The following is a 72,089-nucleotide window of genomic DNA, read 5'->3' as shown; positions in this document are numbered from 1 at the left end:
TTGTCTCTCATCTTTCTCTTGGCAATGCCCCATAGATTCTCTATGGGGTTCAGGTCAGGCGAGTTTGCTGGCCAATCAAGCACAGTAATCCCACGGTCATTAAACCAGGTTTTGGTGCTTTTGGCAGTGTGGGCAGGTGCCAAGTCCTGCTGGAAAATGAAGTCAGCATCCCCATAAAGCTCGTCTGCAGAAGGAAGCATGAAGTGCTCCAAAATCTCCTGGTAGATGGCTGCGTTGACCCTGGACTTAATGAAGCACAGTGGACCAACACTGTGATGGCTCCCCAAATCAACACAGACTGTGGAAACTTCACACTGGACTTCAAGCATCTTGCAGTGTGTGCCTCTCCATTCTTCCTCCATACTCTGGGTCCTTGGTTTCCAAATGAGATGCAAAAGTTGCTCTCATCAGAAAAGAGGACTTTGGACCACTGAGCAACAGACCAGGTCTGTTTTTATTTAGCCCAGGTAAAACGCTTCTGACATTGTTTGTTGTTCAGCAGCGGCTTGACAAGAGGAATACGACATTTGAAGCCCATGTCCAGGATCCGTCTGTGTGGTGGCTCTTGATGCACTGACTCCAGCCTCAGTCCACTCCTTGTGAAAGTCCCCAACACTTTTGAATGTTCTTTTCCTGACAATCCTTTCCAGGCTGCGGTCATCCCTGCTGCTTGTGCACCTTTTTCTTCCACACTTTTCCCTTCCACATAACTTTCTATTAATGTGCTTTGATACAGCACTTTGAGAACATCCAACTTCTTTTGCAATTACCTTTTGAGGCTTTCCCTCCTTATGGAGGGTGTCCATGATGGTTTTCTGCACAACTGTCAGGTCAGCAGTCTTTCTCATGATTGTGATTCCTACTGAACCAGACTGAGAGACCATTTAAAGGCTCAGGAACCCTTTGCAGGTGTTATGGCTTAAATAGCTGATTAGAGTGGGACACTTTGAGCCGAGAATATTGCACCTTTTCACAATATTCTAATTTTCTGAGATTGTGGATTTGGGGTTTTCATGAGCTGTAAGCCATAATTATCACAATTATGACAAATCACGGCTTGAACTATCGTGCTTTGCATGTAATGAGTCAATCTCATATATTAGTTTCACCTTTTAAGTTGCATTACTGATATAAATGAACTTTTGCACGATATTCAAATTTTTTTAGTTTCACCTGTATCTGATCCATCAAGATAGATTGAGAGTACATAATACAAGTATTAACAGGCTCTAAATTCCGCACAGGGCAAACCACATTAATAGTTATACACAGCATCTTAATGAAGAAAAGCATGTAAGAGTAGTTTCCCTCCTTGTTGGGTACCAAGTGTGGGTCATATAGGAGGCCTACCCAGGGGTGGGTTCTCCTGGACTACACTGGGCAGCTGAGATGGGCCACTGCCTTACACATGTGGTACCTTTACTTGCATGGCTGACTGAACTCTAATAAACTCTCTTGATACTAGTATACACCACCATGGTCACTGTTGCATTTTGGAGGGACACGCAGAGCCAATCCCATCTACACCTGTCCAGCATATCTCTGCTACCTCGTTCCCAGTAACAGAATGGAGCCCCACCATGCATCTAGTGCAGACTCCATGCATGAGCTCACTTAGTTCTTCTTCTTCCATACCTGTGCACAGACTAAGGACCGCTGCGGTGCTGATCTGCTCCTGTTATGGGATGTTATGGGAGATCGACCAGCTCACATAGAGTGACAAAAAAAAACTCCACTTGCAAGAGGCTATCCCAACTGCCACATATACACGCTTCACAACAGGTTGCTTGGTAAACCACCATTACCCTTGTTATCCAAAAGTTTGTACTCCACACTATTAACTCTTACAGATGTTTTACTGACCAAACTGTAGGCTATGTGTGCCGGTTACTTGAATTCCACCTCTTTAATAGCTATGGTAACCAGGCAAAGGCAAAGTTTCAAAAGCTATACATAATAACGTGGCATAAGAGTAGAACAAAAACAACATTCTTTTTCCTAAACTAATATCTAACTAGGCTTGTGTCTGCCCCAGCATACCTGCATAGGATGAAAGTTCATTCATAGCAGAATTCCAGCATCAGTGTCTTCTTTGATCCATAGGTGCTCCAGAATAAGCAAACAGCTTGTGGACGAACCCCTTGTGATGGCAACATGGAAGATAAGATGCATCTCTACTCACTCATTGTGCACGTGTGCAAGTACAACTCTCAAGTTGGGCCCCTGTTCCATTTTATATTGTACAAGACCAGTGGGTATGGACCCAAGAAGGCCTGTTAAGAAAGACCCAGGAAAAATATTACCACTAACCCTTGCAGTTAGGGTAGCATAAAACTCAACCTGCCTACAAGAATAGTAAAGAAAATATGACTATATCGTAACAGGGGATACTGTAAATAGGTGTAAAGAAGAAAAGGAATAATAATGTAGGACGACTTAGCCCATGGGTGTCAAACTGGCGCCCCTCCAGCTGTTGCCAAACTACAAGTCCCTTGAGGCATTGCAAGATTGACAGTTACAAGCATGACTCCCAAAGGCAGAGGCATGATGGGAGTTGTAGTTTTGCAACAGCTGAAGGGCAGCCAGTTTGACACCTCTGATTAGCCCGTCACAAGTACAGACAAGACTGGTGGGACCACAGAGATCCATATGAGAGCGGTTAGGATACCGCAGACTCAAGCCACAAGGACTATATTTAATAAACTTAGCATGACAACCCCTGCTGCTATAGGCAGCCTTATAAAAGAGCAATGCGAAGTTAACCAGCGCTTTCCAAGCATGTGCATATTTGCTATTTACCTGCAAATTACCTGCAAAGGGTTTGCAAATTTGGCAAGCCATTTTTGTGACAAAAACACACAGGAAATTCACTCTTTCTGGTTCAGCATTACTGCTTCCTAAATCAACCTTATGATTATTTCAGTTAGCTAGCTACTTATTGGACAGTAGCCAACGATGAGGTTGAAAGAACAGAGAAAACATAGGAACTGCCGAGCCAGAGAAATTAATTTCTTAAATAGTAACAGCTTGTTCCACTTGTCTGGTGTGCAGTGTGGAAATTTGTGTAACTGACAAACTTAGTTTTTTGGCAGGAAAAAACATATATACATTTCAACTGTGTATTTAACTATATGCTTGAAGATTCACTTCACGTTATAGACCCTTAAATATCCTCAAATACAGCTGTAATAGTGTCTTAAAATATGTTTTTTTTATTGCAGAATGGATTTAAAAATTATTTCAAAGGTTTCTATTGTTGGCAAAAATGGCTATCTTCTTCATGGAATGTAAGCACATGTGCTGTGGACTACTTCAGCAATATAGGTTGCAGGTCCTATGCTTTTTGTGGACGTTCCTGTTAAAGTGTCCAAGGTAGCTTCCTCTTCTGCTTACCTCTTGCTCCAGCTCTGAATGTAAGACCAATGTGGTCACATACGGTACCAATTTATAGGGAGCACCAACTGTTCCAACTGTTGGATCTACAGCTATTATCCATTTATTAAAACAATTTATACTATATAACTTGCATACTTTTGTTTTGTCTGTAGTGCAACCCCTAAAGAACCACTAGTGAATCAAGTCCTATTTCCCCCTTAGAGCACACACAGCCAGACACAGAATTTTCCACACTCTTTGTCCGGCTCCAAAGAATAGCCTAGGGGTTAGTTTTTTTTTTAGTTTTTATTGGGAACAGTGAACTTGCATAGGGATAGGGAACATGGGATACCCCAAAACTAAAAAACTGTACAACCTGAGGACTGCTCCATGTCTGGCTGCACTGCCTAAGCTTCTGGCTGCACTTGCACAAAAGAAGCATCCCACTTGTTCTCTAGGTTGACTTTGACTTGTACTCCTTCCAAAGATTCAAAGATACACACTGTCACAACCAGGGGCGGACTGACAACTCATGGGGCCTCCGGGCAATAGGGGAACATGTGACCCCTGTGTCCTTGCCCAAACTCAAAAAAGCCTATGAAAAAGGTACCAAGGGCATCTCATGGGGCCCCCTACTGACCCCGGGCCCTCGGGCAGTGCCCAAGTTTGCAAATGGTCAGTCCGCCCCTGGTCACAACTCTTCAGCGCTGGGTTGTGTACTCACTTAGCCACAGGATCATTGGTTGCCTCCTGCCGATGTCTACCAGGCTCTTCCTAGTGAGGTAATTTTTGTTACCCCACTCCTGTGTTTTTTATTTGAATTTATTTATTTTATTTTTTTAATTTGAATTCTAGAGGATGCCTCACATATGGAGGTACATCGATACAGATTAGATAAATGCAATAAAGTGGCTAGATTAGTAAGGGATAGCTCAGCAAACTGAAGTGTTTTTGTATTCTATGTATTAGTCTATATATATTTTCATATTTTTATATGCATACTTAGGCATGCATTAATTTGCCACTTCATACACACATACACTATATTGCCAAACGTATTGGGACACCCCTGTCAAATCATTGGATTCAGGTGTTCCAATCACCAACATGGCTATAGGTGTATAAAGGCAAGCACCTAGGCATGCAGACTGCTTCTACAAACATTTGTGAATTCAAGCGTGTTACCATGATAGGTTGCCCCCTGTTCAAGAAGTCCATCTGTGAAATTTCCTTGCTATTAAATATTCCACGGTCAACTGTTAGTGATATTATAACAAAGTGGAAGCAACTGGGAGCAACAGTAACTCAGCCACAAAGTGGTAGGTCATGTGAAATGACATAGCGGGGCCAGTGCATGCTGAACAGCGCAGTGCGCAGACGTTGCCAGCTGTCTGCAGAGTCAATAGCTAAAGACCTCCAAAATTCACTTGGCCTTCAGATTAGCACAGCAACAGTGCATAGAGAGCTTCATGGAATGGGTTCCCATGGCCAAGCAGCTGCATTAAAGCCTTACATCACTAAGAGCAATGCAAAGCATCAGATGCAGTGGTGTAAAGCAGCCCGCAACTGGACTCTAGAACAGTGTAGATATGTTCTCTGGAGTGATGAATCACTCTTCTTTGTCTGGCAATCTGATGGACATGTCTGGGTTTGGAGGTTTCCAGGAGAACAGTACTTGCCTGACTACATTGTGCCAAGTGTAAAGTTTGGTGGAGGGGGGATTATGGTGTGGGGTTGTTTTTCAGGGGTTGGGCTTGGCCTCTTAGGTCCACTGAAGGGAACTTTTAAGGTGTCAGCATACCAAGACATTTTGGACAATTTAATGCTCCCAGCATTGTGGGAACAGTTTGGGAATGGACCTTTCCTGTTCCAACATGACTGCTCACCAGTGCACAAAGCAAGGTCCATAAAGACATGGATGAGAGAGTTTGGGGTGGAGATATTTAACTTGCCTGCACAGAGTCCTGACCTCAACCTAACAGAACATCTTTGGGATGAATTAGAGTGGAGACTGCGAGCCAGGCCTTCTCGTCCGACATCAGTGCCTGACCTAGCAAATGCGCTTCTGGAAGAATGGTCATACATTCCCATAGACACACTCCTAAACCTTGTGGACAGCCTTCCCAGAAGAGCTGAAGATGTTTTAGCTGCAAAGGGTGGGCCAACTCAATACTGAACCCTAGGGACTAAGACTGGGATGCCATTGAAGTTCATGTGCATGTAAAGGCAGGCGTCCCAATACTTTTAGCAACATAGTGTATTTTTCTGTGTTTTTAATTGCTATGTGAACAAATGTACACATTAACATATAATTGTCTTCCTGTTTTTACACAATGTAGAAAGGTTGCATTTATGCTATCCCTGTATATATGCTTTATGTAGAATCTCGTGTCTGCTTCTCCTGGGTCTCTTTAAGGTTCAGGGCTGGGGAGGCTCTCAGGACCAAATAAAAGCTTAGGCGTAACAAGGGTGGCTCTGACTTGAGAAAGAAGGCCATGCTTCTGAAACACATTGTCATAGCAACTAGTTTGGGTACCCCCTCCTCTTCTCCTCCTCTTGCCGGTGATTGTCATCTGTCTGTGCATGGCGCGCTGGCTGGAGCATGAGCATGCGCAGTAGGTCCTGCACGCTGTGTGGACAGCTGGCGGCTTCATAGGGATAGGTGGATAGAGGCTGTTTCCCAGAGCCATCCGGTTTATGATTCCTCACAGTGACAGTGGCGATTCAGGAGAGGCGGTTGACAACATCCTTATTTGCCCATACATTTCTTGGTTCATGCGAGTACATTGGAGAAAGCTTTAACATTTTATCTTCAATAAACAGTGTTACACCAGGGTGGTTGGCACTCTCTTTGTTTTTTTTTTGTTAGACTGATCCTGCCACCCGGTGGATGTGTTGAGAGCAGCAGCAACCTTTCATAAATAAAGCCTCGGCAGAACTTTACACACTAGCCAGCATTGGGCTATGAAGACCAGCTCACCTGCTAGTATAGTGTTTTGTCTAGTGAGGGAGATGAAGCTTGGGCTCTCTCCCACAAGTTCCTCCTGGCTCTCTCTTCAGTGAGCTTCTCCTGACCCAATTTGATCCGTGGACCTGGACTTGTAAATAATCCCCCCAGCTAAGCCTAGCTGGGACCTCAGTGTCTTCTGACTGGCTTCCTCTCAGAATTCTCTCCCAGGTGGCAGAACCCCTAAACAGGGGTCTCCTCCTGCAGAACTGGACCCAGGAACACTGACCCTTCTAGAGCCTCAGACTATTTACGAGTCCTCTCACCACCTTCTGGGCACACCTCCCGAGGGATTGGCTGGAGTTCCATAAATATTCAGGCTGCAGGCTCTGTCCTTCCTCCCACTATGTTCTAGAAATCTATAGAAGAGAGGGGGGAAGTAAGAGAGCAGCAGCCTATGAAACACTTAGCATCCCTAGGCAATCCATCCCTGCTCCTCTGATTACAGTGGAGCTGGTCTAAATTTACCTAGCAGTCTGCTTTAAACTAGGAGGGTGCTACATCACTACTGTTTTATACATTAATATACAATACCTAACAATCTGTGACACTTGTCCACTTAACTCTAATTCATTCCCTTTTAATGTCATTAAATTAAAGATTTTTCCTCTTTTAACAGACAGATGGGAAAACCCTTGCACTACAGACATGGTAACATTTCTAGACCTCTGCTCTAAACACCTCCCGTTAGTGTTGAAGCTTGTCTGTTCCCTCTTGTCTCCCAAATATTTCTATTGGCCTATGATAATAATTGATTACCTTTCTCACCAATAGATATGTGTAGAAGAAAGAATGAGGCAAGCAAGCTTCAAAATTACCAGGAAGATCTGAAGCTTTGTGTTAACAGAACAGTCTTTTGTCCAGGCCTGCCAGGCATGGCTTGTGAGGCAGTAGGTTGCAGGATGTTTAAGGTAGTGGGTGTAATTACATATGCCAGGGGTGATTAACTGTAGTTTAAAATTTTATTTAAAAAAATGTCACTGCTATGCCTGGATCAATGTCATATCTATTCATATTGGGACCAAATTTATTGATTGATGGGATAAGTTTAGGATTCTAACCCATGGGTTCTATACCCCTAATAATAAGCAACGTACAGTAGTTTGCCAACAATAAAATAAATATATATCTATATATATATGTACACTTTTATAGAAAATTGTTATTTGTGAAGTAACACCATATGTTTTGCAGTCTGATTTATCCATCACATGTAGAGTTCACTAAAACCAATTAGGAAATGCCAATGGAGCCAATGCTTTTTTCAATCCAAAACAGAACCCGTTTTAAAAGCCTGTAAAAAGTGTCCAGTCTCATAATCTACTTTCAATAACAAACTACAGATGCACTTGTAGACCTCTCCCATTATGTGTCACACATGCCAGTACATTTTGTGTTTTCCATAGCAAAAAAAGTGTGATTAAACTATATTTTTTATAGTAAATAAAGGCACCATGTCAGTCCATAAGGAATTATTTCTTTGAGACAGCATTTTTTTTTCCAAAATAAAATTTGAAATGTGTACAATCTGGTTATCAGGCTGTACTAGTCGCCTAGATTGTAAGCTCCAAGGAGCAGGGCCCTCCTTTCCCTCTTGTATTGAACTGTATTGTTGCTGTATTGTCTCCCTTTATATTATAAAGCGCTGAGCAAACTGTTGGCGCTATATAAATCCTTTATAATAATAATAATAATATAATAATTAACAGCCAATTCTTTTTTTTTATTTAACAAAAGGTTGTAGTACAGAGGTCCTACATAACAATGGCTTCTGTGGGGGTCAAACCATCACTTCCAGGATTCCAGGATGTCTTTACGCTGCAGATAGATCCTAATGACATTGGCTGTATGTTTGGAGTCATTGTCCTGCAGAATATATTTGGAATCAATCACATGCCTTCCTGATGGTATGGCATGATGGATAAGTATCTGCCTGTATTTCTCAGCATTGAGGACACCATTTATTCTGACCAAATCTCCAACTCCATTTGCAGAAATGCAGCCCTAGACTTGCAAAGAACCTCACCCATGCTTTATTGTTGTCTGCAGACACTAATTATTGTACCACTCTCCAGACCTTCACCAAACAAACTGCCTCCCGCTACAGCCACATTTTTCACATTTTGACTCATCATTCCAGAGCACCTTCATACCTGCCTAAAACTTTTGCACAGTAGAGTTTATTTTTTTTTAGAAATGATTGTACTGAGGTTTATGTGTCTGCGGGACTCTTACAAGTGGCACACTAATAAAGGTGCATTATGTGGGTATAAGGACTGTGGCAATAAACAGAAGGCGCCGTCATCTAAGTGTATCGATTTATTTAAAAACAAGTAAAGGGAAGGGTTAAAATGCACTCAAAAGGATGAGAGTAAATGGGCATATCATCAGTCCTTATTTGCTGGCAAGCCTCGGTGGATAGTAGGTAGAGGGATGGATAAGATGTATCCTTAAAACAGCTCTGCAGAATAGGTGGAATAAAGCTGGACTCTGGCAGAATGCAGATTAAGTCTGTATGATAGGCTGTGTCTTCCTCCAGCAGCAAATATAGCCACACTGGAATGCAAGCCAGTGCTAAGACCAGAGTCAGAAGTGACGTTGGGACTTATTGACGTCAATGCATGATGGGTGGTAACATGAGCCCACAATTGCTCCTTTGGCAAACCATAAGGACCGTGGCATGTGATAAAATTGAAAAAAAAAATGACATTCAGTTAAGACTGCTGTTTTAATTGAAATCCTCAACCCCCCCCCCCCCACACACACACATATACACACACACACAAACACTGGCAGCTGTTATCTTCTAGTGCTGCCGGGGTTAATAGGACTGAGGGACTTGTCACAAGCACTCATGTCACTGGGTCACATAATCCATTTCTATTCTATTATTATAAAATAATATAATACATAGTACATCTTTCTTTTAAATAATATACAAACAACATCTCTTCATTTCCTGAAATTGTGTTCTAATAATTCACAAAAAAATGATGTGTGCTTAATTTAAACTACAATTTCCTGAAAGACCTTGACAGATGACCTGATGATATTTACAGCAAGATCTGAAGCCTCAACATTCTCAGAGTGAAATTCTTCTTCTTCCCTAGAGCAATACCAACTTTCTGGGTGGGCCATACACTGTAGTCACTTGAGCATCCTGGGAAGTTCATAAGGAATCCAAAACAATAAAACCCTGGAGAGAGTGACCATTTATCATCACAATTTGTAGACAGGTTCATTATTCCCTAGCTATTAATATAGTGCTGGACCACCTGCTCCCAAATGAATGGTATACTAATTAGCAAAATGAACTTCAAGGTAGTCTAGATATTTGCATAACAGTTTTCCTATTTTCATATGTAGCGCTACCCCCTTAGGAGTTGCTGAGTTATTTTTGGGCTCCTTGTCATTCTGGATATCTCTCTGAAGGCCCAACCCCTGCTGATACCACAGTACGTTTCTGACCAAAGTAAACTGTCACCAGAAAATAAGACTCACAGACAAATTGGAGTGAACTGATATTTTATACTGATGTGTTATTTTAAACTTGACTGTAAATTCAGTCAAACAGCATAAAGTAGTATATGTGTATGTACGTAATAGCAAAGAAATAACACATACAGCAAAATTTCAAACAGTGTTAACAGGCCTGCTATTTAGAAGTTAACCCAAAACCTCCGTCCTGAGGTGTTTCTAGTCCCCAATAAGCAAGGACAACTATCAAAGTTTGAACTAGCTCACTTTTGGCCCTCAATATCTGATGGCAAAAGTTTCAATCTGAGACAGGAAAGAGCTCTTTAACTAGGATGGTCAATGTCCCTTTAAATGCAGTAATGAGTCTTCTGCACACTTGTTGAGACCCAGTTGGTGCACTGCAACGATCCAGACCTTTCCAGTGGGAAGAGATGAAGGCGACAGTTCCTCAAAGGATCAATACAAGTAAAAGACGAAATGAGGACAAGTCCTATCCCCCTAAGTGGCACTTGATTTGTGTGGTGTCCCATTAATGCACTGAATAAGCTGCAAATTGTAGGCCAAAAAGGTGTCAGAAGTTGGCAGAAGCATTTGCTGGCAAATGGCAACTCTTCTCTGGGTTGCAGTATCTAATGTCAATGGTAGTAGATGTTCCTTTAAGAGGGTAGGCTAATGTTTAAGAGACAAATGATGTGGTTTGCCCTGCAGAAGATGGGCATTGAGGTCAGCTCTGATGATTGAACTGTTCTGTAAATGTGTTCAATAGTAGAGGCCGAGGGGAACTAGGCCGCAACATGTTAACTATATGCAATGTCCGCAACTGTGTGCAGGAAAGTAGCAGATTTGATAGGAATGTCAGTGTTCACTTGTTTGGCTGGTGTATGGGTCTCTCTCACCTGATCTATGCCTTCCAGCAGCTTCTGGTGGTCTCTCTCGCTCTCAGCGGATGGGGGCCCCCACAGGTTTTCCGGTCTCTCTTTCAGCATTACGTCCGGACACTGGTCTGGTACTCCAGCTGTCAGCACAGCTCTCTCTCTCCGTTCCTGCTCTCCAGATCTCTACCCTCTCATTTCTGTCCAGTCTCCCTGGCTTCTGCATGTAAATGCTCCTGCCTACACACTAGCTCCACTGGGAAAAGTAGTTCTCTGGTACACTGATCCCCAGCAAAGTCCTGCAGTTCAGCATACAAGGTCCATGGGTCTGTTCTACAAAGTGGGAGTGCCACTGAATTGCAGGACACTGCCATCTTATGTTTCTCTTAACATCCTGCAACTTGCGTTATAGCAGGGTGTTACACATAGAAGAGGGATTAGATTGCCATATACAAGGAACCTTGTTTATATGCAGATTATTAGACTCATAGAAGTACCTCTTTCACCAATTAAGCATATCTACCTACTGCATTGTATACCTAATAAAGCAGATCAAGCACCAAGGATTAAGCAGGCTAAGCTGAGAACTGCCAGGGAAGGCCTGCCCTTAGTACAGGTAAATCTCCACGGCACACAAATATGCGCATGCGCAGGGTTCTGGCAAGCCGAGCAGATGTGCAGGCACCTTGACAGAGGCACGCGCAGTTGCGCTCGCACATGTGCACTTACGCACGCGGGCGGGTGCCGGTCATTAATGCTGGCGCCAAGAGGGCTATTTAAACTGACTGCTGTGGTTATCTCATTGCCGTATGGTCTTTTCCCCCCTGCTCGTGTTTCCTGACTTCTGTGATTGATTCCTGTTGCCAAACCAGCCTGTTCCTGACTTTTGCTTGATCGCCTCCTGCCCTGATTTCTGACCTGTCCTCGGATTATTCTTCTGCCTGCTCCTATCTGATTGATCTCCTGTTACTGAACCCAGCCTGTGACCAAACTATTCTCCTGCCTGCCGTTTAAGCCTGATCTGTCTCATCAATATCGAACCCTGGCTCGTCTGACTCTGCTTCTTCAGCACACGGTGCTCCGGCATCCATCCATCCTGCACGGATACATCTGCATCCTGCTCTGGCCAGCTACTCATCAGCCCAACAGGTGTTACTGGACAGATCTCAGGCCCTTATACCCCACCGTGCTCCTGCGACCTCTGTCCCACTCTCAGCAGTCCTGGAGCCGGAGTTGTACGAGAGGTTAGATGAGGGTGCTTCTACTATCCTGGCATTTCCGAGCCAACATTAGAAGCTTATGTCACACATCACCCACTTTTCTAACCACTTGAAGATCAAGCCTTTTCTGACACTTTTTGCTTACTTGAAAAAACATTATTTTTGCTAGAAAATTACTTTGAACACCCAAAAGTATATATTTTTTTAAAGCACTAGAGAATAAAATGGTAGGTGGTGAAATTTTTTATGTCACACAGTATTTGTACAGCGATTTTTCAAAAACAAATTTTTTGGAAAAAATAACTTTAGAATTGTAATGCACAAAAAAACAGTATATTGCCCAATTGTTTAATAAAATATAAAATATTATGTTGCGTCAAGTAAAAGAATATCAAGCATGACATGTTTTAAAATTGCGCACGCCCGTGCAATGGCGACAAATTACGTAAATGTTTAATATCTACAGGTAATGCTTAAAAGCATTTACAGGTCACCACTTTAGATTTGGTGCAATCTCTTTACATACCACCATGGGACTGCCGCTTGCATTTGCCTTTGCGGGGATAGGGGTGGGGGTCATTTTTTTAAATTATTATTTAATTTGCATTTTTAAAAATTATTTTTACATGAGCCTTTCTAATTTTTTTTCTATCACTTTTATTGTTATCACAGGGATTGTAAATATCCCTGTGATAGCAATAGGCAGTGACAGATACTCTTTTCTGAGAAATCTGGGGTGTATTAGACTCTAGATCTCTCCTCTGCCCTCACACCAAGAGGAGGAAGACAAATGTATCATGGAACATAAACTCAGGCGGCCCCGTTGAATCTTATTGGAGGCAAACTACAGCTCCCTGGAGGCTCTGCTCAGGGTGTTGAGAGAGTGAGGAGCCTGGGAAAAGCTCAGGGAGGAAGTGCTACCAGGAGAGAGAGGAGAGAGTGACAAGACTGTGTTGCGGAACTCCACCTAAGGGAGAAGAGAGAGAGCCACTCTAGCTAGCACCATTCTGGAGAAGAACAAGAGGGAGGAAATGCTACCTGAGAGAAGAGAGAGGACAGGGCTGAGGGACACCAGGAGTAGAATAAACCATGCGGCCCACAACCGTTCAGCACAGTGATCCTGCTCAGCAGTCCAACACCACCCAGCCCAGCAGGGATGACCCACATTATTCTGGGGATCGGATACCCATCGGGGTATCAGGTTGGCCGTTCTCTGGTCACCTTGCAAGCTTCACTACCCGCCATCTTGATTGGCTGTCAGGAGGTGATCCAGAGCCTCACTACCTCACCAGGAGCCTGAACCAGTATTTGGGATTTCCGTTGTGTCATTGCATAGAATATTGATGAGCGGGTGCAAACCCAACATGCTTCTTAGCATAGTACAGACACTGCATGCAGACACCTATTCCTCTTTCTAGTGTCAGAGGTGCTTGTTTGTAACTGCCATCATTAACCTGTTTACCCCTTATAATTTACTATCTGACGGAACATCCTAGATGATTACTGCTTAATTTAAGTTTATTCAAACCTACTACTAAAAAAAAGGGCCCCACCATTTACTAGCAGAAGGTATTAGTACTCTCCCCCTCAGGAACTATAATGCTACGGAATAATGTTTATTGGACCTGTTTAATCCATTGTTGTTTATCTCTCAATGATGTTGGTAGCCATAAGGACACAGCCGGTGACTGATCACTTTACCAGCCTGCTGCTAGTGTCATGTGATCGCTGTGACCAATCACAGCAGGTCAGATGATAATTGTTAACAATGGATGGCTTCCTTTCATGCCATCCATTGTATACAATTGTATTGTTAGCTGTGATTGGTCACAGTGATCACATGGTACAGACAAGGCCAATCACAGCCCATTTGTACCATGTGATTAGCTTTGGCCAGTCACAGCTAATCACAACAAAAGACACTGAATTTATCAGTTTCATTCAGTAAAAATGGTTTCTTATATCAATGAAATACATTGGTATAAGCAATCATAATGTGTTAAAAAAATCTTTATCACTTCCCCAGAGTAGTACAGTGTTACTATGGTAGAATATATATAACATAGTTTGTGGATTCTAAAACCTTCCTACAAACTAAATAATAAACACTGATTTGTGTTATTTTCACCAAAGGAAGAATACATTTTGACCTAACTCTATGAAGAAAGTTTATTTATTTGCAAAATGTCATAACAGAAAATTAAATTTTTGGTCTTTACGTTTATTTAGCAAAAAAAATTAGTGGTGATTAAATGCCACCAAAAGAAAGCTCTATTTGTGTGAAAAAAAATGATAAAAATTTCATATAGGTACAGTGTTTCATGACAGCGTAATTTTCATTCAAAATGCAACAGTGTTGAAAGCTGGCCTGGGCAGGAAGGGGGATAAAGTGCCCAGTATTAAAGTAGTTAAGGATTGTCATTTCTATTGCATTGATACTCTGCATTTACTCTACTCTCCACTTGTGTTCTTAAACGTGTCTACAATCAATTTATTCAACCAGGTATGCCGGGGGGCTGAGACTGTTCTTGGAGTTGAGGCGCAAAACAGAGAACCCAAAATTACCAAGCGGCTCCTTCGTGGGTGGCGCTACACATGGAGGCCCATCCAGGATACTCTGTTCTACTAGGAAACCACCTAGACAACATGCCAAAATGGATCCGATTGCTATGACCCAGTGGAGCGAAGATAAAAATGGTAATCATAATTCCTGGGAAGGCCTCGACTGTGAAACAGATCAGTCAAGCTGTGAAGGCACTAGTTCTAGGTCAGCATGCGTGATCAATGTCAAACCAGATCATGGGACCTCTTGCACATACACTTTAGTGTTTGGTAGGAGTGGAATTCCTGCTTCAGAGGGACCAACATGCAACTAATCCAATTGAATGTAGCAGATATTTGTCCAGAAAGTTCAAGCCAAGCAGCACATGCAGAAGAAGCCGCCTTACCGGCACCAGTAGCTATGATTGGGCCGGAATTCATTGCAGCCTTGGAAGATTTTATGATGAAGTGCCAGAAGGACATCCCAACATGCACTGGTACCAGGTATTGGAAGCTGGGAACCTTTTTTGGGAAACAGCTGGTCCCCACTGGGGAAGAGGAGTATGAAACCTTGATGGAGCAAGCCATGGAGGCCCTGGAAGAGTGGGTTGTGCCAGAAGCCCAATAGAAACAGTGCATCAGTGAGAGCTTGAGAGGAGCTGCAACAGAAGCTATCAGAAACCTCAAGTTCAGTCAAATGCACTGCACAGTATATTACCACCTCGCCATGTTACAGGAGGAGTTTGGACGAACAGTGAAGGCTGCAGACTTGATTTAACAATTTGGGCATGCTCTCCAAAGCCAGAGTGAGCACCTCTCTGAGAATATAGTTACCTAGTTAGTCTGGCTAAAAAAAGACAAAAGTTCATCCAGTTCAACCATAGAAAAAAAAAAGTTATAATCCTATACCCACAGCTGATCCAGAGGAAGGCTAAAAAACCCAGCAAAGCACGATCCAATTTGCTCCTGCTGGTAAAAAAATTCTTCCTGATTCCGCAAGATGCAATTGGATATTCCCTGGATCAACTTTACCTGTAAATGTTAGTATCCAGTTATACAGTTGTGTCCAAAATTATTCAACCCCCAATGCTGTAAAGGGGTTTAGGGACTATAGTGTACATTTGGAATTGTATTCAGAATCAAATCCTACAAGGACGTTGTAACTACCCAAATGCAACTAAAATGACATCAATTGTTTATGTAATACAGTAGTAAATGGTTCTTATGTGGTTTCTTCATTGCCACAATTATTCAACCCCTTAAAGACTACCACTCTGAAGAACAGAGGTTCATACAGGTGCTTTCCATCAGGTATTGAAAACACCTGTGGATGTCACCGAGCAGCAATCAAGCATAATAAGCACCAATTAGGCAGCTTTAAAATGACTGTGATACTCAGCTCCTTCTAGACATTTACTGGTGTGGTTACAAACATGGTGAAGGCAAGAGAATGGTCCAGGAAGACAAGAGAAGAGGTGATTTCTCTTCACAGGAAGGGCAATGGCTATAAGAAGATTGCAAAGATGTTAAACATACCAAGAGACACCTTAGGAAGCATCATTCGCAAATTCAAGGCAAAGGGCACTGTTGAAACGCTACCTGGTCGTGGCAGAAAGAAGATGCTGACTTCGACTGCTGTGCGCTACCTGAAGCGTAGAGTGGAGAGAAGTCCCCGTGTGACTGCTGAGGAACTGAGAAAAGATTTGTCAGATGTGGGTACAGAAGTTTCAGCCCAGACAATAAGACGCACACTGCGTAATGAAGGCCTCCGTGCCAGAACTCCCAGGCGTACCCCCTTGCTGTCTCCAAAGAATAAGAAGAGTCGACTGCAGTATGCCAAAAGCCATGTGGACAAACCACAAAAGTTGTGGGATAGTGTTCTGTGGACTGATGAAACAAAATTAGAACTGTTTGGGCCCATGGATCAACGCTATGTTTGGAGGAGGAAGAACAAGGCCTATGATGAAAAGAACACCTTGCCTACTGTGAAGCATGGTGGAGGGTCAATCATGCTTTGGGGCTGTTTTGCTTCTGCAGGTACAGGGAAGCTTCAGCGTGTGCAAGGTACCATGAATTCTCTTCAGTACCAGGAGATATTGGATGGAAACGTGATGCAGTCCGTCACACACCTGAGGCTTGGGAGACGTTGGACCTTTCAACAGGACAATGATCCCAAGCATACCTCCAAGTCCACTAGAGCATGGTTGCAGAGGAAAGGCTGGAACATTTTGGAGTGGCCATCGCAGTCACCAGACTTAAATCCGATTGAGAACCTCTGGTGGGACTTAAAGAAAGCAGTTGCAGTGCGCAAGCCTAAGAATGTGACTGAACTGGAGGCCTTTGCCCATGAAGAATGGGCGAAGATACCCGTAGATCGCTGCAAGACACTTGTGTCAAGCTATGCTTCACGTTTAAAAGCTGTTATAACTGTAAAAGGATGCTGTACTAAGTACTAAGATTGAATGTCACTTGGGGGTTGAATAAAACTGATAATGCTGTGAGCACAGAAAAGACATTTGTGGTTATTTCATTATAACTGTTATGTTATATTTGTCTGACCTACAAGTGCCTCTTTAATGTAAATGTAAGCAAGATGACTGAATGATCAAAAGCAATGTCAAACTGGCCAAAACACTCAATTTCAGTGGGGGTTGAATAATTTTGGACACAACTGTATTCTGTGTATCTAAGAAACAATCCAGGCCTTTTTTGAAGCAATCCACTGAGCTGGCCAGAACCAACTCTTGAGGGAGTCTATTCCACATTTTCACAGCTCTCACTGTGAAGAAACCTTTCCATGTTTGGAGATTAAAAGACGTAAAGAGTGCCCCCTTATCCTCTGTGATGACCTCAGGGTGGATAACTCTACACCGAGTTCACTATATGAACCACTGATGTATTTATACATGTTGATCATATCCCCTCTTAATCTCCTCTTCTCAAGAGAGAATAAATTCAGTTCCTCTAATCTTTCTTCATAGCTGAGCTCCTCCATGCCTCTTATCAGTTTAGTTGCCCTTCACTGTACTTTCTCCAGTTCCCCAATGTTCTTTTTCTGAATTGGTGCCCAAAATTGAACTGCATATTCCAGATGAGGTCTTACTAATGATTTGTACCGGGGTAATATGATATCTCTCTTTCTGGAGTCTATACCTCTTTTAATACAAAAGAGGATTTTGCTTTCTTTAGAAACCGCAGCTTGGCATTGCATGCCATTATTAAACTTGTGATCTACCAGATCTCCCAGATCCTATGTATGATGCGACTTGAGAAAGCGCATGCGTTCAAAACATGTTGTCCTGGCAACCGGCCTCCTCTTGCTAAGCTGCGGCTTGGGCGTTGGTTCCTCCCCTCTGTCTCCCTGACATTGCTGTGATTTCACGCGACCACATGGTCCCTGCTTGACAGGCATTCCTCTACTCTACAGCTCCCCTCTGAGCGGACGGCCATCCTTCAGGATACCTGGCATCTTAAAGCCACAGGCTTGTGTATTTTACCATATTTTACCCTGTTATATGCCATCCTCTATTAAAGACACACCTCTATAAAAGGTGTTTTTATATGACTATACATTCCACGGCTCCTGGCTCTTGTCAGTAGTACCTGTTTAATCCACTACTGTATATCTCTCAATGAACGGTGTTGTTGGCCCATAGGGTGCTGAGAAGTCGATAAGCCCTGTCTCCTCCCACCCAGCACCTGTGTTATCGATACATAGATTACAGTATTTTTTTTCTATACTTACAGTTGACAAATAGTAAGGGATGTCATTTCTACTGAATTGATACTCTGCAGTGAGGTTTAACAGTGCTGTAAGTTATTATTATCTTAAACTGTGATAATATAGTCAACTTGTTTATCACTACACGGGTGTGTGACTGTTTCTGATAACAATCCACAGCCAGGATAAAGGTATTTTTCACCTACTGTATGTTCCTAAACATTTCTGTGGGACATTGTATTCAACCAGGTGTGCCAGAGGGGCTGAGTTGGTTGTTGGAGTTCAGGTGCAAAACAGAGAACCCAAAATTACCAAGTGGCTCCTTTGGGCGTTGATGGAGTTGAGGTGGAAAACAGAGAACCCAAAATTACCAAGCAGCTCCTTTGGGGGTGGTGCTACACTTTTTTATACACTTATTGCACTTCTGTGGTACGTTCTATTCTAAAGTCTTTTCCTGAAACCTCAGAGATTTCAATCTGGCAAACTACAGATGACTCACAGTACACCGGAACACTGAATTTAATACAGAATAGGGAAATGCTTGCTACGAAATATGTAAACGAAAAGTCACAGAGAAAGGAGCTTTGGTTCTTGTTATAGTTAATCCATGGAATGTTATGTGTTCTTTTGTCACAGGACTGACGGAGGGAACCAGCAGTGGTAGTAAACAATTCCCGCTTTTAATACACTTGCAAAATATCGTCTGTGAAATCGGGTTAAGCTGTCTTTATAGAAATTTAATGGTAGTTTTTGAAAACTGAGCCTTGCAAAGGGGAACTACTTAAAGCTATGGTAATTTACAGTACATTGAGAATGGATTCGTAAAATACCATGAATTTAAAGTTGTGGGTATAGAGTCAACTACTGTGTTGTCTGAAGTTCAAGAAATTATATAACGGCTCTATATGGGAATAGTGCATATAAAATGTCAACAAGCAAATGGTCTTATTTAGCAATGGGGTTATTCAGTGAGACAGCAATATGAACATTGGGAACATTGGTGGCATTTTTCTGTGATTTCATGATAGCAAAATAAAATGTGATTGTTGTCATTGGTTTCTCCACCTTTACTCCATACTTTAGGTACACTGTTAGCTGGCAGCCACATGTGTATAATTTTTAAATCCAAAACTGGAACATTTTTAAGAGCTAACAAATCTAATCCATGCCCATATTTGTCACTATTTGACCAAAACTTTTTGTTTCTTTGCTCTCTCACTAAAATAGGGATCATTAGGGCATATATTTGTCTGTATTTACAAAATGGAGATAAAGTCTAAATCAAAAATTTCTACTCATCAAAACAGCCAAACACAATTGCGGCATTAGAAATATTTTGTTATAACTATTTGATAAGTGCAGTTGACATCAGACCTGTGTCTTATACACTATCTGTCTTATCTCTAGGAGTCCAATTTTCTCTTCTTGTTCTTATCGTCAGACTACAAAAAGATTAGCCTTTATGCTGTGGAGATTGGAGAGTGCATGGTTGTGAGTGGTTTAGAAAAAGATTACTGAGCAGGGCTGACACCACTCAGTCCACAAAAATTGCTGTGTGTTGCAACTCAACAACAGGACGTAGAAGCTCACTGCATTTCTTGTAGACCAACAAGTATTTTTCTGTACTTGCAGTTTTTTGAAGGGAAAAATATGAGGTGATGGACCTCACATTTGTTTCACCCTGACATACGCCTTAAAGTTCTTCCCAACACTGTTTTTGACATTTCTACAAATACATTTGTATGTTGCTTTACTTTACTTTCACTCTTCTGTAATTGCCATACCTGTAGGCCCATCATGGTTTTACCACAGTTAGCTAAAACATTACTACTGGTATTTGCTACAGAATCTACACAGTGGACATCTTTGACTACATAGTGCATTTTACTGTGAAGGTTAGCCAACCCATTAATGCAGGTTTATGATCTTTATATTCCTGTACGATGAACCCCTGGCCAACCAAGTGTAGACCAGAGGGTCTTGCCCAACCCTACAAAATTCTGTGGTAGGTCTTTTGGTTTAGGGTGCCAGTTGCATTGTGCAACTCAACCAAATTCCAGCAAAAGAACCCCTATACTATCATGTTTAACAGTTGATTCCACACACTGAGAATCCATCCTTTCGTTCACTTATCAGCAAACAAAACCCCTGTGTGATAAACCAACATTTTTAAATTTTTATTCATTGGTTTATAAAACTTTCCTACTATCAGTAGTCCACTAGCAGTGGTTCTGGTTCAGGCAGGTCTCTTTTTCGTATTTTACCATTTTAGCAATGGCTTTCTTATTCCAACCTGACCTGTTAAACCTAAAGCTCAAAGTCCATCTTCACCTGGTCTTCCTTCCCAGTTTTGCGCTCTCCGGCTGCTTCAATGGCTGGGCCATGATTATGTCACTCCCATGCACATAAGCAGGAGTCACTTCACCATGGCACACAGCGGGTGCTGTAAATGTGGTCTGAGCTGCGCATGCCAACTAGGGACTCTTTTGTTATAAAAACTGTGTTTGTCAGCATTTTATTAGCTATGAGAGTTTACTACTGCTTTAAGGCTCTTCACTACTAGAATATATGCCACCTGAATGTGCACTTGAAAACTTTTCAGTAATATTTTGAGAGACTGCTATCCATGAATTTAATTATGTAAACACTTACTCAGACTTCCTCTCACATTTTGTTTCCTGCTCTTTTTGATGTCCAGAGTTCTATGATATTCAAGACATCTGTACATCTGCATAAGTGTCAGACAGCATGCATCCTTGGGGCAATCTCACTTTTACATATACCAAAACATCTTCCTACACTGACAATACAGTGTGTAAAGCAGCAGTTCTCAACCTGTGGGTCGCAACCCCTTTGGAGGTCAAACAAACCTTTCACAGGGGTCACCTAAGACCATCGGAAAACACAGATGCTGCTGGAGGAGGGGTAGAGAGGTTGTCCAGTCAGCGGGTCCGGTGTCTTCATTTCCCTGGACTGCGATGTGTGGGTGGGATGACATGCCGCCCCTGTCATCTGGCCACACCACCGGGCTCACTCAACAGCTCCGCCTCCTCACCGGTGATTGGCCGCCAGAACTGTACCTCAGGAGAGGCACACAGGCGGCCAATCACCAGCGAGGTGAAGCTTGGAGAGGAGGAGCCGAGCGGCAGTGCGAAGATCAAAGAAGATCGAGTGAGGGAGCTGCCGGAGCGAGTGAAGAGGAGTAGAGCGGCTGCAGAAGGAAGACAGCTGACCGGTAAGTGTCTGTACCGTGCAGATGGTGCTGCTGCAGCCAGGTATGCTGGCTGTAGATGGGAGAGGAAGGGAGCAAGCCCAGGCTGGAGCAGGGGTCAGCAAGGTAAGTATCATTGGTGTCAGTGTGAGTAATAGTGCCCCATCATTGGTGTTACTAATACCAATGATGGGGCACTATTCCTCCCACTTACACCAATGATGGAGCACTATTTCCCCCCCACTGACACCAAGGATGGGGCACTATTCCTCCCTCCACTGACACCAACGATGGGGCACTATTCCTCCCCCCACTGACACCAACGATGGGGCACTATTCCTCCCCCCACTGACACCAACGATGGGGCACTATTCCTCCCCCCACTGACACAAACGATGGGGCACTACTCCTCCCCCCACTGACACCAATGATGGGGCACTATTCCCCCCCCCCACGGACACCAATGATGGGGAGCTATTCCCAGCCCCCCCCACTGACACCAATGATGGGGCACTATTCCCCCCCCACTGACACCAATGATGGGGCACTATTCCCCCCCCCACTGACACCAATGATGGGGCACTATTCTCAGCCCCCCCACTGACACCAATGATGGGGCACTATCCCCCCCCACTGACACCAATGATGGGGTACTATTCTCAGCCCCCCCACTGACACCAATGATGGGGCACTATTCCCCCCCCCCCCCCCACAATGACAGTTATGAAGTAGCAACAAAAATAATTTTATGGTTGGGGGTCACCACAACATGAGGAACTGTATTAAAGGGTCGTGGCATTAGGAAGGTTGAGAAAGTATCAGCGCTTTATTTTATTCTTTGGACTCTTAAGCTTGGCATACACATTACAGTTTTTTCTGTTCAACCAGCTGGTTGAACAAAAAAGAAAAACTCACAAGTCCTTGCATTCATGCAAATGATGTGGATACTGGGCTCTCCCCTGCTGTTCTATTGTATTCTGACAGCAGGGACACGCCTTCCCCTCAGAATACACAGGTCAGCGCTGCAGCCATTGGCTCCGTTTAGCAGATATTTAGTTTAGCAGTGCCGGTGATGTCACCAGCTCATGCTCACTGCACTCTCAATAGATGGCGTGCCCTTGACTTGATCAGTTAAGACTGCTCATGATGCTCTGGTGCTGTTTGAGTCCGCCTTGACCTCCATCTGCCTTCTGGAAGCCACAAGAGCCTTCCAGAACATAGGTAGGGGCTAGGCAATTGAACAGCATGAACATGGATACAGCCCTATCCAATTACTGGGGAGGGTGGCCCCATTGCATGCTGGGAGCTCGTATTTATGTTCTGTGAGCACATGGACCCAGGGTCTTTCTTGGAGAGGATTGCACCAAGCAAGGCTGGAGACAGGTTTGCCATGCTTTGCAACTGCTGCCATGTGGCCTCAGGTGGGCGTCCTGAAGGCCTGAAGTAGGAGAGGGGCGACCCCTGATTCTTCAGTATGCTGACTGAGGGGAGCCGTCTGCCAAAGATATGTCAGTTATCACTGGAGGGTGTTGCTAGGGAGCTTCGAAGGAAGCTACTATTCTGCCCTTGGGCCTTGTGAGTACAGACACTGAAAGATCTTGGGGACTCTGTATGCTTTGATACCCCTCTGGTGCTTTATAGTCAGCGTGGGTCTGAGAAAAGGGAACACTAACAAGTGTTCTAAGGAACTTGTCTAACTGTTGCTACTGCAAAGGACTTTGTTCAGTTTCTGTTACTTTTGGACTGCCACAGTCTGCCATAGCTGGCTTGTACCTGAGGAACTTGGCCCTGCTACTACTAGTACTGCTAAAGGGACTTTGCTCACTCCTAAACTACTTGTTACTATTACCAATGAGAAGCCTTCTATCTGCTTTTAGCAAGGATTTTAACAGTGCTCAACTAAGAGATCATTTAAATGTCCTCAACTGTAATTATCTCTAATTCTGGAGTATCCTACTAAATTCCTCATCCCTATCCCCAGTTCTACAATAAAAATACAAAAGCAACATCCCCTAGACTGGCACTGGTCATTGAAGACAACAAGCGAAAGTGTGTGTGCATCTGGCTGTAGAAAATACCTTGTGCCTGGCTGTGGGGCTAAAATAGGGCAAAAGCCTACAAGCAGCTCCTATGAGGGTAGCTCTACACATGCATATCTTTAGCATCATTTATCAATGCCAAACTTCATTTGCTGTGCTGAACTGGTGTGTTTTGTTCAATTTATAAAATAGACACAACTGAACTTTTAATACTAATTAACCATTTATAAACAGTTTTAATCATAATGGTTCCAAAACTTAAAGTGATATGAAACCCAAAAGCAAATATTTATTATATTGCAGTTTACCAATTCTTAGATATGATGGCTGTATTGGTTTTCTTTCCTTCCTTTATTTTCACCTACTGATTTCCTAGTCAGGAAATCTGTTGTTTTTCAACATAACAAGCTGTCCTGCAGATGTAGCAGTTAGAGGATTGAGACAAACCACTGACAGGGGTACTTGCAATGCTCAGTTTTTATTTATTCATGTAAAACCGTTATCCCAAAAGGAACAAAACTGTTGTAACTGCTGAGAAAAAAGGGATGGCTGGAGTTTAGCTTCAATTTGTTAGTGTATTTAGATCTGCTAATGCATCTAACACTCCCCCCAGACTGACAATGCCACTGTCCAAATGTTCCCCCTGTGCTCCTTAATCCAGAGTAGGGGCACTCTAATACAGGAGGTGTTTTACTGGCCAGATCACCAGGTGAAAACAATGGGAAAAAGCCTAAAAAGGAAAACAAATGCAGCCACCACATCTAATGACAGTTAAGCTTTTTTATTTTACTGTCAAAGTCTGAACATATTTCTTCAGGTTTATATTTTAAATGCAATTTTTATTGTTAGATTTTTAAACTAGAAGTAAGCTGCATCATACATCCAGCAGGATATGATTTATAGTTGTGGCCTCTATAAACTGTCCCATAAAATTATCCTGCAATTTCTAGCGCTTGGCGGTAGTAGCAGTGCCATTACTACAGTCAGTTTCAATTTCATGGTAATTAACATCCCCCAGTCTGTGAAGCTCTTGCTGAGATTTATTACAATTTCAGTTTTCAAGATAATATACAACAAACAGTAGCATAGGACATATATCAAAGGAAAGGAAATAGTGCTAAGAGGTACAACACATAACAAGCAGGCTGTAAAAACAGTTACATAGTGGAAAGACCTCTTCAGAGAATATAAACACATATATAAATATAAACACACAAGGAGTGTTCAAAGACTGGGGGCACTCAGCCTATTGGAGGTCCTCCTGATCAAAATCTAAGAAATAGCCCAGTCTTGGAGAAGGATGAGGAGCTTCCATATGGCCAAATTGTAAAAGAAAAAAAAAGAAAGAAAGAGAAGAGAAAAGAAAGAGAACAGAGGGAGAAAGAGGAGGGGGAGAGAAGGAGAAGAACGAAGGGTGAAAATAGAGGACAAAGATGGCAGTGAGAGGGAGGAAGTGGAGTAAAAGGGTCTGTAGGACCTGACAAAACCATCCAACATAGAAGGACCAACCACCCAACTACACGAAGGGAAGAGGATAGTCCAAGTATTCCTCACTTGCTTTCTGTTTTGTAGCACTACCCTCTTAAGGGTTGCTTAGTCATTGTTTTGGTTTCCTGACAATCTGGACCTTTTTTTGAAAGCCCAATCTCTGCTAACACCACCACGCCCTTGTGACCCGAATAAGTCACCACTGTAAAAGGGACTCATGCACAGGGTAGTGTAAATCAATATGGAGTTTATATTGAGTTTGAACATAGCTTGAGCAAAAAAACACAAAATAACATTAGCAAATGTAGCAATATAATCACTTTTCTCAACTGTAAGTAAAAGTAACAACATCCCCAGTAAAACAGAAGTAACTATTAGCAGGCCTGCTTTCAGAAATAACCCACTGCCTCCAATCTGAGGTGACTGTTTAATCCGCAGTGAGCAAGAACAACTATCAATAAACAGGTAAGCTCACTGCGGGTCCTCAGAACCTGATGGCAAGGATTCGATTCGAAAATGGACGGAGCTCTCATCTATAATCAACCAATGTCCCTTTAAGAACAATATGGAATCTTCTGAGTGCTAGTTGGGGCCCAGTTGTTGTCAAGATGATCTAAGGTGTATATGATAGTTAATAAGTATTTCTCCCCTTAATGGTGTATGGTCCCCTTTAAGACATTAAACGAGGACAGTTTGAAGCGTAACAGTTGGCATGAGATCTGTAAGCTAGAACAACTCTCTCTCTGGATGTCAAAGGCCAAAGGCAACAGTAGCAGGAATCCCAGTCTGTGGGAAAAGGGAACTTGTTTCATTAGGCACTGCTGTATTCTGGACTGCAACTGCATGTCCTGCAGTCAGCTTAGATGGTGAGACTGTAATGCAGATGTATTCCAACAGTGGCAGCTGGGAGAACTAGGACGCAACCTGGGGCAACTGTATGTAATGTTCACAACTATATGCAGGTAGATAGCTGAGGTGATGAAACTGTCAATGTTCTCTTAGTTTGTGGATACTTGGGATTCTCTCACCCGTTCAGTGTGGTCCAGTAGATTTTAGTGATCTGGCTTTTCCGACAGATAGGGGCCCCACACAGACTCTCTGGTTCTGATCCAGCATCCCATCTCGTCTCCTGTTAATAGATTGACTCGCTGGGCAGTGTGGCAGGACATGCGATCAGTAGGCTCTTTCCGCTCCTTCTCCCTCTCCAACTCTGGTTCCACGGCCTAGCTCAGCGCTTCAGCCATCAGCACACTTCCTCCTCTTTCAGCCTCTCCCTTCACTCTCCTGGCCAGTCTCCTGGGATTTGATATTTATATGCCCTCGCCCACACGCTACCTCCCCTGGGAAATGCAGTCCCTGGGCATCCTGTCCACCATTCAAGTCCTGCTGTTCAGCATACAAGTTCCTGAGGGCTGTTCTGCCAAATGTGAATGACCCTAAATGGCAGGCCACCAACATCTAATATCTATTTAAAATACTGCATCTAACACGATTTCAATTGGTTACAGATAAAACTTCATGCACCATCAAACTCTATAGTGACAAGATCATATCCTCATATATAGATACCTTCTCAAATAGATACAAACACCAACACCTTTTCTATTTACCCTGTCCCATAAAGAGTACATTGATGGATTTTGTGAACATAGGTATGCATCACAGGGATGTTACAGAGATATAACTGTTACTTGGTGACAACAGTGGAACAGGCATGTGCAATGTGAATTGGCATAACCAATGGGTATTGAATGACTATAGCATGTGAAGACTAGGTAAGAATTCACTTCATTGAGGCTTCAAGGTCTTCAGGAGCAGCAGCAGCACACACAGGAGCTGACTATCCAGTGACAGCAATTGAAAAATGAAAAGCCTTTCTTTGCAGACAGCTAGCTTATGTACGGACAACCTTAGTCTTATTCAGCAGACCTAAGGATACATATGAAGTATGTGCGGAAATTCACAAATGAGACAACTAGTATGAGCAAATCAGAAAGATGCAGATGGGAATTTGAATAGAAATGGCTAAAATCTGGATTCTGGACTGTACGAAATAAAACAAGGGAAAAGCAGGCAGCAGAGATCAGTATCCGATTGCGCCCTCCTTTGCCAGGAAATTGTCCCTGTGCACCATGACAAAGTGAACTCACTGTATCAACTAACCCCCTGAATGAACCAAAACATAACTCACCAGGAAAGAATGGAGCTCAGTGACTGTCAACACAATTAGGAAAGCAAGATTTTGGAAAAACACGAACTGCTTTTCAGTTTTACAAAAAAAAAAAAAAATCTATCTATCTATCTATGGAGTCACATGATGTGGTCTAATTAAGAATTTTGGGGGAACATAAGTAGAGGCTGGCCTCAGTGTAGATCAGCTAAACCATGCAGTCCTTTATTGATAACTGACAAAAAGCCATAAAAAGCCAAGGCGTTAATCATGGCCTGAGACAGTAACCAGTTCTTGAGCTTGTTTTTTTGAAGTTTTATTACGTCCTCCTGACTGAAGGTGAGTCCCTCTCCCATCTGTGCCCCTCCCAAGCTTCTGTCTCCAGCCTCACATCCTCATCTTCCACCTGAACTCTCCTCCAACTCTCCTGATGCTGAGCAGGCTCTGTTACTCTTAAAGTCTGTCCTGGCCCCTTGCCAAGCCTCATGTTTGGGATTGGCCAGGATCCTCTAAGAGTACAGATCAGCCATTCCTCACCTCTGCCCACTGCTTCTAGATCTTTCTCCAAAGTCCTAGAGCATGGGGAAATCCCAGGGAGCTGGTCTGTAGAGCTTCTCAGCTCTGACCTAAATTTGCCCCACCTGGCTATCACAATGACAATTAGAGCTAGTGCTCCCCCTAGCTACCTAGGAGGGTACTACACTACTCACAGCCCTTGCACACCCTCAGTCACTGATTGCCTTACTTTCACTGCATTATAGGCACTTAGGTAGGAGAAACTGAGCCTAACATTTGGTTTCACCCATTTGCTCCTCCTTATGGAGATATCACCTCTTTTCAAATGTAGGTTGCAGCCTGTAAAAGAATAGTATGTATACTTACCTTTCCAGTAGACCATTTGTTCAAACACTGATGTTTTGCTGCACCACAGCTGCTGCATGTATTCCACACTTCTGGATACATGGAATACTTGCTTCCCCACTGCATGCAGTGGTTTCCTCTAATGAATTATATGTCCTGTAGCGATGTATGAGGAGGCAGGACAAACCACAGCCTGTGGCAGGGCTATTGGAGGAGGTCCCTGGAGGCAGTGGGTGGATCTAAGAAGTGGCTGGTTGCACTTTTGAGGGATCCTAGCTAATGCCCAACAAGAGGTTGGCAAGGGGCTGGACAACCTTAAAAGTTCTGGAGTCTTCTCAGATTCAGGAGAGTTGGAGGGAGAGTTCAGGTAGAAGACAAAGAGGAATATGTGAGGCTGAAGGAAGGAGGCTATGAGGAGGCCCATTGGGATGGGGCCCACTTGCAAACCTGGAGCTGGAATTGTGGAAAGCTTAGAGTTCACCAGCCTCCTGAGAGAGGACCACATGTATGGCAGGGAAGGAGCAGCCAAGCTGATAGGCCTGGTAGCGGCCACCAACCCATATGCACTGCAGGAAAGGATCTGAGTGAGTACACCTACTCCCCCTGGGCACTCTGGTGGGGAACCAGATTAGCAACCTACCAGTGACTGTTCATCTCTTACAGTGACAGGAACCGGATCCCCTGTTGAGTGATACCTCCAGATTGCTGGGTGAAGAGAAGTTCATCTAGGGTCTGTGGTGGTACACTAAGGAGATGCGGCCAACTCTCCAACAGAGATTGCACTGCAGAGAAGGCTTGAAAATAGTTCCCGGAAGTGATCCTCAGTTTATCAGTACCCTTGGGTATACTGTACACCCTTAACCCTATCCCAGTTCAAATCACCTCAATAAAATAACAAAACAAAAGCTCAAGGACTGATTTCTGACTCTGGATGCACGTCTTGGTGAAGATGTGTGATACCTGGCTGTGCAGGACTATAGGGGAACCAAATCTTCTAGCAACTCCTAAGGGGGTAGTGCTACAAAATGTTGAATGCAAGTGGAGCAAAAAACAGAGACAGAGAATTAAACAGAAATACTTTAAAGCTGAACTCCAGGAATGATCTTTCCTGGCACCAGTATGGCAGCATAAATGTGGTAGTAGCCCCTCCTACCTCTGCCCACAGGACCAGTGCAAAGCCATAAAGAGTTAACACTCACACAACAGCCTATTCCCTTTCTTGTCTTATGGAACTTAGTAGTCCTCACTACGGGTGTCTTTGGCGGGAAGCTATGCAGTTCATTCCTAGCAATGTACAGGGAATGGGTTGTTGCGTGGGCATTAACTCTTTAAAGTTTTGCACTGGTCCTGTGGGTATGCTGCCATGGTTTGGTGCCAGGAAAGGAACATTATGATAAGTATTTGATACAATTTTCTGTTTTATTGCATACCTAAAGGATAAGTTCACCTTTGGGAACATGTTCCACCCATTTGTAATATGTTCCCATAGCTGCCCCCGCCGACCGCTGCCCCCTTTCCTCTTAGAGATAGTATGGGGAGAAGTCTCCCTGTACTATCTGTCAAATTTGAAAACAACGTGGCCGTGAGGGGCTTCGCCAACACAGTCGCATCATTCATTCACGGACTTCCGTGAATGAATGAACTGCGAGTCCTGACAGCGTTAGCAGCTGTTAGCTTGTAGTTTTCAATGAACTACCATGGTGCTGTGGAGTGCCGTGGAAGTTCATTGAGGCTGGGTTCACACTTGTGCAGTGCAGTATATCGCATGTGATTCACACAGGAACTGCACTGCATTCCTGTGCAAATCACATGCAAATTGTGTGTGGTGCAATTGGAGCCATACATTTTTGGTCCGCACTAGAATTGGATAGCATGGGTATTCACACCTATGCGATCTGATTCTGCACATCGCACCGCGTTTTGCGGACCGATTTCACGGTGTTGTTAACTTAACATACACACCCGCAGCGGTTCTCAAGAACAGGGTGCAATTGTGATGCGGTGCGGAATTCGCACAGAAACTAGTGTGAATTCCACATCACATCTGTGTGAACCTAGGCTGAAGTTTCCTGTCAGAATATCTGCTTGCTCGTACACACCGTACAGCAAGCAGATATTCTGACAGGTCTGCACAAAACCTGCATGGAGTCAGTGTTCTACTGATTGCTGGTGCAATGCATTCCAGCCTCCTGTAGACAAAAATAATAAATGCACATTTTTTTTACCTGCAAAAAAATGTGCATTTATTATTTTTTTCTAAAAGGTGAACTTAGACTTCCTTTAACTTGGTCCAGTTTGGACTGATGTAAGTATGTATACCTCAATATATCATTGTAGTAGTTGGTGCTACTTTTTCAGGTCCTGTGCCCAGTAGCTTCCACTCTGCACTTGATCACAGGGGTTCACTGGCATGGCACTGTCACCATTCATAGAATGCTTTGTATTACAAGGCGTTCTCTGATTTGATTAGATGGAGATTGTAAAGCCACCATCCCTGCTCTCCACCTCGTGCAATCAGGGAACCCCTTGTATTCAATAAAAAAAATACAAGGTTTTCTGTGAATGGCAATGCCGATTAAGAGAATCCTTTGTTCAGTATGCAGAGAATCCATTTACATAGGACCAGGAAGATTGTGGCTGTCACTGTAGTAACACTGATTGTTACAGTGCCTGTTAGCTTCTTCAGTAGCTCATAAGGTATGAGTTTGCATACTTATATTGGTCCTTGATGGACTGATGTAAATATGCAATAACGATCATACCTGGAGTTCAGCTTCCAGTATCTGCCATAGCTTAAAATCCTTTTGAAAAGTGTCCTTTAACTGCATATCTGCACTTTTGTTCTTGGTTAAAAACTCAGAAATTACCAAAGCCAAAGAACAGGATGATAGTGGTGGCTAGCACTTTCTTATAATACGTAATATGTGTTTTTAACATGTGAAATACATTTTTGCTCTATTTTTTTCTATATGCAGATCTAAAAATCCTACCAAGTCTTTTTCGTCTTTGGAAAAAAAAAAAGTTTAGAAATTTTCTGTAGCACGTTACCAAAAATCTTTCTGAAAATAGAATTTACTGCAAAAATATTTAATCGTGCCCTACAATAATAATTAAAATACTTAGTAGGCTGCAGGATTTAGTAAGTCTTGCTGCTGGTCTGTAAGTAATGTTCTAACTGGCTGGATATGTTTACATGTTGATTTAGCCTTCTTGAAAGCAGGGACTACTAAACAGCAAGAGGCTGCAATATGAGCTGGCTCCAGGCAAAGTGTCACTCCACAGCTGAGACGCAAGAGTCGAAGATTCTTGTCATTTTATCTATCCCCCTCTTCAAGGCCCGCCTCTACCCCATCCCTCATCCATGCTAAGTGTATAAAGGAGATGCTGAGGTGAGCAGTCCCATACAGAGAAACTTATTTTAGTATAGTGACTAACTTTAGTGTATAGTAGTTTGCCTTAACTGTGTTTTACAAGCAGATTGTCTTGTTGGACATATAATAAGCATCAACATATCTCAGTGCAGGAACATGGGGTTTTTCACCCTTCATATTCTGGTGCCACTGGTATTTTGCTTGGCACAAGGGAGTCCTCAACTCCGAAGAGCCATTGACCGCCAAGGGCAATGTACATATACTTTTACAGTGCCCAGTCCTTCAGAAGGAAGCTGTACTGAACCTGGAGAAGCAATGACAACTATTAGGGAGCTTCAACGTGAAAATGCAGCCCGTACCCAAGAGATGGCTGCCTTACAAACCAGGGTCAGTTTGATGGAGAAGATGCTGAATAAATTCTTAGGTGGGAAAGACCTACAACAAGCCACTTCTTCACCTCAATCATGGACAGATAATCAGAAGGAGCTGGAGACATTAAGAATGCAAAAGGATGAATGGGAAGGACAGAGAGTGAGTCTTGAGATGGCCTATTCTGACCTCTTGAAGGAAAAGACATCTTTGGAAGAGGAAAAACAAAGAATAACTGAGAGACTAGAGAGAGTTCAAGGACAATGTCCATCTGTTGCTGAGGTATCAAGGAACAGGGACCAGCAGGTTTCACCAAGGCAAGGTAAGTTCAGAATAATAACTCACTGTACTTCTCTAATTTCATGTTATTATGGAATTGTAAAAAAACTTGGAAAAGTCACCCAACAAGCTAACAATCATTGATTTAAAGCTTCCAAAATGTCAAACAGTGTAATATAAGCAGATGACTAGTTTTCAAAATTATATATAAAAAAAAATAAATTTGGTGCTGCAAAAGTGGTAGTCTCTAAGGATTCTATTAGTTATCTTTACTGTATTTTTCTACACTTTACCTTGTTTCCAATCCTCTGCATGTTAAACTCTTAAAGTGGAAGGTACATTCTCATACTTCCCTACCTCCAATAAATGTGCTGGTGAATTATATACTACCTTCCAGAAATGTGATGGAAAATTGTATCCTGACCACAGCCTGCTGACACCAAAGTATACAAGCAGTATGGCACCTTAATCCAAGGGACCTATGTCAAAGCCTATTAGGGTTCCATATTGTGGCAACATGACACTATGGGGAAGATTTACTAAAACTGGTGCACTCAGATTCTGGTACAGCTGTGCATGGTAGCCAATCAGCTTCTAATTTCAGCATGTTTAATTAAGCTTTAACAATAAAACCTGGAAGCTGATTAGTTTCTATGCAGAGCTGCACCAGATTTTGTACCATGCAGTTTTAGTAAATAACCCTCTATAAGCCTGAGACAAGTATGGTATTAACAGAATTAACCTGATCAGTGGGCTAGCACCCATTTTTTAATTGGTTTACAGTTTTAAGTATCATTGAGCCATATTCCAAGAATCTCATTTGTCAATTTGCTGTTGTGCTAGGATACCAAATGAGGCAGTTGCCAACAGAATATTTCTCCAAAATATTTTTGATCTGCATTTGGGTTTCCAAACCAGAGGAACTGGGCGGTAATCTAGAAATATCAACCGTTTACGAGCAATTGATTACCGTATTTTTCGCTGTATAAGACGCACCTGACCATAAGACGCACCTAGGTTTTAGAGGCAGAAAACAGTAAAAAAAAAATTCTGAACTAATGGACTGCAGACACAGTACAGGAGATGACCAGAGACTGCGGACAGCACAGGGATGACCAGAGACTGCGGACAGCACAGGGATGACCAGAGACTGCGGACAGCACAGGGATGACCAGAGACTGCGGACAGTACAGATGACTGCTGACCTTTGGGGAGGTGGGGAGCGGGTACCTGAATTTGACAGGTACCCGCTCTTACTTCCGCAGTTGTTCTTTGATCTTACCTGTTCCTCGATCCAGCCGCGCGCTGTCTTCCTGGCTTCTGTAATGGCGCTCGGCATGACAGCCGGGTGCCCAGTGCGCATGAGCGAGAAGCACTTGCACTTTGTGATTGGTCCAGCGGCTTCTGGGATCTGTCATGTGTCCTAGGTACCGCCTTACCATTCACAAAAAGCACCGCTTCTTGCGCATGCGCACTTGGCACCCGGCTGTCATGCCCAGTGCCCACACTACAGAAGCCGGGAAGACAGCGCGCCGCTGGATAGAGGAACAGGTAAGGTCCCGCTGCAGAGCTGAGCGGCCGGCCCGGTATTCTGACACGGCCGCGGTGGAAATACCGGACCGGCCGCTCCATATTTGCCTTATAAGACGCACTGACATTTCCCCCCCAGTTTTGGGGAAGAAAAAGTGCGTCTTATACGGCGAAAAATACGGTAGCTCTCTTTTGTTAACCACCAAGCCATTAAATTGCCATAAAGTAGAACAATGCAAAAAAATATGATTTCCATTAACTCACAGTGACACAACCCTAAGGATGAATTTTGTTTGGCTGCAATTAATCTGTGGGCAACACCATAGTGGCTAAATGGTTAGCACTTCCGCCTGGCAGTACTAGGGTCTTTGGTTTGAATCCCAACCACGGCACCAACCCGTCTGGAGTTTGCATGTTCTCCCTGTGCTTGCATAGGTTTCCTCCAGGTACTCTGGTTTCCTCCAACAATCCAAAGACATGCTGGTAGGTTAATTGGTTCCTGTCTAAATTGGCCCTAGTATGTGTATATATGAATATAAGTTAGGGACCTTAGATTGTATGCCCCTTGAGGGTTAGGGACTGATGTCAATGTACAATATATATGTAAAGCACTGCGTACATTGACAGTGCTGTATAAGTACCTGTAATAAATAATAAATAAATTTACTAACATTGGAGAGTGTAAAATCTGGTACAACTCTGCATAGTAACCAATCAGCTTCCAGTGTTTATTGTTAAACTTAATTGAACAAGCTGAAGAAAGAAGCTGCTTGACTACCATGCACAGCTGCATCAGATTCTGCATGCTCCAGTTTTAGTAAATCAACTCCTGTGTGTGTTATTTAACATGGACCTTGGTTTTATCTATCTGTCATCACTTGCATACTGCTTCATTTACAATGATATTTTCTTTTATTGACCTCATGAACCATACATTCACCTTAACTGATTACACTGAGAGTATGTATTTTAGAAATATGTTTTAAATGATTGCTTCTGCAAACGTTTTTACTCTCAGCAATTGTTTAGAATATATTGCATCTAAAATACAAGCCAGGAATAGTACACAAATGATTCTTTCCTGTGTTAAGTGTGGAAGAATAATGAAAATGAAAAATTATGACTTCAATACAATCTTTGTCAGTATGAGTGAGAAACGTTTTGGTTTCAGTGGAAGGGTTAATGTATGTACCTCTGGAAGTGACTACATTCACAAGTGTTTTAGATTTGTGCCTGCATTTTCTGGCCCTGGCTCCTATGCAAATATACAACAAATTGCTGTGGTTACTCAACTCTTTATTCTCCCAAGTGTTTAAAAATCAAAACCTATCCACACATGAAAGTTTTAGGACTGTCAAATAGGGGATGTTTTGTGTTTTACCAAAAGATTGACAAAACACATGGGTATGCAATGCAAACTGTTTTTAGGTTCCCCATTTGCAGAACATACACAAGGACACACCTGCCTAAAGCGATTGTGTCACAAGAGACGTTAGGGAGTGACATTGCAAGCCTCCTCATGAAAATGCTTGACATCTGTCTTCCCTATGTGTCCAGAAATACTAGGTCTCCCGAGGAGAGACCCCTCCAGGAACAGGGAAAGAAGAAACCAAAAGGCTACACATCCTCCTCTTAGACTTCAGGGCAACAAAAAAATCGGTATTTTGCACGTGCACAGTATTTGTTCACTTACAAACACAAAAAAAAGTGTTATCTCAGCCCAAAAAAAAATTCCCCTCCACATGCCATACTCCTTTTGTTGTTGCACATTAGGGAGAGTGTTCTGATCCAATTGCAAAGGACCATGGTCACCTAATTTGCATACCTTTCCTCAAGACGCGCGGGATTATTCAAAAATATGCAAACTTGTCTGACATGATCGGACACGCACTGATCCAACAGATCTCCCCTCCTTCCTTGAATAATGATGTTTTTGGCCCTTATATATTACTTTAGGGAGAGCATTGTATCTAATTAGCATTTTTGCTCTCTCTCTCTCAATGGGGGGATCTGTGATATTATTTCATAAACTATGCATCATCCTAGTCTCAGGTTCCCAATTTATGGTAAGTAGCAAATATGCTAATCAGATACAATGCTCTCCCTAAGTTAAAATAGTTTGAACCATACTGGTTTAACTTAGGGAGAGCATTGTATCTAATTAGCATATTTGCTACTTACCATCATTTTTTTTTTTAAAGTCCGCAGAAGTGCGAAAAAAATGAAAAACCCGTAAGTGAACAAAAAAATTGCAATTACAAAACACCAACACAAAAAAGTGCACTTACAGGTGTGCTTTGTCTACTCCCTGAAGGGGTACCTCCTGGGGCGCGAGGCTCCTGACAGGGACTGAGGTTTCCACATGGTCCACCTAGCCTGGCCCCTGGCTGGACCTAGTACTTGCTGGTTGGCTTCGGCTAGCCACAAGGAAAGGGGTCCACCAAGCATTTTGGCTAGGTGGACCATGTGGAAACCTCAGTCCCTGTCAGGAGCCTTGTGCCCCAGTGCGTGTCCGATCCAACAAACTGAGCGGACATCTGGGAAAAAGTAGGGGTTTTCTGGGTGGGGAATGTCAGACAAATTTGCATATTTTTTTATAATCCCACACTTCTTGAGGGTTGAGGAAAGGTATGCAAATTAGAGTGACCATGGTCCTTTGCAATTGGATCAGAACACTCTCCCTATTGTGCAACAACAACAAAAGGAGTATGGTGGTGGTGGTGGGGGCAGAGGGAATAAATTATTTTAGGTTAAGGGAAGGCCTCAGGGCCTAGCAAGTGCACAATTGCATGGCCACTGTTTTATATTTACTTACTTCCTTATTTATTTTTTTTCTCCCATGTTTGTTTCACTTTTCACTTATGTGTGTGGTTTTTTTTCTCACGGATGGTAGGGTGTGGGTCCTTGGGCCTACCCTGAAGTCTAGGGGAAGAATGGGTGGCCTTTTGGGTCCTTCCTCCCCTGTAATTAGGGGGTCTCTCTTTGGGAGAGAGCCTAGTACTTGGTGGCTGGCTTAGGCTAGCCACAAGGTAAGGGGTCTGCCAGGCCTTTTGGCTAGGTGGATCACATGGGAACCTTAGTCCCTGTCAGGAGCTTCGTGCCCTGGGGGATCAGGGTAGAGATCCTACCCCTTCGGGGGGTGGACAAAGCACACCCCTAAGTGCACTTTTTTTGTGTTGGTTTTGTACTAGCACGTTGTTTGTTCACTTACAGGTTTTAGTTTTTCGCACTTCCGCGGACTTCAAAAAAAAAAAACAACCCCTAAGTACACTTTTTTAAATAATTTTATGGTGATTTGCACTTGCACGTTTTTTTGTCTACTTTGGGGTTTTTCATTTTTTTGCGCCTCCACGGACTTTAAAAAAAAAAAAAAAAAAGTGTCAGAACTACTTATATCTTTCCTTGCTCCAGGTCAGCCACTCAGCCTTAAATGAAGTCAAAGCATCAGAATAAGAGTCAGAGAACTAGCATCCTCAGGGGAGAGTACAGTAATTGAAGCCTTCATTAATCACCAATGTCAGCGTTCCTTTAATTAGATCTAAAAGCTTTAGCTTTCTGAAAAAGCTGAATGGACATACAGACACATTGATCCATACTAGGAATGAGGGCACCTTGTGCTGACTATTTGGTTAATATTTTCATTTTGAAAGAAATGTTCATGGCAGCACCATACACCACAGAAAGTTTCAGCTTCCATGTATTTATAATAACAACCTATAATATCTTTATAATACACAGAAACACTTTCATCACTTACACCCCTTCCTAACTAATTACACCACAAAGCTTCTAATTCACCTGGTCATCTCCCACCTTGACTACTGCAACTCCCTCCTCATTGGCTTACCTTTGCATAGGCTTTCCCTATGCTGCTGCCAGACTCATCCACCTTACCAAACGTACAGTGTCTGCCACCTCTCTTTGTCAATCCCTCCACTGGCTCCCACTCACCCAACAAATAAAATTCAAGATACTTACAACAACGTATAAAGCCATCCACTACTAGCCTCTAGTTACATCACTAACCTGGTCTCAAAATACCAACCAAATCGTTCTCTTCGTTCCTACCAAGACCTCCTATTCTCTAGCTTCCTTGTCACCTCCTCCCATGCTCGCCTCCAGGATTTCTCCACAACCACTCTTATTCTCTGTAATTCCCTTCTCCAGCGTGTTCGACTATCTCTGTCCACTTTTAGGCAATCCCTGAAAACTCATCCCCCACCGTTATTACGTTTTGTATTTCTCAGCCCTCCCTCTTAGATTGTAAGTTCTAAGGAGCAGGGCCCTCTGAATCCTCCTGTATTCATTTGTATTGTAATTGTACTGTCTGCCCCTCTGTTGTAAAGTGCTGCGTAATCTGTTGGAGCTATAAAAATACTGTGTAATAATAATAATAATTTACAGAAAAAATCAGTCATATACAACTCAAATGAAAATACCTGTTTAAATACCAGTAGATATATGTCTTTAAAGCAGAACTCCAAGAATTCTTTTTTTTTATCCCTTAACCACATGCCGCCCAGCTCCTGTAGAAACATGGCGGCAGGGCGGCACGGCTGGGAAAAACCACGTTTTAAAACGTGTGTTTGCAAAACAGGTAGGGGGCGCGTGCAAGGCACGCCTCCGCCCTACCTGTCCCGCCGATCACGGCCGCGCATGTCAGTCGCCGGATCACAGCCGTTCGTTACCGGCTGTGTCCCACCAATTAGCGGCAATCACTGACAGAGAGCAGGGCTGCAGTAGCTCTGCTTTCTGTCAGTTCCCTGTCAGCTCCTGACATGCTGAGCTGGAGAGAAGAGTTTCTCTCTCCCAATCAGCGTGTCCCTGTGCAGTACACACCCCGGTCCCCTAGTAAAACACTCCCCGCACACAGTTAACCCTTTCAGTAAATAAAAAAAGTTAACCCCTTCCTCCCCAGTGACATTAGTACAGTGTCAGTGTTTTGTTTTTGTTTTTTTGGCACTGATCACTGTATTGGTGTCACTGGGGATGTCAGTGACCCCAAGTAAGTTCCCCCCAGTGTCAGAATGTCCGCCAGTTCCGCCATAAGTCGCTGATCGCTGCCATAAGTCACCGATCGCCGCCATAAGTCGCTGATCGCCGCCATTATTAGTATAAAAAAAAAAAATCCCAGTATCTTCCCGCAATTTGCAAACGCTATAACTTTCACATAAACCAATTAATTTACACGTATTGGGGTTTTTTTTTTTAGCAAAGACATGTCGCAGAATGCATTTTGGCCAAAATTTGACGAAATTTGATTTTAAAATTTTTTTTACTGGACATGTTTTATGGCAAAAAGTCCAAAATATTGTTTTTTTTTCTCAAAACGGTCAGCCTTTTTTTTTTTATAGCGCAAAAAATAAAAAACACACAGGCGATCAAATACCACCGAAAGAAAGCTCTATTTGTGTGAAAAAAGGACATAAATTTCATTTATGTACCGTATTGCATGACCGTGCAATTGTCCGTTAAACTAGCGCAGCGCTGTATAGCAAAAAAATGGCGTAAATTGCAGTATCTATACCATAGTTTGTAGATGCTATAACTTTCACACAAAGCAATCAATATACACTTATTGGGATTTTTTTTACCAAAAACATGTAGCAGAATACATTTTGGCCTAAATTTATAACAATCTTTGAGTTTACCATATATTTTTTATAGCTGAAAGTAAAAAAATATTGTTTTTCTTCAAAATTTTTGGTCTTTGTTTGTTTATAGCGTGAAAAATAAAAAGCACACATGTGATCAAATACCACCGAAAGAAAGCACTATTTGTGTGAAAAAAAGGACGTAAATTTAGTTTGGGTGCAGCATTGCATGACTGCGCAATTATCAGTTGAATTAGTGCAGCGCCGAGTAGCAAAAAGAGGCCTGGTCATTAAGGGGGGTAAATCCTCAGGAGGGCAAGTGGTTAAATTGATCCAGCTTGGCACAATGCAAATATGAATATCTCATATCTGATGATCCACTGGGGAAGCTGTAAATCATTATAGCAGTTGCCGCTACTACAGTGATAGTCGTGATATTGTGAGCAGGGGTGTATTTACCAAAAGGCAAACAAGGCATTTGCCTAAGGCGGCATTTTTCAGTGGGGCAGCACTGCTCCCCAGAAGAAAGGACAGAAGAAGGGACACACGCAGCATGGGGACCAGGTGGGATCCGAGAGAGGCTGCAGGCTGCTTGACGGTGTATGCAGAGCCTGACTCTCATTCCAGGGGATGTCAGGAGCTGTGAAGGTGCGTATCTTTCTCTCTCACTGGGGGGGGGGGGGATATGGCCAGTGTATAAAGATTGGTGGTAGCGGAAGGCTCTTTCGGGTGGAGTGGTGGTGTTGGTTGGTGTTAGACTCTCTGCAGGGCGGGTGTTCAATTTTTGTGTTGCCTAGGGCAGCACAAAACCTAAATACACCACTGATTGTGAGTCTTGCTCAGGTTCTTTGAGAGCTGCTTCCCCACTGCACACACACTGCTTTGTAGAATACCTTATATTTTTTTTCAATTAATACAAAGAGTTCTGTGATTGGATGAGGTGTAGGGAGAAGTAGTGATTTCAAATGCTCCACCCTGTCAATTTACAGATCGCCTTAATTGAAAAGAATGCAGAGTGTTCTATGAACATTGGGGCAGACACTCACACAGAATCTGGGCAAGACCTGGAAGATTGTGACTATCACTGTAGTAGTGCCAACTACTACAGTGGTTTCCAGCTGCCCATAAGATATGCAGAGTTACATTGTGCCAAGCTGAACTAATCGAATGATTATTTTTATTAATATACAGGATTTATATAGCGCCAACAGTTTACGCAGTTCTTTACAACATAAGGGAAGACTGTACAATTACAATACAAATGAATACAGGAGGATTCCGAGGGCTCTGCTCGTTAGAATTATACTATGCAAATCATTTCTGGAGTTTACCTTGAATTTAAACATGTAAAATATAAACTATCTTACATACATTTTAAGATCAGATTTACGGCCTTGTTTTATTGGTGAACTTGAACCATAGACTGGTCACCTTATATAAATACATTGTAAGCAAGTATAAACTCACCAGACATTTTATTTGATACACCTGTTCAATTTCTTGGTAACACAAGTTGCTAATCAGCCAATCACATGACAGCAACTCAATGAATTTAGGCATCTAGACGTGGTGAAGAGGACTTGCTGAAGTTCAAACCGAGCAACAGAATGGGGAAGGAAGGGGATTCAAGTGACTTTGAACATGGCATGGTTGTTGGTGCCAGATGGGCTGGTCTGAGTATTTCAAAAACTGATGATCTGCTGGGATTTTCATATACAACCATCTCTCGGGTTTATAGAGAATGGTCCGAAAATGAGAAAATATCCAGTGAGCAGCAGTTGTGTGGACAAAAACGTATTGTTGATGTCAGAGGTCAGAGGAGAATGGGTAGACTGCTTGCTGCGACATTCAGATAGTAGAGTCAGAATTTGGCGTTAACTACATGAAAGCATGAATCCATACTGCCTTGTATCAATGGTTCAGGCTGGTGCTGGTGGTGTAATGGCGTGGAGGATATTTACTTGGCACTAGCAAGGTGTACCTAATCAAGTGGCTGGTGAGTGTTTATTAAGAATATCACATTTTTAAACTGAGATCCTTCTGGTATCTGCCATTCATACTTCATGGACAACAGTGATATTTAAAGGAGTCAGACTGTTTTCTGATTACTTTCACCACAGCATGAGGAACCTCAAAAACCACCAGCTTCTGGATTCATCAAAGCTAGGGGGTGCAAGCTCTAGTGTCATCTCTGTGACAGTAGCCTGCTCGTCACTAACAATGTCCTCTCTTTTTTTTTCCAGTAAGGCTGCCTGACCACAAAGTTATGCCAGAAGGATCATGACCTGCTTCCTAGTCTTATTTAGGTGACAACATATTCATTAGGTTGCAAGGACTAGTAACATGAGACAGGACATACCTAAAGGGACCCGGTATCTGGTGTCTGCAAAGTATTTATGGCCTGATAATGAATATATGAATTCCACAGATTTAAAGGCCATCATAAGTTCACACAAGGCTCATTGAGCTTCTTGTCAGACCACACTGCTATAAATGAAACTGTATAAGAGCAGTGACTTGACTGAAATGTAATTCATTAAAAACATGCCCTGTATTCCCAACCTAATGTCATACATATATTTTACACAAAACACCATTTACCAAAGTGGGTTAACCTAGAAATGTGTGTCTCCGAAAAAACATGGGCCTGTAGTCAGTCTGTATCTGCTGCTCAAAGGGAAACTTAGCACAAACACATTCGATTCACGTTAAACAAAAGTATTTTCTTTACATTTAATAATGTTCCATTAAAGTGTTACTCAACCCAGGACCCTGCATTCACTATATCTGGTCTCTCACAGTACACACTACATGAAATTTAATTATTTTAGTAAATATAAACTACTAAATACCTTTTCCCATCAACAGTTAGAGCAGTCTTGTGACTTCTATCAGTGTCAAGCACAGCACTAGTTAAAGCTTGTAGGAGGGTTTTTCTTTATGCTCTAGGAGGCTGCAGGACCCCTGACCTCTGTCTGGACAGTGCTGATTGGCCCTGTGCTAATCACACACACCCTCCCAAGAAAAAAAAACAACCTCTCTAGCAATACACACCAAACCGAGCATGTGCAGAGTGACTCCACTCGATATGTCTTATCAGGAGATAAGAGGGGGACACTGGAAGAAGGGGAGTATCAGAGAAGTCAGGATCAAACAGCCTTTTTTAAACAATGCAGAGGATTAACCCCTTAGGTTCCACAGTGAGTATATCAAGCATGATGTACTGCATATACAGACTGATTTTACTGTTGTGGGTTTAGTAACACTTTAATGAAGGAAACCTCAGTTTTTGGCTGATGTGGCCTGCCAGTGTTCCAGTCTGGTGAGCTACAGCAGGCCATCACTCCCACCCTCTCCAAATGTGCAGCTGGAACATAAGAAGGCACTCTGTGTTGGTCTGCTTACATTGAATACTAAATGCTTAGCTCACTTTTTCCAGAAAATATACTATGCAGTCTTGTCTTGTTGCTAGGATGTTAAAATCTTTTCGATGTCTACTACCAGCATTACAGAAATGAAAACCAGTCATTTTTACATCCTAGGAATATTACTGCGTGGAAGCTAAGTTCCAGTGTGACCTGTTCCAGTCTGATAATTTATAGTAGGCCATCACTCCCACCCTCTCCTAATGTGCAGCTGGGACATGGGAAGGCACTCTGCTTTGGGCTGCTTGCACTGAATATTAAATACTAAGTTCACATTTTCTAGAAAAAATCCTATGCAGCCAAGACGCCCCAATCCTGCCTTGTTGCTTCGATGTGAAACCTTTGGATATTCACTTCCAGCGCTGCAGGAGTGAAAACCAGTGGTTTTCATGTGTTAGCAACAAGGCAGGACATTGGAACTGCTAAGTTGGGAGTTGTTTTCCCAGGTTTCCAGGAGAGCCCAAATGGCCTACAGGTATGACAATGAAATTAATTAACATTTTACAAAGTTGGACATTTTTTTTCATACCCGATGGGGCCCCATGATTGCATAGTTGAATTTTATACTTCATGCCACAGACAGAACAAGAGAGCATCAAACTAGCCCACCACCTTGATTTTCAACTGCACATTAGGGACAGACAGAAGTGACTGCTTTAGAAGCCATAGTTTATAAGAAAAAAATACCAGTACTGGGAAGAAAATAGACCATGTTGTCTGAAAACTGACATTGCCTCAATTGTTAGTACCATCTTATTTATGGATAATGTTTTACTTATTTAATTGATACAACTATCAAAATACATTTATACCATTGATGTAAACTTGATCCTGGCAACTAACTAGTGCAGGGAACCCCAAATGACTATAACTAGAACTCATGATACATTAGAATGCTCCTTACACTTGTGGTCATTGAGAAGAATTACCCACTGCAGATAGCAAAAAAAGATCAATGGTGTCAGTGGGAACTTACCTGGGAGGCCAAAACTGCTCATTGCTCAAGGAACCCCTACAAAACTCTAGAGGAACCCTAGTTGAGAAACCCTGCACTAGAAAGTGAACTAGCTCTCAACTTTACTTCCCAGTTATTATTATTATACAGGATTTCTATAGCACCAACAGTTTGCTCAGCGCTTTACACTATAAAGGGAGACAATACAGCAACAATACAGTTCAATACAAGAGGGAAAGGAGGGCCCTGCTCCTCGGAGCTTACAATCTAGGAGTTGTGTCCTCACTTTACATTGTGTACCTAATAACATATCTCTATATACTGTATATCTGTTTTTCATATGTTTCCTTTCTATTCTGTTTCTTGTTGTTTGAACCTCTAAGAATCATACTGTGTTCATTGAAATATAAGACATTTTTTACATTTTATATAAAATAAAACTACGAGAAATGGAGGTTGCCATTGCTGACCTCCTTCTGAAATGTCAGTTACTTAGCTACTACATTCTACAATCTTATTTTTAGTTTTTGGTTGAGAGTTTTGAAGTCAGAGTAGAATGTATTAACAGGGTGCATGCAGGTAATATGGCTTGAGAAAGGTACCAAAAGGTAATTTGCCTAGGGCCTTGTTTGATCTTAAAGCAGATCTTCACCCTGTAAATTGATTCCTCCTCTACAACCCTATCTTTCTCCTTTTTTTTTTTGTTTGCTTACTTTTTTTCATTGTAGAGGTTTTTGGCCCCCATCCAAACTCCTCCCCTAGGCAAATGATATGCAGTGCCCCCAGTGCCTCGCCACATATCCCAGGAGGCACTGGGAGCACTGTATGTCATTCCATTCATTAAAGGAGATGGGGCAGGCCTAGTAGAGCATCATCCGGAGGCAGTGTTTAAACCCAGAAGAGACGGCAGCTGCCCGATGATGTCACAGGAGAAAATGGCACTGCGGGACCCGAATGGTGGCTTCAGAGAAGTGAATCTCAGCAGGACAATGCTGGATCCGCTAGGTGGGTGAGTATCTGAACTGTGCCACAAAGAGGACCATAGATATGTAAGAGGTACCTAGGTGCAATTAGTCTGACATGAACAGTTTCGATGTAGCTACAACTGTAAATGAATAGACTTCGGAACTGGCGCACAAAGCTGTGGGTGACACTTAGTACAATGTTGATATGGGATGTCCTAGAGTTGGGAGCCCTAAATTGTTGGGTGGAAATTTTGTAGAAGAGAGCAGGTCAGCTTTTTCCAGTAACAATACATAGTAAGGAGAGACTAATGGAGTCAAAAGGACACAACAGTTCCTTGTGGTGAAAACCTTTTTGTATAACAAGGTAAACATTATTACTTGTATTCAACTGACTCTTAAAATGATATATGCCCAGAGATAAATGAATGGTTGAGCATGGTGGTACATTCATGATTCTCAGGCCAGAACTTTCCTATGGACAAATGATCAGTCACAGCAAAAATTAACAATAAAAATTAAACAGTTATGCCACACTGATGAAGCATATTGTGGTAACAGACAGTGGCGTACCATGGATGGGAATCCGGTGCAATCACCCCGGACTCAACATTTAAAGGAGCATAAAAGTTAGTCCTGCACCATCCTAAGTGTGCTGGGTCTGATGCAGTGCCGGTGCCAGGATAATGCAGCTTGCACTGTGAACTTCAATCCAGGGCCACCAACAGGGGGGTACCTCAGGTCCTCCTGTAGGGGCCACAGGCACACAGGGGAATCTGGACAGGGAGGGGGATTGGTTTGTCGGGGCGGGGATTAAATACAGTAACAATGCCTTGTGTGTTTCTCCCTCCAGCAGCTGAAAGCCGGTTTCTCCCCCTCTCCCTCCCACTGGCTTTCAGCTGCTGGAGGGAGACACACATGGCATTGTTACCATAATTATCTCCCAGTCCCACCCCACCAAACTGATCCCCCTCCCTCTCCTGCCTACATTGGCTTTCCTCCTGTGTGCCCCCCCCCCGTGTGTGCCCCCCACAGCTCTGCCGTCTTCACTGTCCCACCACCAGGGGCTGTGGGTACACAGGAGCATCTGTCAGGATGGAGAGTGGTGGAAGAGACCAGTAAATATGTAATTTACTGGCCCCTTCCTTTAGTCAAATAGTGGACATAGTATGCGATCGGTACCGATCACTCCTGTGTCCACTGATAACTGAGCATAGTAAACAGTTTACTATGCTTCGATTTATGAATGAACAGCAGGAGCCCCTATCTTCTGTTCATTCATATGCATATCAGCATTCAATGAAAGGAATTGAAGAGTATGTGTCCTCAATTCTTTTTTCTGTCTCAAAGGTGAGATGTCAGGGTTTTTTTTAGACCCTTGATGTCCCACCAAAGACCCCCAACCACCACCCTCCCAATAGCATTGTAAAAAACTAAATTTAAAAATTTAAAAGATAAAATTCTAAAAAATATTTTTGAAACATCGTAAAAAAATCAATTTTAATAAAATTGTAATAGACAATTTAAAAATTTAAGGGCTCATTCACATGGGTTCTCTGGCCCATACATTGTGAATAAGCAGTTTGCTGGAGCCAGCTGTTACTCGGTGAGGATGCAGCGGCTATATGAACACAGCACAGTTTGGAGCTGTACACCTGCACCCACACACCTGTCAAATTACAACCTGCGGCTGTGTTCGTACAGTTGATGTATCCCCATAATGGAAGGGACTCAGAAAGTGCTAAAAGACCATGGGTTAGAGGCCGCAAATGACTTGCCCTGCCCTAGGCACTTACAACCCACTCTACGCCATTGGTAACAGAGGTTTAGTGTAAGCAGTATGGGCTGAGATTGTTATGGTCACAGGATTGCATTGATCTTGTGAGATGTGTGTCATCAATAGCATGTTAGCAGCATAGTGCTGGTGTACCAGAGCAGTAGAGTATGGCAACTCTTTTGAAATCTTGTGATTAGCAATGTTCATTGCAGTTTAGCCACTTATCATGGCTGGCAAGTGATATATTTCAGTCCTATTTGAGAGCATGCACGGTGTAGAAATGGCATTTTGGTCACATAAAAACTACTTTGGAAATGTCAGGAAACCTCAGAATGCACATAAAATCCTCTGTCATACATCACAGAGATGCCAAACCTGCTTGAACATTAATTTATTTTCTGATTGTTTGGATGACAACTGTCACACTACCCCCCTGTAGGAATTGCTGAAGTTTGGGTCCCCCTATACTCCTGCACAGGCAGGCAACAGGCATTTTTTCATTCAGACTTGCATCCAGGAGACAGTAACCAGTCCTTGAGCATGTTTTTTGGGGGGATTTTATTAGGGGAATTTAAACTTGAATGGAGTAAGGAGTGTATGGGATGCCCAAGGGAAATGGCAACAGAGGACAAACGTCCTAGAACTATATACAAGTGTCTTACCAGCAAAGATTTCCTTCTGGAGAGCTAGCCAGCATCTCCTGTAGTACCACCTCAGACTTTGGATACTCCTCTATCCAGCTGTTCTGGGTGAATCTCTGGGCAGGGGATGCAGTGCCTGTCACTTTAAGGGTAAGGCAGTCCCGGGTAGCAGCTAATCCAGTTTCCCACCAGAGTGCTCCTTCCCCTTATTGCCCCAGGGAGTGCATGTCTACTCAATCAGTCCTCCTCCTATGAGCTGCTGGGTTGGTGGCTGCTCTCAGGCCTTCTGCTGGGCCACTCCTTCACTGCTATATAAGTGGTCCTCGCTCTGGTGGCCAATGAGGTCCTGAGCTTTTCTCCTTTCCAGCTTCCCTGCCTGTAGGTGAGTCCCTTCTAATCTTGGCTCCCTCCCAGGCTCTTGGTCTCCAGCCTCTCACTGCTCCATCTTTTACCCAAACTCTCCTGCTGCTGAGGAAACTCTGTCAATCTTAAGGGCTGTCCTGACCCCATGCCAAGCCTCCTGTTGGGGATTGGTCAGGATCCCTCAAGAGTGCAGACCAGCCACTCCTTACCTCCTCTCACAGCCTCTAGAATTTTCTTCAAAACTCTTAGAGCAGGAGGAAGTCCCAGAGGGCTGATCTTCAGGGCCTCTCAGCTCTGACCTGACTTTGACCTCCCTCTGACTATTACCACAGGCTGCTATTTAACATCTGACTAACAGTTTAGAATCTAGCTCTGCCTTGCTATCTAGGAATGTGCTACACAACTAAATAATCCATTTTGTTGGATGTTTACAGTGTAGATGTAAAGACAAATTCTGGAATATGAAGTGTTTGCAGAAATGGTTAAAAAATAAATTTCTGATGCAGAGAGAATGTTTAGGTACTCCAGGCTTTTAATTTGAGTTTCAGTCATGTGAAGTATTCATTACTTTTCTAAAGCTGACCTGGCATGGAAATCCTTGCAGCCCTTTCACAACCCAAAAGAGGGCTAAATAAAAGTAATGAAAAATATAAAACAGTAGAAAACATTTTGAAAAATACCCTATTTCCCCGTAAGCATGTTTACATTTGAGTTTTAGCTATTCTGTTGTGTATAAAGTGAGCTTAGTGAAAAAAAAAAAATGAAGCAGATAAAGGGTAGTCTAGCAAACAATGTAGGAGAAATGAGACCCAGCATGCACTGGCATCACGAAGATAAAATTAACATCAGTAAATAAGTCTTCAAAATATATATCCAAAGGTGTTAGCTAGCAAAACGAAAAACAAAACTAAGAACAAGCTTTGGATTCAGTCGACTGTGACCCAAACTCAAGCTGCTCACAGTTCATCATATAGGCAAACTAAATGGCCAGCTGGCCCGCCCCTCCCAACCTCCAGATGCTGCAGCCAGAAGTCAATCACTCAGTGGTGGTATTAATCACTACCACTACTAAATGAGGTCTCTGGGTGTCTACCAGGTGGATTGTTTCAAATTGTAAACAAGCTGCCAAGCAGATTTCTCAGGTGACATTATTGGCTAAATATGGTCATGACAATTACATCAGCCCAGCGATTTGTTGACATTTAGGCCTCATTCACAACATGGTGCAGAGACCTAAGTTTTTCTGCACGGGTTGTGCAAGGGCAGAACAAAATCCATTGTTCTATATGCGCCCTGTATCATGTGCAGATTTTCCTGCAGAGGAACCTGCAGCGTGTATAAGACTCATTGGAGAGCGCATGAAAACTGATGTATCTGCAAGTGAAATCTGCACATCAGTTTCCATCATTTTTCTGCATGTATGGTGTGAACAAGACCTCACTCTTGAGCAGGGGCAGACTGACAACTCATATGGCCCTCGGGCAATAGGGGATCATGGGGCCCCTGTGTCCTTGCCCAAACTCAAAAAAGCCTATGAAAAAGGTACCAGGGGCATCTCATGGGGCTCCCTACTGACCCCGGGCCCTCGGGCAGTGCCTGAGTTTCCAAATGGTCAGTCCACCCCTGCTCATGACTTGCTGACTCAGGAGCCCTCATTTGCCATGGGAGTTCTGAGAGGCAGAACGGTCACTAGGGGTCATCATGTTTGTGTTGGCAGGTCTGGGGGGGGAGTCCAGGGTGAGACTGCCGGTCATTCCAATACCAGCAGGTCTGTATAGATTTGTGGTTTCATAGGATCCATCCTTTGCAGTCCCCCCCTTAAAAACCCATACCAGAACCCTATCTGACATAGGGATCAGGTTGGATTATAAGAGGGATCCCACATTGTTTTTTTTCTTCTGCAGGGCATGTTACCCGGTATGGTTCAGGAGGAAGGGGGCATCCTTGCTAGAAAAGGTACAAACAACCAACTTCAATTTTAGTGGCTAGTTTCCTGACCCGACACTGATTTTAACCTCTATTCCTCCTCTTTAAAGAGGTTGGTTTAGGTGCTATAGCTCTATTATTTATTGATCTTGCAAGTAGGTTCCAAATGCTTTTTGTGGCACCATTTCTCAACTCCTGTTTTTCATCTCTATGACTATGACCATATTTGTAATTAATTTTTTGCTAATCATAGAAAGATCAGTAAACATCATTTGTTAGTCCAAATGTAAACTGTTCTCCCTGCTGTCATATATTCCACACTTTTCCCCTGCACAGTCTGCTGTTCTTTTCACAATGCTCGCCGGTGTATACTGCACCTCTTATACCTCCAGACCTCACTGCTACACAATCTGCTCACTGTCTTGTCCTCCATATGCCTCTCTTGCACATATTGCCCACAAAAGAGGAGGAGTTTAGCTTTAAGAAAGGGATGTGTCTGATTACTGTCATCTCTTAGGAAGAGGGTGTGGCCCTAGAAACGCATTAGTGTGGACTCGCCCTGGAGCTCTGCCAAGTGTAGCATTTTAAATGGAGGGAGGTTTTTTTTGTAATTTTCTGTGTATTGCTTACAATACTCGTGATTACATATTTTTAAGACTTATTTTTTTTTTAAGTTCATACTATCTTCACTGTGCCAGTGCACTCTAGGTCTCTTTTCTTTTACATTGTATGATGATTGGCCCACTGAAGACCAGGAGCTGCAAGGTGCATGAGAAAAAGTGGCACATGCATTTGACATTATAAACATCTAATGTGAAACAATGGTGAAGTTTCTATTGTGTAGATTAGTGCTGCATTTTCATTGTGATTAGTCTGGGAAACAAGTGAAAAAGGAGCCTAGAATGCCACTCGAAGGCTGCAAATAAAAATGCAACATTTCATATCTATACAAACAAAAAAAAGTATTTTTTTCTTCTCTGAACACATGGGAAAACCTTATAAATGTATCTTAAAGCAAGGCAAATACAAACAACAGTCTAATTTGGTTGGCAAGCTATGGAGACCAACTGGGTTAAATATTAGCAGTCCTTACAGCTTTAGATATGAAGAAAAAAATTGTTATAAAATTATATTTTATGATCTCAACAATCGCACGGTTCATAACTGTACATAAACACTTTTGAGTTCTTTAATTCTATTTGGTTGTGCTCTGATTTTTACAGGACCGTCACCTGCCGAAATTCCTGGAGCTGGAGGTAGAACATCCTCTGTAGCAGTAAGAGATAGAACAGCAGACTGTAAGTTACCTTTATTGATAGGTTTGTGGCAGGGTTGCTGATGCCTTTCCAGTAATATACTTGGCTTTAATATTTGTTTACTTGGCTCCATCCATGTTTGTAAAGTGGAGTCATGTTTAGCAGGTAACAGGGATAATAACACTTAACTGTACAGTACTGTGCAAAACGTTTAGTCAGGAAAGAAATGCTGTAACGTAAGAATGCTTTCAATATATATATTTTGATTGCTTATTTTTATCAATTTAGAAAATGCAAAGAAGAAACAGAAGAAAAATCTAAATCAAATCAATATTTGGTGTGACTACCCTTTGGCTTCAAACCAGGATCAATTCTTACATTTGCACAAAGTCAGGGATTTTGTAGGATTATAGGCAGGTGTATGATTAACAATTATACTGAGTACGTGCTAATGATCATCAATTTCATATGTAGGTTGAAACACAGTCATTAATTGAAACAGAAATGGAAGAGGTTTAAGCCTGGGTGAGGAACAGCCATACTCTGCTACTGTGGTGAGACAGTTTCATGTCACAGGTCATACACCATAGCAAGACTGAGCACAGCAACAAGACGCAAGGTAGTTATACTGCATCAGTAAGTTTTCTCCTAGGCAAATATTTCAAAGCAGACTCAGGTTTTAGGATGTGCTGTTCAAGCTCTTTTGCAAAAGCACAAAGAAATGGACAAAGCTGAGGTCCGTGCAGTGGTTGTCAGGAAACCTAATGCAGCAGATGAAAGACACCTCATGCTCACTTCCCTTTGAAATTGGAAATGTCTAGCAGTGCCATCAGCACAGAAGTAGCAGAAACCAGTGGGACCCACGTACACCCATCTACTGTCCAGAGAAGTCTGTCCAGAAGTGGTCTTCATGGAAGAATTCTGGCCAAAAGACTTACCTCAAACATGGAAACAAGGCTAAGTGACTCAACTATTTATGAAAACATAGGAACTGGGGTGAAGAAAAATGGCAGCAGGTACTCTGGACTGATGAGTCAAAATTTGAAATAATTGGCTATAGCAGAAGGTAGTTTGTTCGCCAAAGGACTGGAGAGCAGTACAAAGATGAGTATCTGCAGGCAACAGTGAAGCATAATGGTGGTTCCTTGCAATTTTAGGGCTGCATTTCTGCAACAGAGTTGAAGATTTGGTCAGAATCAATGGTGTCCTCAATGCTGAGCAATACAGGCAGATACTTATCCATCAGGGAGGAGTGCGATTGACTCCACACTTATGCTGCAGCAAGACAATGATGCCAAACATACAACCAATGTAATTAAGAACTATATTGAGCATAAAGAACAAGGAGTCCTGGAAGTGATGGTTTGGCCCCCACAGAGCTCTGATCTCAACATCCTCTAGTGTGTCTGGGATTACATGAAGAGACAGAAGGATTTGAGGCAGTCTACATCCACAGATGATCCGTGGTTAGTTCTCCAAGATGTTTGGAACAACCTTCCAGCAGAGTTCCTTCAAAAACGGTGTGCAAGTGTACCTAGCTGTTTTGAAGGCAAAGAGTGCTCACACCAAATATTGTTTTGGATTTCTCTTCTGTTCATTTACTTTCTATTTCGTTTACTGAAAAAATAAGCTATTAGCACTTCTATTTCTGACAACCTTCTTCGTGCTATTAAACCCATGACCCTGCATTCACTATATCTGGTCTCCCACAGAACATGGAAATGCAATTATTTTAACAAATAAAAATTGCTAAATAACCTTTCTCCTGAGCAGTATATAGCAGTCTTGTGACTTCTGTCAGCGTCCAGCAGAGCACTGATTAAAGCTTGTAGAAAGACTTTTCATTCTCCTCTGACTGTCCTATGAGTCTTCATAACTCTTGACCCTCTGTCTGGACAGTGCTGATTGGCCCTGTGTTGATTCCATACACCCTCCCAAAGAAACAAAAAACTCTCTAGCAATACACAGCAAACTGAGCATGTGCAGAGTGATTCCTAGAGCTCTGTACTATCAGCATATCAATTAGGGACAGTAAAAGGAGAGGATCAGAGAACTCAGGATCAAACAGTCTTTTTACACATTGTGGAGGATAACCCCTTAGGTACCACAGTGAGTATGACAAACATACTTTACTGCATATACAGACTGATTTTTTGTGGGTTTAGTAACACTTTAATTTACAGCATTTTTCACACCTGCCTAAAGCTTTTGCACAATACTGTATATATGTAATAAAAAATTATGGAATATATATATATATATATACATATACACACACACACACACACATACATACACACACACACACACAGTTGCAAGAAAAAGTATGTGAACCCCTTGGGATTACGTGGAGTTTTGCATGAATTGGGCATAAAATGTGCTCTGAACGTCATCTAAGTCACAACAATAGAAGAACACAGTCTGCTGAACATAATACTACACAAACATTAGATGTTGCCATGGTTTAATTGCACATAACATGTGTAAATGTAAACATTCACAGTGCAGGGAGGAAAAAGTATGTGAGGCTCTAGCTTAATGACTTCTCCCAGAGCTAATTGGAGCCAGGAGTGAGCCAACCTTGACTCCAATTAGTGTGATGATATTGGATGTGTTGCTGACAGCTGTCCTGCCCTTAAAAAACACACACCTGTTTTGGGTTTACTGGTTTCAAGAAGCACTGTCTGATGTGAACCATGCCTTGTAGAAAAGAGCTCTCAGAAGACCTACGATCAAGAATTGTTGACTTGCATGAAGCTGGAAAGGGTTACAAAAGTATCTCCAAAAGCCTTGATGTTCATGTGTCCACGGTAAGACAGACTGTCTACAAATGGAGAAAGTTTAGCACTTTGCTACTCTCCCTAGGTGTGGTCGTCCTGTAAAAATGACTGCAAGAGCACAGCGCAGAATGCTGCATGAGGTAAAGAAGAATCCCAGAGTGTCAGCTAAAGACCTACAGAAATCTCTGGCACATGCTAACATTTTTGTTGACACATCTACAATAAGGAAAACATTAAACAAGAATGGAGTACATGGGAGGACACCACGGAGGAAGCCATTGATGTCCAAAAAGAATATTGCAGCACGTTTGAAGTTTGCAAAAGAGCACCTGGATGTTCCACAGCACTACTGGCAAAATATACTGTGGACAGATGAAACCAAGATTGAGTTGTTTGGGAAGAACACACAACACTATGTGTGGAGAAAAAAAAGGCACAGCACACCAACATCAAAACCTCATCCCCACTGTAAAACATGGCGGAGGGAGCATCATGGTTTGGGGCTGCTTTGCTGCCTCAGGGCCTGGACGGATTGTTGTCATTGATGGGAAAATGAATTCCAGAGTTTATCAAGACATTTTGCAGGAAAACATACGACCATCTGTCCGCCAACTGAAGCTCCACAGAGGATGGGTGATGCAACAGGACAATGACCCAAAGCATACAAGTAATTCAACAAAACAATGGCTGCAACAGCACAGAATACGCCTTCTGGAGTGGCCCAGTCAGAGTCCTGACCTCAACCCGATTGAAATGCTGTGGCATGACCTTAAGAGAGCGATTCACACCAGACATCCCAAGAATATTGCTACACTGAAACAGTTTTGTGAAGAGGAGTGGTCCAAAATTACTCCAGATCGTTGTGCAGGTCTGATCTGCAACTACAGGAAACGTTTGGTTGAGGTTATTGCTGCCAAAGGAGGGTCAACCAGTTATTAAGTCCAAAGGTTCACATACTTTTTCCTCCCTGCACTGTGAATGTTTACATGTTATGTGCAATTTAACCATGGCAACATCTAATGTTTGCGTAGTATTATGTTCAGCAGACTGTGTTCTTCTATTGTTGTGACTTAGATGACGTTCAGAGCACATTTTATGCCCAATTCATGCAAAATTCCACGTAATCCCAAGGAGTTCACATACTTTTTCTTGCAACTGTACATACACACACACACACACACATGCATATACACACACACACTTTTGGTTTAGTTATAGCTACATATCACTGTACAATAGGATTTTAGAAAGACTTTAAATATCTTAAAGACCATAATATACAGTCAGCGAAAACAAATTGTAAATCTGTGAGAATGGTCTTTCCTCAGTGGTTTTTTTTTTTTTATATTTTTGTTTGACAATTTTATGTTTCATACTGTATTTGTAAATATTCACTACATTTTCATACTTTTTTTCCCAATTATATCCTAAACCAGTGGTCTCCAAACTGCAGCCAGGGGATCGGATGTGGCCCTTTGCTTGCCTTTATCTGGCCCTCTGGGCACTTTTCCTCCCACTGATACAAGACACTATTCCTTTCCTCACACCAACATTGGGGCATAAATACTGCTACTGCCATCAACAATGAGGCACTATTTCTCCTATTGACACCAACAATGGGGCACTATTCCTCCCACTGATACCATTGATGGGGCACTATCCCTCCCCCCACTGACACCAACAATAGGACACTATTGCTCAAAATGACACCAATGATTGGGCACTATTCCTCCCACTAACACAACTGGGCATTATTCCTCCGGCTGACACGAACAATTGGGCACTATTCCTCCCACTTACACCAATGAAGGTGTACTATTCCTCCCCCTAATGCCAAAGATGTGTTGTTTACTCCCACTGATGCCAGGACAATTTCTACTCCCAATGGCCACAGTCCGGTCCCCAAAAGTCTGGTCCTATGTTGAAAAATGGAGTACAGATGGGTCTAGGACAGGGGTCTCTAAACTTTTTAAAGTAAGTAAGCCCAACAAGTTATGTTTTCATTGTACAGCTCAATATGCACAGCTGCAGTATTTACTGAGACAGCAACAGAAAATAAAATCACCTGTACAAGGTGAAGAACATCCTAAAACATGAGGAGTTATTCATGTATTTAGTAAAGGGAAATTAATCTCTAATCACCGAGATGGAATAGATTTCAATAAAATACGACACAGCCAGATAACCTTTTTACTATACCAAGAGGGAAAAAATATTAAATTACTATAGTGATAAACAAATTGCAAAGAATAATAAAAGAAAATTAAATTCTAATGCAGTAGGTGTGACTAGAGTAATACAAAACTGACATTAGTGATACATTAAAATTGCCTAAATGTTATGGATTTTCACTTTATAGTGTCTCCATGGGGTGCAGATGGTGTAGGCTACCAGGAGCTGAAATCAGAACTTACAGCACTTCCAGCTTCAAGAATGATGGCAGAAAATCAATCAACTGATCAGAGTTTGCAGAATACTAGAATGGGTGGTAAGAATATTACATTTTCTGGAATTACCCATATTTCTTCAAGCACAAATTTTTAAAACATTTATTTCACGTTTCCAAAATACAAGAGTTACATTCAGAGCAATCGTTTTCTGGGATAGTTAAAGCAGGCCTTGAAATTTCCACTCGCCTCCTCGCATTGACAAGTGGAAATTATGGTGGGGGCAAGTGTGTCCCCCAGGGCCGTCTTGCTGAGCAGGCTCGGAACTCAGGGATAGCTTAGTCACTTGCACTGGGAGCCATCAGACTGCTCAATAGTTGAGCAAAGTGAAAGCAAAGGAAGGAGTGCGTGCTGTGCTCTGTCTCCCTCTAGAGTGCAGTACCCGGTTCTGTGAGTGAAGGTAACGAAGTACTGTACTGCAACTTTTTATAGGGCTGTGTGTGTATGTACATGTGTGTATGTACGTGTGTGTATATACGTCTGTACGTGTGTGTGTATACGTCTGTGTGTATGTACATGTTTCTGTGTGTGTGAGTGTGTACATGTGTCTGTATGTATGTGTTTAAGCATACATGTATGGATGGTATGGTCAGGTTCAGGATGATGTGGTTATTATGGGTGGTAGAGTATGGGGCATTTGAGGTATTGCTGGGTTGGATAGAAGGTAGGATATGCTTGGTAGAGTTATGGTTTGGTGAGTGAGAGATTATGGTGGGTTATGGTTGTATACGGTGCATGGTCTAAGTATGATGTAGTGCTTAGGGGGACATTGGAGGCCCTGATGTAATATGGGGGGACTCTGGGGACCCTGATATAATGTGGGTAACATTTAACAGTGTAATTTCATGAGATAATCTACGAGGGCATGTTTACGGGCAGAATTAGGGGCGGGTAACTGGTGGCGATTAACTCTTTAAGGCCTGGCTAGCAGCTCAGGACTTGAAATGTTAAGTATATGTGAACCTTGTAAAAACACCCCATTCAGTTTAAACTAGAAATGAAAGGCAAAACAATTATGTAAGTGATCACATGACATCTGTTCTCTCTGCTGATTCTGGCTGAGCAGGCAGATGTCAGATCCATGTACGCTCTGCAGAGTGGACACTGACACAGCCTGCTGTTCTCTATGGGGTAGTCAGAAGGAAACAGACCGCCTCTCCGTTTCCATCTGATCCTCATCCGTCAGTTTTTAGCATACAGGATCAGATCAAATGCCGGCAGGTGACAGCTGACACCCGCCGCTCAATAGAGAACTATAGGTGCTCCGATCGGGTCCGCCTAAAAAAAACTGACAGGCAAACCAGATCAGACCATCAGTGCGAAAGGGACCTAAGAAGCTTAGAGTGGTGGGGGTTGAAAAACAGCAGTACGCTGATCTTCCCAGTGAATTGATGCACAGGGAGGCATGTCAGCACAAGTCTTCCCAGTGGAGGACAGGCAGGCTGTTCTCCCAGTACAACCAGAAAACTGACCACACTGGGAGGAATGTGCTGTCAAGCCTAGCGTGGTCAGTTTGAGATAGAAGAGCAGGGGGACTGGCAGGAATACCAGGTATTTAACACAAAGGAAGAAATACAAAGAGAACAGGATAAATAGTACAACAGATACATTTCAGGAATATGAACTGTTGGGGTAACATATTCTTAAATTGAGATTTCAGCACTAAACAAAAACTCTGTTTTTTTAAACAATACTAATATTTACAATATAGTCTGAATGTTTTTTCTTATTGTATCTATACCTGCTACTTTCAGGAAGCTGCGGTGAACTTACCTGGGTTGGAGAACCAACAACATACCGAAAGGCTGACAACATTGCTGGCAAATATGGAGTCTGGATGAGAGACCCAGAAGCAGTTTCTCCATTTAATCAGGACACTATCTGGCGGATAAATACAGTGGGAGCAGATATACGCCAAGTGTTTGAGTATGAAAATCTTGACCAGTTAGTAAAAGGTTATCCATCCAAGGTCTATGTAGTACCTCGCTCCATGGAAAGCAATGGTGCTGTAATCTACAAAGGTTCCCTCTATTATGTACGACGAAAGTCTAGAATAATAGTCAAGTATGATTTCAAGACAGAGACCATTGCAATTCAGAAAGAGCTTCCAGATGCTGGATATCATGGACAGCACCCTTACTCTTGGGGAGGGTATACAGATATTGATCTGGCTGTAGATGAGATGGGGCTATGGGTTATCTATAGCACAGATAAAGCTAAAGGATCTATAGTTATATCAAAATTAGATCCAAAAACGTTAGAGGTGAAGCAGAGCTGGGAAACCACAATTCGCAAAAATTCAGTGGCCAATGCATTTATGGCCTGTGGTACCCTATACACACTTGGAAGCTATTCTTCCACTAGCACCACACTCAATTTTGCTTATGACACTCATACTGGTATTCAAAAGCAAATCAGTGTCCCATTTAGGAATCAGTATAGCTATGGCAGTATGGTGGACTACAACCCCAGAGAAAAGAAAATTTATGGCTGGGACAATTATAACATGGTTACCTATGATGTGAGGTTGTCCAAAATGTGAGGCGTATGGAAGAAGAAAATCAAAAGTGGACAGGGCAGGGTGGGATGACTGCCTACTGGCATGGGGTACACTAAAAAGGGAGGGTTAAGCTTTGCCAAACTTAGAAAGCCAAGAAATAGAGGAACTACCTCTTGTGCACTGACTCCCCATATTATCCATGCTTTAGCTACTGGAAATAATGTTTCCCTATGCAGTGAAATATCACTGATGAACAAGAATGCATGGGAGACAAAAGATGCTTTGCATAGTTTTGTGGCATTCAGAGCTCCTAGACGTATGTAACCATGTACAACTTATTACTGACATTTTTAGGATTCTGCTGCTCCAACAAATAAGTCAAAGCTAGGGAAAGGGAAGAAATATGAGAATTCTCCAAGTCTCTTACTAACATTACACAGAAATGACAATAAAGAAAATACTATCATGCTTCATTGAATGATTGCTCAAAAACAGGCAAGGCCAACAGTTGTAGAAAGGTAAATACTAAACATATGCATTACCACTATAGTAAGTTAGTTGTAGGGATGTAATGTAATTATATTATTAAGGTGTACTCTGCCTAATTGGTTCCAACACATTTTTTTCTATATTGTTGATTTATGGTTGATGTTGTGTACATAGATACAGGTGGACATGGCAAACAAAGGAATAATTCAAGTTTTCATATTCCGCTATTATTCACATAAGAAAAATAAGATTGGTGGTATATATGGCATGACTAGATCAAACTTCTCTTACTTTAGGTTGATGGGTCTTAATCTGCTTTAGTGATCATGAGAAAGAAAAAGTATGGGACTAAATGGCTTTGTGTACCTACTCAATTTGTTGATCAGAAATGTCCTCTTTGTTACCATGGCCATTGGCCACCAACCAAAGACTAACACGGAGGAAAGGATACATGAAAGTAGTGTGTGCACTGGTCTCATCCATGTATGACGGTCGACTGTTACATATTGGTGAACTTGGAAGCATAAAGCTGTGTAAAAAACCCTTTTCCTGTCACAGAATTCTTAATCTGCAACGTAGCTCATGGGCCTCAGAACTTGGCGTTCATCATGTTTAACTCCAATGCGTTGTCGTCCTTTCCTCAAATAAATCTGCTGCTGAACCTTGTTTAAATAACCCAAAAATCATGGAATAAGTAGATGAATAGAGATTATAGTCACTATAGCCTTATGTACACCAAGTGCACTGCTGATAATGTATAGCTTTCAGAATGTAAATTGTTTTTCAGTTGTTTTGATTTTGTTAAAATTGTACTATGAAATTATTCAGCACATACAACAGTTCACCAGATTTATATTTTTATGAAAATTATACATAAATCTTTTTGTCTGATATAAGACTGTTTTACAGAGGGGAGCAATTAATTTAGGGTCTATGCACACTGGCACAAAAGGTTCTCTCATCTGTTCTATTTTTGCTTTGAGAGACAAGAAGCAACCCAGTCTAATCCTTCCCTGTCGTGGCCTTCCAAAAAAGTGTGCACAGACCCCTTCCTTAGAAGAATATGGAAGCCACCGTTGGTGACTTATTCCGCAAATCCTAGCTGGCTGGGTGGCTGTCATTCTGACACTGTTGCTTCAACACTTTGAGTCACTAACCCAGAACAATCGTGGAGATAGGAACTATTGATTCCCTTCCGATTTGTCGGATCTGCATGCTTGTCCTAGGTTAGTGACAGTGAACGTACTGAAGCCTGTAGTTTGTGTAATAGCCAGGCAAATAGCATCTTCAGAAGGAGGTCAACATTTTGCGTCCCCCCCGTGTTTCTCTCAAATAAATGCATAGTGGTAAGAAAAAAAAAAACCCCATCATTTACACTATCTCTGCAGGTAGAAATGATAAGCATACGCCACTAGCACAGAAAAAAATTATGTACATTCCACTTTAATCAATACAACTATCTGAATAGATATTTTAATGCTTTCCCCTTAAGGACTAAACTGTGTTCATGATTTAACTGTTCTGTCACTGCCTAATTGTAAAGCCAAAAAAAAAAAAACTTTATAGGATAAGCTGCACGGCCTTCGGCTAATTGTTGTGTAATTAGCTTACATTAGTCTACTAATGAAATGAATGCTATGTAGTCATAAAAACATGGAGGCTGCCACTGCTGATCTCTTCTTTTTGAAAATGCCAGTTGCTGGTCTGTAGTGCTTATCCTCTTGCTTTAATACTTTGAGTCAGTGAAGATAAGAACTTTGGACCTTTTTTTTTTTAACCTTCCTGATCTGGACATTGTTTGTGGGTAAGTGATGATATGGAACCAGGTAACTGGAATATTCAAATAGAGATAAGCAGTGACAGCCTCTGTATTTTTCTTTTGACAGATATACTTCAAGCAGTCCATAAATATAAAAATCTGATAATCTTAATGGTTCATAAAAGATCTTCCTTTTCCTGATATCAGCTTTTGAATGCATAGCAGGAAATTCTTAATGATAATCTCACAGATAAAGTTTGATATCTCATCATCACTGCTCTGTTAGCAGAGATGAATTGAGTTTTCCAACTTAGGAGATGCCATTGGTGCCATAGTGACAATGGATCCTCTAAGTCCCTCCTCTCTTTCAGTTTCCATAAGTGAGATTGTTAAACAACTGTGTCAATACCATTTGTACAACACAGTCTTATTAAGTGTATGTGGTCTTCTTCCATTAACTTCAGTTGTTTTACATTTAGGCCCTTATTACCATTTGTGTGGTCCACTCCAATGCGTTAATGCTCATTATTGTGCATTGTGTTAGAGCAGCCCATATTTAAAATAGACTGCTAATGCACCACAACACAACAGAAAATGCATATGCACTGTTTTTCTGATGCAGAACACCACACTGCATGGGAGTGCATTATACTGCAACACAGGTACATTGGAGTTCCATTCATAATTTTAAAAAATGTGTGCATTCTGGTAAAGTATGTTACTATATGAAACTAGCCTAAGATTCTAATCACAGGTGATTTTAAATCATGTGATAGCATAGCTGAAACATGTTCATGATGTTTAGCCCTAATTACTATTTCTCTAATTTTTTTTGAAGCCTTTCGTAAAACATTTATCATTGTATTTGTTGCTAATGGGTAACTTGTGTATTTTAAAAATAATAAAAGAAATATATTTTCTAAATGTGCTTAAGTGATCTGGATTCATTTAAAGTGTGTCTATGGTCAAAATTTAAAATAATTATATTTGACATTGTATTTTAATTATTTCTAGCCTATACATATTAATCTGAATGATCTTGAAGTTTGTAAATTTACTTTGTGAAGATTCTCACACATTTTCATGTTTTCACTGTGCCCTGTAAACCGTACTGAATTTAGACCTTGGGGGACCTGAGGCACTTCAAGTTGGGGGGATCCCACAATATGGCTAAACCGCATGTGTAAAAAAAACCAAAAAAAAAAAAAAAACCACACCACAATATTTACGAAAAGTCTTTCTTCCTGCACTTAGCATCTGCAAAATCTTTATGCAACTCATCAAACTGTATCATCTTGAAGACACTGCTCGCAACAGCCAGTCAACACTGAACATTTAGTCTCATGGGTCATAGTGATCAGGCCCAGGCTGGCCATAGGGCAAACCGTGCATTTGCCCAGTAGGCCAGGGCCACCTGAGTAGGAGGGGCGGTGGGGGCAGCCTATAGAGGACCCTATCCGTCTATTTCACTCCTGCCACCACTGAATGCATGCTCCTCCTCCTTTCCATCCTGCAGACATTCAGCGGCTGTAGGAGAGATATGGACAGATCAGTTCCTCTATATATTGCCCCTCCTCTCAGTCTTCTTTCTGCTGCTCCCGGGACACTGTCCTCTCTCGGGGCCCCTGTGTACTCCCTCCCAACGGCTGCAGTGGGAGATCTGTCAGGATGGAGAATGGGGAAGGAGCCATTCTCATGTAATTTACCAGACCCTTCCTTGTCTGAATGGACAGTCAGTGATCGGTACTGATCACTGACTTTGTCTAATCATAACTGAGGCACAGTAAACGGTGTTTACTACACTTCAGTTTATAAATGCATGGGAAGCTCTGTACAGAGCCATTTCTGTCTATTCATTCTGTGCTGCTGAGGATGTGTCCTCAATCTCCTTTCTCTGTCTCAAAGGTGAGATAAAAGTGCATAAAAATAATAAATATAAAAAAAAATAAAATGGTTAAAAATAAAATAAACTACCAACACCAGTGTCGGAACTACCAGGATCGCAAAGGTCGCACTTGAACAACTAGTAACCATCATGCTCGAAAATATTGTTTTCCAAAAGTATTTCTCTCTTTTCTATACAAAAAAAAAAAAAAAAAAAGTACAAAAGCCAACATAGAGGCATTAGGTATAAGTAACAGTCTGAATGTGTACAAGAATACATATTAATATAAAACCAAAAATCAAGATTATTTTCTTGTACAGGCCATTTTTCCACACTGTGTTTAGAGCTAGATGAAGGAACAATCAAGTATTTGGAACCACAGCATAAATCTGATCCATCCTCTGAAAAGTTTGTGTGTGGAGAATGAGAATCAAAACATTATAATATAAACAGTTCCAACCTATACTGAACTTTCATATTACATGCGAGCGGCATGATATATTCGTAGCAGTATTACCGTGGAAGGAATTCTCTCTCACCACGTTAGGGCTGACGGTCCAATCGGACTACACAGTGAGCCGTAATTGTCAGCCAAATGGCCATGTTGCAAGAACACATAGAAAAGTAGGAGATAAAAAGGGAAAGGAGAGAAGGAGATAAAAAGGGAAAAGGAGAGAACAAAGGGGATAAAAGACCCCTTAAGGGAGAAGAGGAAAGAAAGAGTGCACCCTATCCCACCTGTATATGGAACATCCACTCTCTCTCAGGAGGGAGTGGAAAGGTACCCAATCCATGGATCCCAGGTTTCACCAAAAAAAACCCCCAAAAAACGACAACTTGTCACTTAGGAGTGCCGAGAGGCGTTCACTGATCATTATCCATGACATCTTAGTCTTTAATAATTCAAATGGGACCGTGGGGGGCTTTTCTAGGACTGTGCAATGGAAATTCGTGCCATCACGAAAATAAACGCTATTAGTCTTGGTAGCCAATCCACTGGACTTCCCAATAAGGCCTGTTGGGGAGATTTACGGTAGTCAAATTTGCCTGAGTGATGGAGTAGATAAAGTTATACGTACGAATCCAAAACCTCCTCACTTTCCTGCAGAACCACCAGGTATGGAAGACTGTACCTTCCTGGTCACAACCCCTAAAGCATAATGGAGAAGCCCCGGGACACAAGAGGCTATTCTGACTGGTACCATATACCATCTTAGGAGTAATTTATAATTGGTCTCAAGATATTGATGTATGATTTAGAGGCACCCTGAGCTAACTTGCAGCACTCCTCCACCTCTAGCTGCTCGTTCAGATCCTGCGCCCAAATATATTCTAAGAGCTACATTAACACCTGGAAGGGTATCAGCAAGCCCTTCATCATATAATAAAACTGCCTGTTGAGATGGAGTGAGACATGACTGGACCTTGGTAAAGGCTGCAAACTGGACAATTTCCTCAATGAGCACATTACTGAAGTCTAGAGGAAAAAGAAGTTTAATTTTTGTGTAAGGGAAGCCTGGGGCCCCCTGTGACAGGCAATTGTCCCTTTTGCCTACTTATAAATCCAGTATTGCCTATAAATAGGCACTGCTGTGTCACAGAATCCACAGAGCCTGCCTTTTAAACTACACAGGCACTGAGAGGAACAGTTTCAGGATGTGAAATCATAGCAGGAATAATGGCTTGCAGGCAGCAAGGTACCATGAGAGGCGTTTCATTCAAAGAAGTCCAGACTTACACATTGTGTGTAGTCTGCTTCCTTGAAGGTTTACATTTTTGTTTATTTGTCCCCACAGCTGCAGCCCCTCTTTGTTTGCTGGTGTCTCCTTTAGCCACTCCTAAAGGAGACACCTGTCCACGTCCATTAACACATACAGCTCCTGCTAAGCCACAAATATGCTTTCTCCTCTCAGCTGTTGACAGACCAGGAAGTTCTAAGAGTGGGCACATAGTAGAAATCCCAGTGGCTGTGAGGAAACCAGGTAAGTGTTTGGGATAGGAGGAGATGGAGGTAGTACAATTATTAGAACATTTTTTTTACCTTAATGCTGTTAATGCATTAAGGTAAAAATGTTTAGCCTTTAGTAGTACATTAGGACTACGGCAAAGGACTAGCCACCAGCATTGCATACACGTAGCCTCTCTGCATCTAATCTTTTCCAAATACTGACCTACCATGTCTTCTTCCACACTGTGTCTGTATGTGGTCTCTGGGTAGAGGAGTGGTACTTGTTTTCTGATATCGGAATCCGGTGTTCCAGATTAGATGCCAATGATTAGAATGTTTTAGGGAGTATTCAGTTGGAACTTTACTTATTTAAACCTCTGACATCTAGGATTTGGTGTTCACTTTGCTTTTGACATTTGTGGTGTAATGTCAAAATCAAGAGTTCTCTAGGGCCATCAGAAAGAAAGCTGTGGGTGCCTAGGAATCTGGCAAGGGATTTAAAGAGAGTGCCGATTTGGATCAGGCATTCTACTGTAAGAGAAATAATCCAGAATTGGCAAATATTCCAAAAAGCTACTAATTTGTCCTGAACTAGCTGGATCCAAAAATGCAATCCAAAAACTGACTGATGCTAATAGCAGTCTCTAAGGGTCCATTCACATGGAGTAATCAGTTCAGTCATGTGTTTTGCAAAGACAAAATTGAGGAATACCAATTCAGATTACATCAGTTTGCACATCCATCTTCAGTTCAGTGGTGAGAAATGTATAAAAACAATACAAAACATTTTCTTGCCTAAAAATGCATATAAAAAGGGAACCAATATAAAGGAATGAAATCCATTTACATTAATTCAGATCTGTCTAAATGGAAAAGGATGCAGCCTTGTTCAGTTTGAAAAAAAAAAAAAAAAAGGAAAAAAAGGGACCTGAATGGACACAGATGTAGGTGGGTTATCATACATTCACATTCTCCTACCTATATACATACATTGTGGTTCAGCCTGGATCTGACAGAAAATCAGACAGACAGATCTAGACTGATCATGAAATAGGCTCTTAGTTCCCCAAAATTTCATCACAGGGTATTCTAGTAACTCATGCAACAGTTCAGGTCAACAAGCATGCACCTACAATCAGAACAAAATTATGCTAATTCAATCTGCATGAGAGGAGTGTTAAGAAAGAGCCTTTGCTGTCCAAAGAACATTAGAGCAAGATAACAGTTTGTCATTGAACATATAGGCAAAGATCAAGTCTTCTGGAACAATGTGTTAAAGATGAATCAAAAGGTAGAGAGGTTGTGTCACAGTAACATTAGTCATACGGTATTTGAGCAAACTGAAGACAGTATTTCAGGAGAATAATCTCATATACCATCTCTGAAACAGTATTGTGGTGGAAAGGTTGTGGTTTGAGGATGCATTGCTGTTTTAGGGCCTGAGCAGCTAACCGTCATCGAGTCAGCTATACCTTCTGCATCACTTCAAAGAGTGCCTGATGAGAATGTGAGTCTATCTGTCCAAAAGCGGATGTTGAACTGACACGAGTCTAACACAACAATTTAACACAACAGATATACAGTAGAGCTGTGAGGCTACAGGAACAAAGGTAACCAGACAAGTCTTGGAGAATGCTGCTACGTTCTAGGGGCCATTTAAAGCAAGAGCAGATTCTTCGGGATACTGCTTAGCCACAATTAACCTTTCTGGATATTGTCAATAAGAGAGCAGATTTTCAGTTTTTAAGAAAACCATATGTCTACTTTAGTGCAGTTATGTATTCATTGAAAATAGCTAAAAGTGCCCTTTCTTTAGACCCAAACATTAAGTGAAGGTATACATGGCTTAGATCAAGTCTTTCAACAACATTCTAGGCATCTGGAGACCATGACGTAGAAAATTCATAGCTGTTATTTTATCCAATGCATTTGTTATGAGAATGGTCTTTTCTGAATGGGATGTATGTTTTTGTATTTTATTGTCTAAATCAGGGATTTCCAAACTTTCTAAACAAAAAGGACCAGTTTATTGCCCATCAGACATTAGGGGGCCTGGACTGTGGCCAGTGGGAGTAAACATTGCCACTTTTGGGAATAGGGTGGACAAAAGAGCCTCATTGTTGGTTTCAGTGGGAGAAACAATGCCCCACTGTTGACATTAGTTGGCAGAATAGAATCTCGTATCAGCAGGGGAAATAGTGCCCCAAGGGCCAGATAAAAGCAAGCAAAGGGCCACAGTTTGGAGACCACTGGTCTAAATGCTTCAATAAAAAATGAAATAAGAAAATAGTATATTTGATTGCAAACCACTGTGTGGAACCTTTACTGTGAAAAGGAGAAGCAGCACTAGGGCACAATTCAGCAGGGTGTAGGCTTGTTTGCTAACAAACTGACCATACATGACCTAAAATAATCTAAGAATGTCATCAATATCAAGTGCCACTTGGAGCATCTGAGCATCCTCGGAGAGGCTGTAACCCTATTGGCAAGAAGGAATCCAGGATGGATGAAGATTTACCAATGCCATTTCAAAGGACTGAGATCTGATGGAGATAATTATGTGCAACCTGGTCACACTGAAATAGAAATCTTAATTTTGCAACTAAAAATACAAAGAAAAAAAAAAAAAAAAGAAAAAAAGAAGAAGACATGATATTCAGTTTGGAGCTTGAGGCATTGTACCTGTTTCCAACATATATATGAATCTGTCACCTGCACCATTTTTTTGTGTGGAGGCAAGGTAGAATTGTAAAGTGTGTCACTCTTTATGAATGCCCCAGCCTTTGTTATATGGATAAAAAGCAAGTTCACCTGGTGTTACCTGTGCTGTGAAGAGAATTAAGCAAGCGTAGCTGCTGTTATTTTAAGTTTAAACAGTGACAACAGTATACTGACTGTACTTTGAATGTGGCCGAATGTACTTGCTGTAGCCACGGTTTATGATGCAAGAGAAATGCTTGAACAGTTAAAGTACAACTAAAGTACAACTTTTTTTAGTTTTGATAGGGTAGAGAGAGATTAGACAACTTGTCAGTGTCCTATGGACACAGCTGATCACATGATGAGGTAAAAGGCCAATCACAGCGGTCTTTTACCATGTGATCAGCTGTGTCCAATGACACAGCAGATCACTGAGTAAATACAGTTGCCGGTTATCGGCAGCACTTTCCCCACACTGTCACAGCGTGAGGAAAGTACTGCCGATAATTGTCAAATGCCCTGATAAGTGCCCAGCAGCGCCACCCAGAAGTGCCACACACCAGTGCCGCCAGTCAGCACCATCCATGTCGCCCATCAGTGCCGCCTATCAGTGCTGCCCAGGAGTGCCTCCTCATCAATGCCCAGCAGTGCCGCCTCATCAGAGCTGCCTATCCGTGCCACCCCATCAGTGCTGCCTATTAGTGCAGCCTCATCAGCACACATCAGTGAAGGAGAAAATTACCTGTTTGCAAACTTTTATAATAGAAACTAAGAAAAACTTTTTTTCCCAAATGTTTTGCTCTTTTTTGTTAATAGTGCAAAAAATAAACTCACCTAGTTGCAATTAAATGCCACCAAAAGAAAGCTCTATTTGTGTGAAAAAAATGCTAAACATTTCATACGTGTATATATGAACCTAAGTAGTTGGGGACCTTATATTGTACATTCACATCAGTAACTAACCATCAAGGAGCGTGCAATCAAAGTAAAGCGCTGCGTAAATTGATGGCACTATATAAATACCTGCAATAAATAAATAAAAAATATGGGTACAGTGTTGCATGACTGTGCAATGGTCAAAGTGCGACAGTGCTGAAAGCTGAAAATTGGCCTGGGCACGAAGGGGGTAAAAGTGCCCGGTAAGCAAGTGGTTAATTAAAGAGAACAGTTACAGTAAAAAAAGAATACACATGTAGATATTCTCCTTGCTCCCTGTGTTGATGGTGAAGATTTCATGAAACTCCACGTGACTAGCTACATCACAGGGGGTATGTACAATGACATTCAATGAGTCAACAATATCACGATATTGCTAGGCAATGCCACGAGTTCTGATGAGGGAGATATGCCAACAGGATGTATTGATAATGGCACACTCAGAGTGCCATGAATGGGGGACAAAATGCGCATGTGCTGCTCCCGTCACTACAATAAGCACTAGGCCATTTCTACTGAAGGACACAGGTTGGGACACAATAAGACAGTGACATGTAGGTTATAGGACAGTGCTTATCATGGGAAAAAGTATTAATTGAGGAGTTTACTACTGCTTTAACACTGAAAGCTTATCCTGCTTCAAGACTGACAACATCTTGAGTGAATCTTTGTTTATGCACTTGCATAATTAAAAGAAAGTAATTATGTACTATACCTTATGAATAGGCCAATATATAAGAGAACGATATATTACCTTCACAGTAAGAGGAATGACATCACGTCTTGTATATATAGCATGACTGATTTTCCATTTCCTCATACTGCAATTCGCTATATAGGGAATTATTCAGGTTTTTTTTTTCTATAAAGAGCTGCCATAATTCCTGTCCACTAAATAGCCATTAATGACCTAACATTTTGGCATCAAAGTAGTTTCCATTGTCGCTTTACTGCTTGGCCTTTAGCCTAAGAGTATATTAATGACAAGCTGGGTTTTACATTTTTTTCCCTCTCCATTAGCTATACTGGTTTCCAGGCTTGCTAATCATATCAGTGAAAGATCAATGCATACAGAGAAAAATCTCTGAAAACAGTCATGCATTTTTGATATAGAACAGAAAATATAGATTTTTACTGTCTCCGGATGAGGCCTGTGTGGCCCATGTGCAAAATCTTTAAAAGAAAGTATAAGGTGTGTTCATCATTGCAGAGTCAGTGGGTGCAGTTCCCTTTGTTGTTGACGTGTTGCCTAGTTCAGATATTTGCCAGGCTGTGGGGTTGGTAAATACAGAAATTCATGTCTCTGTGAGTGAGAAGTTAGTGTGATGTAGGCGAGTGCAAAAGTGCACATTGCTGAATGTCGAAATGCTTAGTTGTGCAGTATTGCCAGCTGCCATAATATATGTGTGTATAAGTTAACTGTAAATTAACAAAATGTGCACAAAACCAACATAGTTTCCCCTTTTAATATTTTTGCGATAATCTGTATTTAAAAAAAAAAAAAAAAGAAGGGGACATAAAAGCAAGTGTAGCACTACCCCCTAAGGAGCCGCTGGATTTTGGGTCACTCTGTCCTGGACAGCCAGGCAACACACATAATCAAGACTCCAGTCCGTGGGCTTGTTTTTCTTGTTTTATTTAGGGGAAAACATCTTGAATAGGGATTGGGGTTATGGGATGCCCAGCTTGACTAGAAAGAACAGTTTGAGGACAAACTTCCTCCCTTTATGTACAAGCAAAAATAGATCCTGGATGTTACATCAGCAGGAGTGATATCAGTCCCTTTAACCACCTCCCGTCAAGCCGTTGTATATAAACGGCCGGACGGTAGCAGTGCAGGGTCGGTTGGCCGTTTATAAATGGCCTCCCCGCACCCTGCTTGTGCACGCTCCATGGGAGCGCACAGCACCACGATACGGTGCCCGCTGTGTCCTCCGGACACAGTGGAACACCGATCGTCGGACGGGACCTCTGTATGAGGTCCCGATCATGTGATCACTGATTGGCCAATCGGTGATCACATGCAGAGTAGTAAGCAAGATATCACTTGGTCAGTCCGCCCCTGGTCACATTTGGAAACTCAGGCACTGCTCGGAGGGCCCGGGGTCAGTAGGGGGCCCCATGAGACGCCCCTGGTATCTTTTTCATAGGCTTTTTTGAGTTTGGGCAAGGACACGGGCCCCATGATCCCCTATTGCCTGGGGGGCCCCATGAGTTGTCAGTCCGCCCCTGCTTGTGACATCATTGCTTACTACGTGTGAAATTGTGAATGATCACAGAGGTCACATGGTACAAGGCTATTCACAACAGCCTTGTACCATGTGACAAGCTGTGACCAATCACAGCTCACTCAGTATTTCTCAATGGCTGCAAGAATGCAGCTAGAGAGAAGGAGAAATGATTGCTTTTACATCCTTTATGGGTGTAAAAGCAATCAGCTGTAAAAAAAAAAAAAAAAAAAAAAAAAACACAACAAATCTTCATCACCCCCCACAAGTAGTACAGTGTCACCATGGTGACACTGTACTGCTAAAGTGACAGTATGTTAAAAAAAATAATGAAAAAATTTAAAAAAATAAAAAAAATGTAAAAATTATAAAATTTTGGGTTATAAACCAATCTGGGTTATTTTTTTTTACTAAAAATATAAAACAGAATAAATTTTGGTCAAGATTTATGATGAAATACTATTGATTTGCAAAATTTTATAAGAAAAACACTTTTCCAAAATTTTTGGAGTTTTTAATTTACATAGCAAAAAAAAATAAAAATCCCAGTGGCGAATAAATACCCCCAAATAAAAGCTTTATCTGTCTCAAAAAAATGCAAAAAAAATTCATATGGGTACAGTGTTGCATGACCGCGCAATTGTCATTCAAAGTGTGATAGCACTGAAAGGTGAAAATTGGCCTGGATGGGAAGGGGGTAAAAGTGTCCAGACTGGAAGTGGTTAAGGACCAGTAGCAAAAGTTACTTTAAGGAGCACGAGGTCCCCTTACTATTTCCCAATACTTGATTAAAAAAAGCACCAGCCCACCTGGCTGCTTCAGATAAGTGTCCCAGAGCAAGAGATTAGCTTAGATGCCCTTGTGAAAGCATGCTGGATATTGCATCTGGCAGCATCTCCCTTGTAGGCCCTGGGTGTGTAGAGGTAATCACACTGTCCCTTGTATCCTGCTGCTTTGGACAAGACTGCATGTTCAGGCCTATTAGCTGTGCTAGTCTCCCCATGCTGGGCAGGGTGCCTTCTGGATAGGACATGTAGTGAAGTTTTCTCTGTCTAGCTTCTCCTTCTTCCTTCGCAACTACAGCCTACAGGCAGAGCCCCCTTTCCCCGGGGTCACCTCCCAGGTCTTTTGATCCTCAGCACTCCATCTTCCACCCAATCACCAGACTCCCCTGCTGACTAAGCTCTTTGATATTTATGGGCAGATCCCACCACATTGAACAATCCCATGCAAGAGGCCTGGCAGACTGATATATATATATATATATACACATACACACACACATATACACACAGATCTTGGTCTCCACCACTCCACCCACTAGTTTCCAGACGTTTCCATGGACTTCCAGCCTCACCCAAGCTTGACCCCTACAGCCATGCTCATTTCAGTTGAGCCAAACTAAAATTTACCTCTCTAGAACCATTAAAGGGTGCTACATAAGCCATTAGGAATGGTGACACTTGAGATGATACTAGTTAATCAGGAACAATTACAAAATGTATTTTTAATGAAAATTGTATTACACTGTTGCAAATTTAGTACATTAAACATAATTTACAATGCAAATATATATATATTTTTTTATTCTCAGTGATACAACAGTCACGCTGCTGGGTATCTCTCAGCCTTCTCCCCTGGACACATATCAGCAGGTGATGGTGGAGGAGGGGGAGGAAGTGGTGTGATTGGAGAATGAAGAGGAGAGGGTGCAGAAAATTCCAAATAACCAACATAAGAATCATGGGTACAGTCCAGCCAGCATGGTTTCTTATCAAAGTCACCATCATCTCCATTATGTTTCATTATCCTTTAAGAAGAAATGCTATCAGTGACCACTCTAAATGTAATCAACCAAATACATTTACACAGTTTTTTTTTCAGCTGGAACTTGGTGGAACTTAGTTCCACCACCTTGAGCTCAGGCCCTCTGCTCCCTGCTCATCTCTATCACTTGCAAACACAGAAATCCAGATGCCGTGTTTTC

At 42.1% G+C, this 72,089-nt stretch overlaps 2 protein-coding genes across 2 annotated transcripts in view; one reads left to right on the top strand and one right to left on the bottom strand.

Annotated features, from left to right (window-relative positions):
• The first annotated feature begins 31,366 nt into the window (after nt 1-31,366).
• Nucleotides 31,367-61,329, top strand: MYOC (myocilin). Its single transcript, XM_089671559.1, has 4 exons — nt 31,367-32,044; nt 50,398-50,472; nt 55,570-55,698; nt 57,412-61,329. The coding sequence occupies exons 1-4, from the start codon at nt 31,510-31,512 to the stop codon at nt 58,197-58,199; spliced, it is 1,527 nt and encodes a 508-aa protein (XP_089527685.1). The 5' UTR covers nt 31,367-31,509; the 3' UTR covers nt 58,200-61,329.
• A 10,378-nt stretch (nt 61,330-71,707) lies between these two features.
• Nucleotides 71,708-72,089, bottom strand: part of LOC149467582 (allograft inflammatory factor 1-like) — a 19,665-nt gene continuing 19,283 nt past the window's right edge. Inside the window, exon 5 of the mRNA XM_089671566.1 lies at nt 71,708-71,912. Within this exon, the coding sequence (XP_089527692.1) occupies nt 71,708-71,912 (205 nt within the window). The remainder of the gene's footprint in view (nt 71,913-72,089) is intronic.

This window comes from Staurois parvus, unplaced genomic scaffold (assembly GCF_062004578.1).
Source record: "Staurois parvus isolate SC_StPar_1 unplaced genomic scaffold, SC_StPar_1.0 ptg000106l, whole genome shotgun sequence".
Classification (NCBI taxonomy): Eukaryota; Metazoa; Chordata; class Amphibia; order Anura; family Ranidae; genus Staurois; species Staurois parvus.
Note: the sequence above shows the minus strand (reverse complement) of the source record. Positions and strands in the feature narration are given on the sequence as shown.

Coding starts and splice junctions, on each gene's coding strand:
- MYOC (XM_089671559.1), top strand. CDS start 31,510: ATGGGGTTTTTCACCCTTCATATTCTGGTGCCACTGGTATTTTGCTTG. Junction 32,045..50,397: donor GCAGGTTTCACCAAGGCAAG/GTAAGTTCAGAA, acceptor TGATTTTTACAG/GACCGTCACCTGCCGAAATT. Junction 55,699..57,411: donor GCAGAATACTAGAATGGGTG/GTAAGAATATTA, acceptor TGCTACTTTCAG/GAAGCTGCGGTGAACTTACC.